The 71,917-nt window shown below is 31.9% G+C and overlaps 6 protein-coding genes across 8 annotated transcripts; 2 read left to right on the plus strand and 4 right to left on the minus strand.

The window, feature by feature from the left end:
- Positions 1 to 3,592: 3,592 nt before the first annotated feature.
- On the minus strand, positions 3,593 to 25,399 carry LOC107026090 (WD repeat-containing protein 11). Of its 3 annotated transcripts, XM_015226941.2 has the most exons (20): positions 24,299 to 25,398; positions 20,349 to 20,811; positions 19,499 to 19,586; positions 19,212 to 19,393; positions 16,840 to 16,976; positions 15,881 to 15,947; positions 13,396 to 13,537; positions 13,149 to 13,263; positions 11,903 to 11,978; positions 11,628 to 11,810; positions 10,761 to 10,921; positions 9,673 to 9,778; positions 8,884 to 9,085; positions 8,468 to 8,754; positions 8,108 to 8,229; positions 6,970 to 7,114; positions 6,773 to 6,865; positions 4,627 to 4,700; positions 4,465 to 4,518; positions 3,593 to 4,392 (listed from the first exon to the last, which is right to left on the minus strand). In XM_015226941.2, exons 1-20 carry the CDS (start codon positions 25,258 to 25,260, stop codon positions 4,107 to 4,109), a joined length of 3,945 nt encoding a protein of 1,314 aa, XP_015082427.1. In that variant the 5' UTR covers positions 25,261 to 25,398; the 3' UTR covers positions 3,593 to 4,106. The 3 variants fall into 3 exon arrangements, with proteins under 3 accessions (XP_015082427.1, XP_027774162.1, XP_015082428.1); XM_027918361.1 differs by lacking the exons at positions 3,593 to 4,392; positions 4,465 to 4,518; positions 4,627 to 4,700; positions 6,773 to 6,865; positions 6,970 to 7,114 and adding an exon at positions 7,230 to 7,937 and having other exon boundaries at positions 24,299 to 25,399; XM_015226942.2 differs by lacking the exons at positions 3,593 to 4,392; positions 4,465 to 4,518; positions 4,627 to 4,700; ... (1 more) ...; positions 6,970 to 7,114; positions 8,108 to 8,229 and adding an exon at positions 8,304 to 8,362 and having other exon boundaries at positions 24,299 to 25,399.
- A 13,321-nt stretch (positions 25,400 to 38,720) lies between these two features.
- Positions 38,721 to 40,885, plus strand: LOC107024333. The gene is made up of 4 exons (XM_015225293.2): positions 38,721 to 39,134; positions 39,216 to 39,330; positions 39,429 to 39,543; positions 39,692 to 40,885. Exons 1-4 carry the CDS (start codon positions 39,034 to 39,036, stop codon positions 40,807 to 40,809), a joined length of 1,449 nt encoding a protein of 482 aa, XP_015080779.1. The 5' UTR covers positions 38,721 to 39,033; the 3' UTR covers positions 40,810 to 40,885.
- A 12,232-nt stretch (positions 40,886 to 53,117) lies between these two features.
- On the minus strand, positions 53,118 to 55,443 carry LOC107024441 (early nodulin-like protein 2). Its single transcript, XM_015225426.2, has 3 exons — positions 55,163 to 55,443; positions 53,809 to 54,240; positions 53,118 to 53,678 (listed from the first exon to the last, which is right to left on the minus strand). The coding sequence occupies exons 1-3, from the start codon at positions 55,347 to 55,349 to the stop codon at positions 53,299 to 53,301; spliced, it is 999 nt and encodes a 332-aa protein (XP_015080912.1). The 5' UTR covers positions 55,350 to 55,443; the 3' UTR covers positions 53,118 to 53,298.
- Positions 55,444 to 58,760: 3,317 nt separating this feature from the next.
- On the plus strand, positions 58,761 to 60,712 carry LOC107025375 (blue copper protein-like). The gene is made up of 3 exons (XM_015226165.2): positions 58,761 to 59,069; positions 59,548 to 59,979; positions 60,301 to 60,712. The coding sequence occupies exons 1-3, from the start codon at positions 58,883 to 58,885 to the stop codon at positions 60,678 to 60,680; spliced, it is 999 nt and encodes a 332-aa protein (XP_015081651.1). The 5' UTR covers positions 58,761 to 58,882; the 3' UTR covers positions 60,681 to 60,712.
- Positions 60,713 to 61,422: 710 nt separating this feature from the next.
- LOC107025448 (umecyanin-like) lies at positions 61,423 to 63,584 on the minus strand. Its single transcript, XM_015226235.2, has 2 exons — positions 63,261 to 63,584; positions 61,423 to 61,953 (listed from the first exon to the last, which is right to left on the minus strand). The coding sequence occupies exons 1-2, from the start codon at positions 63,466 to 63,468 to the stop codon at positions 61,586 to 61,588; spliced, it is 576 nt and encodes a 191-aa protein (XP_015081721.1). The 5' UTR covers positions 63,469 to 63,584; the 3' UTR covers positions 61,423 to 61,585.
- Positions 63,585 to 66,968: 3,384 nt separating this feature from the next.
- Positions 66,969 to 68,535, minus strand: LOC107024575 (cucumber peeling cupredoxin-like). The gene is made up of 2 exons (XM_015225564.2): positions 68,227 to 68,535; positions 66,969 to 67,633 (listed from the first exon to the last, which is right to left on the minus strand). The coding sequence occupies exons 1-2, from the start codon at positions 68,405 to 68,407 to the stop codon at positions 67,122 to 67,124; spliced, it is 693 nt and encodes a 230-aa protein (XP_015081050.1). The 5' UTR covers positions 68,408 to 68,535; the 3' UTR covers positions 66,969 to 67,121.
- Positions 68,536 to 71,917: the final 3,382 nt, after the last annotated feature.

The following is a 71,917-nucleotide window of genomic DNA, read 5'->3' on the forward strand; positions in this document are numbered from 1 at the left end:
GCGTGCTTCGGGTCTCGTTTGACCTAGAAAATAGGTCGAATTGGCCGTGAGGGCCAACCGTCTACATAGCATAGGTATTGACGGACGTCCACAAAAAATTTTACATTTTTGGACGTCGGAGTCTGAACACCAAAAAATATTGTGCTATAGTACTAGAAAATCATCCAAATTGGGGTATGCACGCTTTGGGGCTCGTTTGACTTTTAAAATTGATCGGACTTGCAGTTAGGGTCAATTTTCTGCATAGCCAAGGTCTTGAAGGATGTCCACAAAAACGTTCAGCAGTTTTGACTTCAGAATCCGGATCACCAAAAAAATGATGTGCTATAGCACACGAAAATCATCGAAATTGGGGGAATACGCGCTTCGGGGCTTGTTTGACCTTGAAAATGGGTCGGACTGGCCGTGAGGGTCAACCGGTTGCATAGCCAATGTCTTCAAGGACATCCACAAAAAATTCGGTATTTTTGACATCAGAATCCGAATCACTAAAAAATAGTGTGCTATACCATCGAAAATCGTCGAAATGGGGGATATGCACGTTTCGAGGCTCGTTTGACCATGAAAATGGGTCGAACTGGCCGTGAGGACCAACCGGCTGCATAGCCAAGGTCTTCACGGACTTCCACAAAAATTTTGGCATTTTTGACGTCGGAATCTAGATAATTAAAAAAAATGGTGCGCTGCACACGAAAATCATCGAAATGAGGGGTATGCGCGCTTCGGGGCTTCTTTGACCTTGAAAATGGGTCGGACTGGCCCTGAGGGCCAACTGGCTGCATAGCCATGGTCTTGACGGAAGTCACAAAAAATTTCGGCATTTTTAATGTCAGAATCCGATTCACCAAAAAATTGGTGTGCTATAGCACACGAAAATCATCGAAATGGGGGTATGAGCGTTTCGGGGCTTGTTTGACATTGAAAATTGGTCGGACTGGCCGTGAGGGTCAATCGGCTGTATAGTCAAGGTCTTCATGGACGTCCACAAAAGATTTCGACATTTTTGACGTTGAAATCAGGATCACCAAAAAAATAGTGTGCTATAACACATGAAAATTGTCAAAATAGGAGGTATGCGTGTTTGATGGCTCGTTTGACCTTGAATATGGGTTGGACTGGCCGTGAGGGCCAACCGGCAGCATAGAATAGGTCTTGACGAACGTCCACAAAAAATTTTGGCATTTCTAACATCGGAAATCGGATCACCAAAAAAAGGATGTGCTATAGCACACAAAATCATCGAAATGGGGGATATGCACGCTTCGGGGCTCGTTAGACCTTGAAAATGGGTCGGACTGGCCGTGAGCACCAACCGGCTGCATAGCCAAGGTCTTGACGGACGTACACAAAAAAATGTCGGAAATTTTTTATGATGAAATCCGGATCACCAAAAAAATGGTGTGCTATAGCACACGAAAATTGTCGAAATGGGGGGTATGCGCGCTTCGGGACTCGTTTGAACTTATACTTTTTCACCATCTTCAATATTGTCTAAGCCAGGGAGTCATGGTTCATCCGAACCCCCTTTGATGGAAAATATTACTATTTATATCTGGTTAAAAAAATTTTTATGTATATATAATAGATGTTGAAGCCCCTTAGATTAGACCTTACTAAAAATTTTAGCTTCGCCACCGACTCTAAGCGAAAATTAAATCATAAGTTCACTATTAAATTGTTTTGGGGTCTAAAATTAAATTTCGCAAGCCTAAAGCAAAAACTTATCTAGCCTCACTGTAAGGGTTCTGACCAAGTTACTCGACATAGGCACGGTGGTGGCAAAGGGTTGCGACTTTGTCAAGGGCCAAAGTGCGAGTGGAATCAATCATGCATTGTGTGAGAAAAGTGTTGGCATGACTTAGTGGTGTCAAACAATGCTGGAAAGAAGTTTCATGACATGAAATGGATGGCAAAGCAACAGGGCATGAGATGTCATGGATGCTAACCGGCATTGATTGTGGGCGAAGTTTGGATGCGAAAAACACATGGTCTGGTCAAATACGGAAAAAATGACCTGAGCTAAATTAAAGTATAGTCAAATGTGAATGAAATGCAACAAGAAAACAATGAATGGAACGAGTGAATAAAAAGATAATATGACCAACGCAAGGCAGCGACAGGCAGCAACAAGGCGTCGGTGGCGCAGACATGAAAAACGGGCGGATGGATGCGGGTGGACTTTGATGAGATAATGACTATACAATGTTTAGAGATTGTATTGGAGCCAGAAATATGGAGGGAAAAGAAGCAAATGGTCGACCAGTCAGGCAAAGTCACATGCCAAGCACATGCGACGGTTACCTTTTCTGTACGCTTGTGTCCAGATTCATTTGTATCTTGTAATAGCTTTTAAAATTCGAAATTTGAAATGCCTTATCATTTGGGGATGTCAACTAAAGTTTAATTTAGTGGTCTAAGTGCTTGACAAGGGTTAGACATGTGTCACAACACTATGCAATGTAAAACACAAGGCTGCCACATGTTCTATAAATGGATAGCCTTGTGTGTTGGACGTTTTGAGAGAAAAACAAGAGGATAGACTTGTGATCTAAGGGTGAAAGAGGGAACATTAAGTCTGGAATTTCACCAAGACACTTAGAAAAAAGTGAGGATTTTAAAAAGGTGTCAAAGGCAGCAATCGACTTGTGATTGTGCCTTAAGTTGAAGTCGAAGTCGAAGTCGAAGTTGGACAGAATTGTTGTTCTAACGAGTGAGTCCTTTGTATTGGTTTTGATTATTAATATAAAGGTTGGGTTTGCCCGTATGTTTATGTGTTGATTTCCTTGTTGAAAGTCTAAAAAATAATCTAAGGTAAAAACATAAAAACGTCTTAGAACGTTTGGCAGAATAGGCTGCGAAAAGGGTTGAGTTAAGTGGGACTTGACTGCCTCACATTAGGCTAGCCTCTTACACAAAATTTAGGTAAAGTAATATGCCCGTGTGACACTCACCCTTTAAGTCGCTCCTGCTTTTGTGTACATAGACTGATAATTATTTTGTATTTTTAGTTGTTACACTACACATAATATATCATTCTTGTAATGCAAGTCATTATTTTCTTATAATTTAGTGATTCATAATAACAATTGAATTTTTATTTAAAGCAATTTAAGGATATGCATATTTGGTTACCAAATATTATAGTATTCTTTATGCTAAATATAAATTGCTAATCAGAATAGTTAATGAGTTAAGCCTTTGAACTTCTCTTCTCTAAAACTATTATATTTTTTATGTTATTGGTTCAAATGTATGTTAAAATTTTAGTGCATCCTCCATCTCAAGTTGTTTCTCTTTCCTTTTGTTTATAGTTAATTTTTGTAAAAAAGAATGAAACTTCAATTTTTCAGCAATTCTTTAACATTAGTTTTCAATATTGATATGCTGAAAACCACTAGATTACAAAATATTTTTAATTTGAAAACAACTAATTCAAAAGTTTTTTCTCCTTTCTTAAATTTTATACAAAGTTAAAATCAAACAACTTAAAACGGAGGGAGTAATTTTAACACGCACACTCTTAGCTTATACTTCTAGACACATTGAAATGATTAATTTAGCTCATTATGGACTATAATCTATAGAAGTCTCAAACAGAGAAATATGAATCTCATAATAGAGGAATTTAATGTTTCAATAAGGAAATTAGGAACCATACAAGGAACGTATGAACTGAATAACTCAATACTGCTACATATTCAATCAATAAATAAATTTACAGCAGTTCCATTCTAATACAAAAGAATTGATCTTGCAATGTGGCTAGCTTCCAAAGGACGTGTATTATGGCACAAAACGCGTCTCAGTTGTATGAAATTGTGAGTCGTATACATGTCAAGAACAACTGCAACCAGGTTGAAAGCATCGTCAATTCTGCAATGGTTGACCACCAAAGAACTGCAATTACTTCTCTTTAATTTGACAGGCCAAGTCTTCTCAATCTGAGCTGAAGCAAAACTGTAGTTTGGGCTAGGGTCTTGGCATTTTATGACAATCGCTTAAATGTCTAGAGTTTTTAGCTCAAATGTATGGTTAAAGATGGGAAGCTTGTTCTGATGACTCGAGATCTTAAGACACGTTGTAAAAGGAATACCAGCAAAGTTTTCTCAGTCGGAGAAAGGTTGGGAGTCCATGCAAAGATGGACCAGTTTTCTCTGGTATTGTCCATAGTATTCACCAACTGCATGGACATCTTCACTTTCTGGGTTCAGTCCCGGCAAGTTAACCAACTTATCTGAAGATCTTAATTCATCATCCAAGCTAGATAGATATTCACTATGGATTTCCTGGCAAGCCAGTATAAACATGGCTGCTGTGTCTGGTTGTTGTGCCCCACGAAGAGAAGCTAACGCCTCTGGCAGTGCACCAGCAGCAACATACAAGATCAGCGCCCTGCATTGAGTTATTACTAATTAAGGGAACCATCTGTTTTCTGGAAAATAAGATATGAAGAAAAGATGATACCTCCAAATGTTGTGTTCAGAATGAAGAACATGCTGAGCCCACCTCAGCAACACCCTGCAGGACCGAAATTTTAAGTTCTTCATTTTCGACAAGTATAATACAAAGCAAATCATAGTGGTTATAGAACTTCCATGTTCTTTGCTATCAGAGATAGGTACTAACCTTGCATAATCAGTTCCTTTAAGATGTGTTGCAGCTAATGTTGCAGCATCAGTCCAGCATCCAGCATCTTGTAACTGCCAAATAGATACAACATGAAATTAACCAACAAGTAGAGAAATATGAAATGTGCCATGTTATTGGAGTTGCAAAATCTGTGCAAGTCCATTTATAATGGCTAATGAAAGGAAGAATTCTCAGAAAAATAGATTAGTAAGAGGTAAAACTTGTAGCACGTTAGCAACTATAGAAGATGCCCTAGTTAGAGGACTACAAAGATGAAAACACGACACAGCTATGGGCGCGTTTGGTACAAATGAAAATATTCAGTGACAAAATGTTTTACCCTGGAAAAACATTTTCTGGATAATTTTCTGGTGTTTGGTAAGGTATAGGTGTAACTGTCACATCTTAAACGTTGAAGTGTAAGATTTTGCTGATAGTGTTTTGGTGATATCTTTGATTCTACATATTGATAATAATGTATTCAAATGAAAATTAACAAAAAGGTCCAAAAGTTGGTCAAAGCAAGTGATAATGAGTAAAGGTTGGGATATTTGCAAAAGAGAATGATGTTTCCCAAAAGCAATGGGAAGTCATTGTCCCGATTTTGGTGGAAACAACATTTCTTAAAAAAAAATACCCACAAGGAAAAAGCAATTTTGGCCCATAAGTTGCTGCCTTATTCTAAAGAAAATTCTCCTTATTATTGGACTAAGTGCGTTTGACCTCGATTGGAACCATGTTGATTAGACCCTCCAAAAATGCTGCCACACCTGTGTCAGATCCTCCAAAAATAGATAGTTTTGGAGTCAAACACAAAACCGGCGGTATTTTTTAAGAGTCCAAGCAGCATATATACAACCAGTAATTTCCAGGCATGCTGCAGTTACTGTCTCCAATTTCACCATGATGGAAAGTGGATGCTAGCAACAAAATCGAGAACTGCACTTCCACTCTTATCAATAAATATCGTCTCCCTTCCAATCCACAGGAGTAACTCAACAAGTGATTGTCTTGTGGAGTCAAAATGAGTTTCAAATTAATTGTGCTATTCATCATCCCTGTCACATTCCACCCAAAACTTCATAGACAGCGCTTTCCAATAGTTGACAGAAGACTGCAAGGACTTTAACAATGTTTCCTCGTCAAATATCCTCACAAAGGAGCTAATTAATTCAACACACTCACTAAGATCAAAAGGAATTCGAAATTTCATACTAGTAAAATCTCCAATGGGCAAAATCTCATTCAAGGCCATGCTTCAGCTTACTTCAGATAATGTGCAATTGTACAATTGACATTGTAAGTCTTGGTTCTTACTTCTTATACAACAACTCATCTTTATCCTCTTTATCACAATTACTACGAGCACCCTTCAGGGCAGCAAACATTTTGCTCATAATTCAACTGTAGGATTTGGGAAATTTTTCATCACTAGATAAGAACAGGGCTAGAAACATTTCTCCAGTCTATTAGATGGTAAAATACCATATTTGACCTTGAAGTAGCGCAATAAAACCAGCATTTTTCATTGATACGGATTACTGTCAGTTGACTTCCGTCAGTTTAAGGACCAAAATTTAACCTTTAGTTTAATTAAAGGTTCAAGGTGCCTGGTTTAATAACATAGGGACAGAAGTACTAATACTACAATAACTCAGGAAAAACCTTACTAGTGTCCTCCTTTCCCACTGGAAAATGATTTTCTGAAAAAAGAAGTCCACCATACCAAGCACAATTTATACACATCACATACTTTTTCACTTCCTTTTAGAAGATCAATAATGATTTAACATGGTGGAAAAAGAAGCCCCGACCTATACATACACACATACATATATACAATATTTGTGTATAGATCATACATATATCATTTATTAAGCTAGTCGCAATTTTCAACATGCAGAATCAGCCTGAAAGAACATAGAGCCAGACAAGACAGTGAATAGTTCCACCAAGTAGGAAAGATAAGTGAATAGATCAAGATGCTATAAGATTTAATCATGCATCAAGCTCAATCTGCAACAAGTACACTGCAGATAGTCGATAAATCTAGCCCATTAAAGTTTAATACAATGAAGGCATATAACTTTTGCATCAATCGATCAAAGATCATTAACAAGAGAAAACGTATGGAGAACATTACCTGAGAACAAGCTTCTTGATGCCTGCCAACAGCACAAAGAAGATGTGTTCCAGACAAGGACCGGTCTGTTCTCACCATATTGGCAGCAACAACCTACACAAGCACCACAACAAGTGAGTTAACAAAGACACCAACACAATGAAAGAGAAGGAATTTATCTGGAAAAGGTACAATGAAACATTGAAAGGAAGAAGCACCTTTACAGCCAGCTCAAGTAAAGACGTTGATACAGCTGAAGAAAGGGCAACAGCACGCAATGCATTTGCAGAGAAATATGAGCTCTCTGGAGGCGTGGAGAGCAGTAAGCTGACAGCAGCTTCTAGGTTTCCAATCGATACTAATCTGGTAATCGGAAACAAAACTATTTTATTCAACGATTCAAGGTCAAATGGCAGTCACCTAATGAAATGCATGTGAAGGCCAGATATTAATTTTCATATGATGAAATCCCTAATTCTTGATTCCTTTATCTGTTCTTTTCTTAAGAAAAATGATTCCTTTATATGTTCTGTTGTTCCTAAAGAGAGTAATAAATGACACTGGTTCTGTTACGTCACTAGTTTCAGGGACTGGTGAGATTTCCAGGAATATTTGCAATAAATAGACTCGTGATTCTGTTTCTTCTTTAAGAAATGTAACTCTCAATCATTTCAAAAGCATCTGCATTCAGTCCAACCACTAGGGATACATTAAGAGATATCACACACACCCCTTCTCATTTTAGCAATCTGAGCTCCTCCATGTAGACACTCAACAATGTAAATATTTCAGAAGAGCAAATAAAAGCAAGATGGGATTCATCATTCAATCACTAATATGTTGAAGCTTATGACAGTATGCATCAGTAGTATTCTGGACTTCATCACTTGGATGGTAATGCTAATGACCAGGTTCTATCTCTCTCATTCTCTTTCTTTGATGTTCTGGTTATTGTTTCTGAAACCTATCTGGTTGATCCATCTTTCTAGTTTCTTCTTTCTTCTTGTTCTCTGCTTTTCTGCGTAGTTTCAGATTACTATAAGGTCCAGAGTACTTCTTGTTGTTTTGCCTTAAGTTTCAGTTATCTCTTTGCAGTGGTCATCCATTTCTTGGCCTCTAGTTATTGCTTCTCTTTTTTCTTTCTGATTTTGGTGTAGTTTCTTGACTGTTAGTTTAAATTTATTTCCTGCCTTGACAATTAACAAAGTTAAATATTCTCATGTTTACTACTTACAGATTGGAGGGTGTACAAGTTTCAAACTAAACTAGGCCAACCCTGTCAACCTCATTGACCAACAATGTTGGTGTGTTGGCATAAGAAGATATAAATAGACCAGTTATATAGAGGACACTCACTCATGCACACGGTTTTGAATTGCCTCTTCTCCTTCCAGCTTTTCATGCCAAGGAATCTGCTCATTAGCACGCCCCCACAACTCTTCTTGTTCAAAGGCCATCAGCTGAAGTTGACCATTTCCCTGCCAGAGAGAAGTCATAAGATTCACATATATCCTGGGAATAGAATTGAAGGCACCTAATTCCTTTCTTCTTCTTCTATTTTTTTTTAACAAGCCACTGAAGGTACTTAACTTAGAAGGTGAAAAACCATTCCTGAGAGATTGGAGAGAAGACACACAGTTAAGAGGTCACACTATGACTCTATGAGCAGATTATCTGTTTCATGAACATTCAGCAGAATTATTTGATAAAACTAACCAAAGAATTATTTTTCCCCGTTTCGGTCCCCGACTTTCCCTTTGATGATATCCTATTTAACATAGATACTTCATCAAGTTCTGACGTGGAAGCTGATTGAGGGACTCTTGCTGGAGACTTGTTAGTCAATCTTTTCATCCAGTAGTTTAAAGCTCGCGGTAATTGCAGCCAGAAAAGAGCTTCCATGGGTTCCCCAAATATAGCAGCAGCAAAGGCAAACCTTACTGCAGAACCTTTATCCACTAGACCAGCATAGAGTCTAACCATCTCATCATTAAGTATGCACCCTTGAGTAACAGACGTAGAAACATGTTAAATACTTCACCAAGTGTACAGTCCTTTATGCAAAGTTTAAGTGTAAATGCTGCTAGATAATATATCCAATAACATAATATGATATTACACAAAAATAATACCTTCTCTGCGATAAGGCTCCAGTACTTTGAGAAGCATCTCAGGCACTACAGTATCACCAATGCGGGGTGATTCAATCATGTGGTTACGAAGATCTCCAGATGTCGGAGTTCCAGGAACTTGGTGGTTCGCGTCATCTGTGGTTGTACTCCATGTATTAAACCATGATGGCTTCACACCTAACTGTAAGATTGTACGTAATGCCTGCAATAGCCAGAAGAAAATAACGAAGAGGTAACAAAATATTTATTTCCAACTTCGATATGAAAATTGTTTACCAAAAATAAAGCCAAAGGATGTGTTGCATGCCAAAGAAAGAACTGACAATTGTAATAATTTAATAACCTCAAACCAAATAGTTAATTTTGATTGGACTTTGAGCTTGACACCCTAAAAGGTTGCTTTTCAAGTGAGGGTTCTCCTAGACCATAGTCCCATACAAGTAAAAAACTGCTCATCCCCTCAATTAGTATAGGAAACCATTAACCGGAGACACACAAAGACTGGAGTTCCAAAACGTGAATAATATAACATAGGCCAACATTAGATAACACAACAGTAGGATCAGTCTGGCTATGATAAATTGATAAGATAAATGGACCTTTGTCCTAACTTGACTTCACAAGCTATCTATGAGGTCACAAATCTCCAAGACCATCTAAGGAAGGAGGCAACAACAGATTCCATCAACTAATTTGAGACACTTAACAAATTTAAATATTCTTCTCAATAAAGCATCCAATCTATGTTAGTTTAGCATGCTTTGTGGAGAAAAGGAAAAGCAAAGTTACCAGGGCATGTGGCGTGGGTAGTAATATGGGAGAACACAAAGGCACTGGTCGAAATCTTTCTTTGACTGGTCGAACTTGGGAACCATGGATCATTTTATTGTCACTCCTGCATAAGCAAAAAAAAAAAAGTTTTATAAATATATACAAGTCAGAAACCAGGAACTCTGAAAAATAAATCCATCTAGAATAGACAAAAGGTTGAATTATAACAAGTGAGATAATTATTTTTGGGTTATTGGAGAAAGTAAAAGAAATTGCATCAAGTTGAAGTATTTCAAATTTCTACTGCAAACATCATATTTCTGCCTCCAAGAGTATAAAGTGCTCAATAAGAGACGCAACCGCAGAGTCACTTAATTTGTTCTCCATATGTGTTATACGGGGACTAGCATTCGTTAGTTTTAAAGGCTAATGTGGGGAACTTTAACAATTTCTGGTAACTTATTACAGTGTCAGGATTCTTTTAAATGTAGCAGGTAATAGTAACTCAAATTAAAGCCAATTTCCCTCAAAAAAGTGTGTGAAAGAGAGACAATCAGAATACCAAATAATTAAAATCAAGCTTCTTGGAAAGGACTAGCAATAAAACAAATTGAAACAGCATCACGTAGCAAAATAACCAATCAAATCATGATAAACTCGTCCCAACTCCTAAGCACGAATGCAAACTTATGGAAAAAGAAGCAGAAACCAAGATAAAGGACTCTTCTGGCAACTCCAGACAAGCATTTACTTTCTTTCTTTTTATGAAGGCTCCAGGTAAGTATTACTTGATCTGTATCTACGCATCCAGGAGCAGGACAAGAAATTTGATTAACCTACAGAGCAATTATTCAGACAAGCATTTACTTTCTTTCTTTTTATGAAGGCTCCAGAGAAGTATTACTTTATCTGTAACTCCGCATCTAGGAGCAGGACAAGAAATTTCATTAACCTACAGAGCAATTATTCCAGAGTCTAGAGCACACAAGCTGCTTCCTACCCCATCAGATTTGTACGTTTCAATTGTTACTGAATTTTTATTTTACAACCTGGGAGAACAGATAAAACAGATAATGAAACAGAATAGTAAGCTTGTAGGAACATACATATTGACTTCAACAAGGCGAAAGCTGCTATCAGCTCCAGCGATGCATAGCACCAGTGGATCATTCTTATCTGATCGCAAAGGCAACCAATCAAGCTCCAATACAAGAGTTCCAGGAAATTGAGGTTGTAAAAGTGAATTGGCTAATGGATCAGGTGAGTCCTGCAAATGAGAAATGTAATATAGTTTAGAAGCAATTAGAACTATGTGCCAGACTTTTAGATAACCTTTGAACAGCTAATCATCGAGACTTCAGGCGGAACCCATGCAAAGAACTTGAGGGAAGGGTAATAGGAAGTTCAGTTATTCAAGTATTATGGATCTAAATAAGATAAGACTACAAATAAGGAATCACCCTTTGCTTTAGTTATCGTATTATGTGTTGTTTCTATTGTTCTCTTCTCCGTTATGTTCAGCATGTCTGTTGCACTTTGAATCTCCCTTTTCATACTTGATTTTATTATGCTTTACTTAAGCCAAGTATCTATCAGAAAGACGGAAACAGCCTCTCTATTTTCACTAGGTAGGGTAAGGGCGTAAGGCTGCATACACACCCACCCTCCTTAGACCCCACCTATGGAATTACACTGGGTATGTTGTTGTACAGATAAGGAATCACTATACGAAATGAAGCAGTAATGGGATTCTGATACTACTGGAAATATATTCTCTTTTTTTTTTTAACAAAGGTAAAGAGCTGGAAATATATTCTCCTAATCAACAGCAAAACTATCAATAATCTGTATTTCTAAGATGGGGAAAACTATAAAAATTTTCAGGTATGTCGACTTCCATAGAGGAGGAAACAAATGCACTCAGAATATTGAGGCAGATGCAAAGAAATCAACAAGGGGAATTTCTCGCTTACCAGATCAAATACCGAAAATGTATTATCATAAAACAGAACGGCAATACGCCCACGACTACGATCTCCAGGAACAACTGGTGAGAACTTGATTCTACGAATGCCTTCCCTATGGGTGTTAAATGAGGACGACTGTCCAGTAGTAACATCCCACCAGCGAATGTTTCCTGACCTGTCGCCCATAACCTACAGAACGGATGCATCACTGCCAACCTTGTTAACAGATAAGCAATCAGACAGCAAGTGACACTTCGATGTAAAAAGAACACACGGCATACCACATGAGGCAGACGATAGGCCATTGCCGTCACCAATCCCTCAGATGAAACAAATGAAGATGAAGGCCACTTTGGTCTAGAAAAATGACAACGTTATGTGAGGTACAATTGTACAGCTGATAGCAGAACAAAGACATTGAAGGAGGTAAGCAGATTCAAAGGTAAGGTAATCTGATTTTCGCTCTCACCCAGGCTACACTTTAAAGAAGGTGAAAAAAACATGTGACCTACACTTATTTTTTTAAAACTGGTAACTTTGTATATTCCTCAAAAGTGACCTACACTTCTATTTTAGATTGTTTCAGAAACTTGGCATCTTTACTTACCTTTGAACCTAACAAAAATTGATAATACAGAAATTTTCTTTATTTATTAATAAATTTTCTTTCTTGCTAGATGATACACAATGACACATAAAAGAGACCACTGATAATCTGATACCTTGCACTCTCTGCAACACATACCTCATAACAAAAGAACAGAAATTTGCTATACAATTGAACAAACATTATGAAGTCCTTATTTTTGTTAGCAAGTCATAAATAAAGCTACAAACCGGAGCTCAGAACTCAAGGAAAAGCAAAGGTTCACGAAAAGTATTTAATCAATTACATTGATTGCTAGTAGGCCACAGGGATGCACATTTAAATTCTTATTATATAATCAGCTTGTTCCCAGCATATAGGCAAGGATCAGAAGTGTCCATTTAGCAGCTGACTGCTTGTAGGTGTAGCTTAAGCAGATTACAAAGACTCAGCATTCTTTGATCCACAAAAGAACCTTTCAGTATTTTAAAATTGAAATATAAAAAGATATAATTAGTTTCTGCCCAACTTGAAAGACAAATATTGCACACATACAGAGAGAGAGAGAGAGAGAGAAAGGACAGAGGAAACTAATCTTAAGGTTAGCCCTTTGCCAAATCCATATTGCTTCATAATACTGATTCAATCGTTAAATCAAAATATTTACTTTTGATAAAGGATCACTATACCTTCACATTATCTACCGGGCTATAACAATAAAAAGTCAATTGCTCTTCCATTGCTTTGACCATGCATTCAAACACTCCCTACCACCCCCGAAATTTTGATTGGATATAATATTACTTGGTAAAATGAAATCAGAAGGGAAATATTTGTAACTAATTCTACAAGACCATAGTAAAAATATCAACTTAGACAGTTAGCCCACCAAATGCTAACTAATTGACTATCGTTGTTTTATAAACATTAGAAGAAAATACCTAAAGTCACGGATCCTTCGACCATGAACCTCAAAAACTCCAAGTGCACCATTGACTAGTGCAAAAGAGAAACTTTCTGAAAATTCATCTTGAGATCCATCTGTCCCAGCTCCTTCTGCAGTCAAATTTTACTCCATAAGTATCAACATTCACAAAAAACAACAGTCATAGAAGACATCATTTTGTAAGTCAGATAAGGAAATATGTACTTAAGTAATGCGTGAAAAATCAAGTAAACTGAGCTCACTAGCATCTGCTGCTGCAACTGCTTCTTTTGTTGGGGAGGATGTCTCTGTTGACGCTACGGCAGGACGATCTTTAGGCAATGGCCGCGGTACTGTTGGAAGAGTCCATTCTAGCACAGTGAACGGGAGAGCTAGTGATCTAAGCTGCATTGAAAAATATAATACAATAAAAGTTGGAAAGTAAAGAATAAATAATGCAATGGCAGATTAACGCCAACCAGGCAGACAAAAAGATGTTATTTTCTAACTGTACTTCAATTATACATTTATACTTGTGAAAGAACATCCTAAAATAAACAAGGAACCATCAGGCAAGCGGGATTAACTTAGTCGGCTTTTTCAGGAGTACTGGTGACACTAGGGTGGCTACAAGCATATGGTCATCATTTCCACAAGGTAAGTTCAGAATCCAGTTAGATCCAATTCAATATGTTGAATAAGTTTTCACAAGTAATTTGACGTGTTAGATACAGAAACAGCACATGACTGAACAAGGGACTGACACTGAATTGCATGGTAACCAAATCCTAAATGGCAAGGAGTTCAAATTCCACGTTTCAAAACCTGATAAAAACGCTGTGTTTTTCCATGGGAGCATCTTTTCAAAAGCCCAACTGCCTAAGTGTGAAGAGGTTTGCAGCATGAAGTGAGAGAAGCTGATCTTTTCATAACTAACCTGGATATTAGATTCCTAAAGCTTTTCTTTTCCTTCTTCTTTTTGATGACCATGGTCTTCGAACAGGGGGTATTTATACAAGGTTGGAGGCTTAAGATAGGGAATTAGAAGTTAATTAGAAGTCAATTCAGTTAGGAGCTGATGTGTCACAAAATAGGTTAGGCAGTTAGTACTTTCAGGAAAACAGTTAACACTGCTCATGTGTCACAAAGCTGGTTAGGAACTATCATCTATGTAGATGAAATTCCCAATTGTATAAATACAGTACTTGATGTACATTGCTATTCGTTCATGAATAATATCATGCTCTTCTCTCTTTCTTCTACAATTCTATCTCTGTTGGCTATAATTCTCGGAATTACTCATTCCTAAAGCTTTTCTTTGTCACTACTCACTAATTTATTGAAAATTTGGAGAGAACTACAACATGACCATTGCAATCCTACAAGTGGGGTCCGGGGAGGGGTGGTGTGTACACAATCTTACCCCACTACCTTGTGAAGGTAGAGAGTTTGTTTCCAATAGACCCTCAGTTGAAATAAAAATTGGGTATGAAAGAAAATACAGTAGTGAAGAAGTCATGCTAAAACTAATGGGGAAAAGAACAATAGCAAATATCAATAATAAGATAACCAAAGCAAGGGAAACAACAAGTAATAATAAAATCGAAGAATAGGATAGTAGGAGAGTAATAATAATAATATTGATAAGGAAAACTAAACAACAATCGAATACATACTAACTTTCTACCCTAATCTTTGTCGTTCATATCTTCCAATCTAGAGTCATATCCTTTGTAATCCCATCTAATCACCTCTTCACAATACTCCATTGTGGGACTCAACACCCCCTCCGCACGCCCATAATTGGACATTTGGAGCATATATAATATAAGATGAGGCCACCATCGGGTGAAATAAGACTTGGGTGGACATGTCTCGGATACCATGTTGAAATGCGTAATCATCTCATCTAAAAGCTTAAGCTTTTATTGAGAGCAGAGCACACTTTATATTCTTAATTTATTCTCAACGACTATACCAAAATATAAGATGGTTGATCATTCTGATAGAATTGGTTAGAAGATTATACAATCACCCATGAAGTCCTACATCCTAAAATCAACCAAGATCCTAAAAGATTCTTTATTAATAGAATCTTCGAAAAACAACTCTTATCTTAATCTAGAAAGACGTTCTTTGAGCTACAAGTAAAGTTTTGACATGCAAGAACTCCACAGTTCTCATAGAAAGAGGATGTAAAACAAACAATTTTTCTTTTCCTTTTTCCGTTAAGGGTGGGGAAGTACCTTTCATCCAAAGTTGTGGCTTAGCTGTCAATGAAATTAGGGAAAACCTTGGAGAACAGTTCAACTCCCAGCAAAGACAATAGACAAAAGATAAAAGACAAAAAAAAAAAACAAAGACTAAGTGATCTATCTGCCTAGGCCTTGTGGCAGCATACATATATGTATGTTGTGGGTTGGTAACAAGTACTTAAATGAATAGCTGAGGTGCACTTTTACTAACCGGATACCATTGTTATAAAAGTAAAGGGTAGGGAAGTAACTGTGTTCGCTATGAGCAACTTCAGAGCACTTAGAATCCACAGTTTGATAAAATATTACGCCTTAATCTCATTAGTTGGGTCAACTTACAATCCACGATACCTTCATTTTTCGAAATGGATCCACAATACTTTCATTAATTTCAAAAATGCTATCTCAAGATCCAAACATTAATTGAAACAAGCGGGAACCATATTTTACTTGAGATGAATCATGGCGAGAATAAGAGAAAGAACATATTTACCATGATTGGTGTCTTAGTCATAGCCCAAACTTCTACTGGTGCATCACGAAACAAAATCAATAGGTACCTACATGACAGAGACCATTTTTAGGCTTAAAAGCTTAGGCAACATCAAAGACTTTTATCAGATCAATGAGAAATGATAAAAAGGACATAGGATAAGATGCGGAATAAAGAGAACACACATGGTGAGTAAATCCACATTTGTTGGAACAAATCATTAGCTAGAAGCAATCACTTATATCACAGTTATGTAGAAAGCAAAGAGAAAATCAATACCCATTCGGTATATAATCTAAATAAGTCCCAAAGAGTTTCCTTAGAATTCCCTTTCCCAAGCAATTATGCTGCGCTTATAAGATTACATGTGTTCTCAATGATCTAAATGGGTTTAGGAATGGAAGAAGAGGGTCAGTCATGGTGCAAGCCTGGAAAACAACCTCCCGAATTCCCCACTCCAATTTTGTTCTTTATAAACAATGCAAACGTTACCAATAGAAAAAACAATGTAGAGGAGTAATACATGGCCACAAAGCTGTAATTCGTCTAGAAGTTTCAAAAACACAAAAAAAAGAATGAGCTTGTATTAAAACAATTTGAAGTGCATCATTAATGGAGAACAGGAGGAAGAGACTGACTTATTTGTCTCTCGACATTTCTTTTTTCAGAAAATGCTTTTTATTTACAAATTTAGAAAAACTTATTTCCATGTTTCACAAGTCAATAACAGTAATGTCTTTAAATACATGGGCTGGCAGGGATACCTTGTAATACTGAATCCCATTCCCTAGCACATACATGTCTCTTATAATAAAATTAGTACAATACTAAAATTCTTCACCAAAGCTTAACTACTCCTGGTAATATAGAGTAAAGATCTCGCTAACACTATTGAATCGAGAAAAACAAAAGCATTTCATCTTTTATTGCACACAATATTGACAGGTTCACAAATGCACCTGCCGGAAGATGAAGCCCTTAAAGCTCTAATAGGTGCTCGCTCTGGTTTCTGCAGAACACGAAATGGTCGATTGAGTCCACTTCGAAGACATGTCACAACGAGCCTATTGATGTAGCCACCTGCTTTTTCTGTACCCTGAAGTCCAAAATGAAGATTCTGTATGAGACCAGTCTTTTTTATATTGAAACTAGTGAATATGCCTATACTTCACATGGTTGCAAAAGATTTCTTTAATTAATGAAATGATCCTTTAAAATTCTCAAGTCCTAATCTAACTAAAAAAAACAAGGTTTTTCCGAAAATAAAAATAATTTTATTTTTTCTTCGAAAGACAATCTAAACATACAAGTTTAAAACTTAAACACAACAGCAATTTGCATAACTTAAACTTTGAAATACTTAACCAAAAAGTCAAGTCAAAACATAACCTTAAGTGAATATAAATTTAAGTAGCCACAACACCACAGCAAACAAAATCCAAAAGCAAAAGTTTGAAACAGCTCTTGCATCCAAAAGGTTTTCACAACAATTGAACTACAAAGAGAATTAGCCCATAAAATATTACACTGCAAAATTTTAGCAACTTTAATTAGTGGATATCAATATCAACCTTAATTCCAACCAAAAAATAGGTACTGTAAATTCTTGTGTTTAACATTTGCCTTGGAAATATTCCTTTCAAGAAAATCTAAGGACCAACTTGACAAATTTAAAAGAGCATTCTTCACATTTTAATACAGCAAAATTTAAACAATTTAAAAGGCAAAAAAGACTCTTAGGTCAGCTCTAGGACTCGGGTCTAGTGGTAAGACCACAATGCATGATGTGTGGGTGACGTACGTCTTGGGTTCGAACCCTACAATACAACCTACAAAACCGGTATTTAAGTAAGAAAGGTAGACGGTGGAATCATTATCTACCAAGTCTTAAACTGTACACAACTAGCCCTCGGAGATTTCTTGGTATCAGAAAAGAAACTCTTCCGTCAGCACTCAGCATTTGATATTTAGAAAATAAAATTAACCTATAAAGTTTGTTGCTTCTTATAACCGTGTTGTCCGGACCAGCTCTCATGCACCTCGATTAATTCCACCGGATACCCTGTCACCTCTCACCAGCAACTACGAGTTAACTCTGTCCACTAAGGCTAGGACAAATGGGAAGAATCACCTAGTGCTTTTGTCTCCATTGAGATTTGATCCTGAGACCTCATGGCTCAATCACTTCATTAACAACTAGGCCACACCTTTGGGTGCAACCTATACAGTTTCTTAGTAGCACTTTTGAAACAAGTGTGGATGCATAATTGTTGCCCTTTTATTCCTTTCTCAATTGTATACATTTGAAGTGTTCAAGTAGTTCCTTTTAAGATCTTCAGTTGTCAAATTCAAACTAGTTGATTACTAATTTGTATCCCTCTTCTCCTTTTTTTTTTTCTTTTTTAAATTTTACTTTTGGCTTTTCTTTTTCTCTTTCTTTCTTTCTTTGTTACTTCATCTTCCCTACACATTTTTCGCCTTTCTTCTGCAAAGACATTGTCTCCACCCATTTTAAGTTATTTTCTATATTTCTTCCCCGATCATCTCTCAAACACATCAGTAAATATTTTCTTTTCTTTCCTCAGAAGAAAAATATTTTCTTTTCTCGAAAATTTCAACAAAATCCCTACATTTGATTCTTACGCATAATAACTTTTCACACCAGTACACATATACGAAATTTTATTTCGTTACCTAAAGTAAGGACTTGGGGCCACAAATAGGAAAAAGGAAACCCCAAGGGTATGGCCTAGTGGTCAAGGAAGTGGGTTGAAAATCATGAGGTCTCAGATTCATTTCCCTGCAAAAGCAAAAACACTAGGTGATTTCTTCTCATTTGTCTAAGCCTTGGTGGATAGTCACCTAGATCATGAGTTGGTGGAAGGCAGCAGGTGCCTCATGGAACTAGTCGAGGTGCACACAAGCTGGCTAGAACACCACGATTATCAAAAATAAATAGGAGAAGAGGAATGAAAAGACATAATTGAAAGAAAATGAAAGGCATAATCTGGAAGAGTAGATTTATAAGAATCTTAGCTGCTGAGAGATGTCATATCACCTGACTATTAAATGAGAAGGGGAAATGGGGGAAAATCTGAGAAAAATAAATAAATAGAATCATATCTTAGGAGGTGCCGTAATGCCTCTCTATAGACTATGATAATATATATTATAGATATTACTTGTGATGATAGTCTATATGCAAGGGAAAAAAATATACAGTGGAAGATTCCTCGGTGATAGAAATCTAAAGAGACACTCAACAGGTTGAGAAGATGTGAGCATTATGTTTCTCCTTGGAAATAAACTTCTTGCTGTTTATATTTGTCACCTGTGAGTACGAGAAAGAAACCAGCCGGGAATTTCCAAGCCACCTTAATCCCCTGACAACACTGTTATGGACTGCAAAGCTAACACTGACAGCGTTGGCAGAGACATCAATCACGTCTATTGTACCACTTTGAGTTCCCACAGCAACAAGCGGAACAGCGACAGCTGGAGAGTTTCCTCCACCTTCATGATTGTAAGCTATTTAGTGGCAAAACCAGCACTACCTCATCCAAAATCTTGATAAATTTGTATAATACAAAAAAAGTAGCAGTCAACAAATATACTTACGTCCCAAAGTAGCAGTCAAAGAAGGGGAAGGTACAGCCAACATAGTCACCGCTGAAGAAAGAAGATGAAGCTGCCCAACTAGACTAATCTACAATCAATAAAATAACCTTCAGTGATGGGGGGAAAATCTTAAAATTCTAAGACAAAAGAAGACATCATTTTATTAGTGATCATTATTTAAAAGCCCATGATGATACGCTTCCATTTTTTTCCTGTCAGCCAATGAAAGGAGGCCCTCCATGCCAGTAAGAATGACCAGAATGAATATTTTCTCCACTATTAATGCAGGTATATCTCAAAAAGGCATACCTTGCAAAACTATCACTAACTATAAAAGAACAAGGAATAGAACCAACTCTTTTTGTTGGGCACAGAAGCCCAATAGAAAAATCTCACACAACTCAACTAACCGAGGAGTGAGGACAGCAAGTCTTGACTTTTATATTAATTTTGTGCATAACTATAAAAGGCTGAGTAGGTCGCTTCATTTAAATCCTAGTATGCAACCAATAAGTTCAATGTATTTACCCGTATGTTCACTGCACCAATTTATTAAAAAAAAATTGGACATCCAACTACAACTTTAGCGACATTCTGCCTAATCTATATAATAACCAGTAACAAGAGAGTGTTGTAAGGTAAAAACAGAGAGAGTAAAACTACGCCCCTTTTATGTTATTATCAATATTTAATCTCTGTGTGTGTTCAATTGGAGAGGAGGGGGCTAAAAGTAATAATGCCAACAATATATATTATATACCAAAGTTTTGTTCATAAATTGTTTTGTATTGTACCAGCAACTTGATATGCAACATTGTTTAATGACCAAAGTTACGCAAGTTTAACCAACCTTAAAGGACACCTCATCTAGGCTTGTAGTGGATTTTGACAGACAGGTCCTGCTTCTATTTGCATCAGTTGACAGTGGAACTGTGCTAGTCTCAGAGTTGTGACCCATGGGAATCTCTGAAGGTACAGACTTACTGGCTTCTGCAACAATATCTGGATTTGACATGTCCTTCTGAATATCTACGGATCCTTCAGCAGTCAGGAGCCATTTCCATACTTTCCCATCATCAGAAATGGTGATTAAACGCGTCTTAGATAAAACAAGGGATTCATCACAAAAATCAAATGGATTATCAAAATCCACATCAGCTGAATGATGTGCATCTGAATAAAGCTTGCCAATAGTTTGAAAGGCGGCATCTGAATGGGAGATAACAGCTGCAAGAATTGAGGGGGAAGGAACGGTTGTCCCTATTGAGGGCATCAATTCTTCCATCGCACACATTGTGTGCACTTGCTCTCCGCTGTGACAACATGCAGATTATTATCCCTTTGAACTCCCATAAATACAAAAATTTGATATGTGCAAGGTTATGAAAATGGGAAAATTAGAGTTTCAACTCACGATCATGCAGAAACAAGGACAAAGTAAAAAATGTTTTACAAGGTAACGAAAAACAAACCATTAGACTAATGAAAAAGAGCATTGCAGATGAGTGCTCACATGAGTTAGTGAATTCAGTTAAAAGCAACTTATCTGGCTACCAGAAAACAAATAACTACTGAGTTAAGTCATGGCGTACTTCATACAATGCCACGATAGCTACAAATCAATCCAGCTATGAACTGATTGAAACCAAAATCAATCAACCTACAAATCAATCCTGCTATGAACTGATTGAACCCAGACTTGATCAGCTTGCAAAGTTTTAGTTCAAGCATGTTGAAGTGTGTGACTATCTCATCTAAAAACTTAAATTGTTAGAGAGATCACCCTTTTAATTATTTAATTATATCCTCAATACGCCCTCTCTCGTGCCCTCTCTCGTACAGGCCTAATTCTTTTACAGGGCCAAGCATGTGGAAATTCTTTTTAATTTGGGTGGCGGTGAGATTCAGTCGCATGACCTATGCCTGCTTTGATACCATGTTGAAGTGTGTAACCATCTTATTTAGAAGCTTAAGCTGCTAGACAAAACACACTTTTTAATTATTTAATTGCTTTGATACCATGTTGAAGTGTGTAACCATCTTATTTAGAAGCTTAAGTTGCTAGAGAAAGCACACTTTTTAATTATTTAATTACATTCTCAACATGCTCCCTCACGTGCAGGCTCTAGCTAAGTTAGGTAGTTTGTTGTTAGAATATCTATCCTAGTAGGAAGATGGAAAGAATATACTATACACTATAGGGGAGTCAAAGAATAGGCCTGTTGGAACTATATCAAAATTAAAATGACAAGGAATATTCGTATCCGTATATAATAAGTTGGGCTCTATCCTTCCCGTCCACCTCATTAATATCTGGAGGGAAGAATCTGAGGGTAGCCTGGCATAACCAAATAATTGTTTTGCCAATGAATGATTTCTCGCAACAGAAATAAGTAATTGAAAACATTTCCAATACCGGCAGTGGCTCCCGCTGAAGCAATTGTAGCAACTCCTGCGCCGATTCATATTGCACCTTCTAATCTTACATAATAATAAAGAAAGTTAGCTCTTTATTTGTTTACCTCGCCCTTCTTTCTTTTCTTCGATTTTAGGTGGTAAAAAAGAATGGAATTTCTGACCTTGTACCCAAAGTGCGGTACACCTCACACAAATGTTGCAGGTGGCAGATGTATAATGTACTACTTCGATCCAGCAACTTCTTAGGAGTAGGTTTTGGCTTGCCCCTCTCCATACAGTCAAGTGGCTTCTTTTTCATGGGCCAAGTACGTGGAAAATCTTTTTAGTTTGGGTAGCGGTTAGATTCGATCCTAGGACCTCTGCCCGCTCTGATACTATGTTTAAGTGTGTGATCTCATCCAATGTTAGGGCCCCAAAATCAAAATTGCTCACCTCCAGATGCTAACCACTAATCGTGAGGTGGGGTGTTAAAGAACAACAAAAGTCCCACACTGGTGTTTAATGAGATGGATAAACTCCTTATAAGGCTTGAACAATCCTCCTCTCTTTGAGCTAGCTTTTGTGGTGTGAGTTAGGCTCAGGACCTAATTTCACCGATATCAGAGCAGGGTCTATCTTACCTAATGTTGGGGCCCCCAAAATCAAAATTGTTCACGCACAAGATGTTAAGCACTAGGCGTGAGGTGAGGTGTTGAAGAATGACAAAAGTCTCACATTGGTGGTTATAAGATGGGTGGAATCCTTGTAATACTTGGGCAATCCTCCTTCTAGCTTTTGGGGTGTGAGTTAACCCAAGCCTAATTTCACAAAGCACATCAAGTTGTATTCATAATTCCTTGTTTTGAGATGCAATAATGTTCTTTAAGAAAAATTAATTGTTCTCCAATGTTAAGGCCAGTTTGGCCCTAGATTTCCCAAATAATATTTGGAGAAAATTTTGGCAAATAGTGTTTGTCCATACAACTTGTCATTATTTGGCAAATATCCCAAATACTAGTTTTTTCTAGTATTTGGGTCAAATCTCATTATTTGGGATCTTTTAAAATTGAAATTTTTCACCAAAGTTTTATCTTTTACAAAAACACCCTCTATAGTAGTTATTTGCGTTGTATTACATAGTTTTTTAGGTGAATATTCAGTGAATATGAAAATGATGATATGGCTATTGATAAAATTGATGAACAATCAGCTCAGAGTAACAAAGTCATGTGCTTTGTCTACTTCATGATGTACGAAATGGTGCTTGTTGCACTCACTCCAAACTATCACATTGCTCTTGTCATGGGCACTACTTGTTATTTGTTGCAACGAAGATCCAGTTGACTTGTAATACAAATTTATGGTTTTAGTTTTGATAGTTTTCAAAACTTATGGATATAAATCATATTTTTCTAAAAGATGAAATATATTTTCCAAATACTATGGCCAAGCACATGGTCAATTTTCACCTAAATAACATTTGCCAAGAATATTTGAAAATCTATGGCCAAACGTTAGCTTAAAGGTTCTCCAAATCTCACACCTCTAAACAATGAGTTACAATTTTCTAACTAGATTAAAATAATTTCTCAGAAACACCTAGCAAACAGTGAACTCAATGTAAGTATAACAACAATGACAAAGTTGTCTTGTCTCCCATATCCTTTATTTGCATTATGTTTTATTCTTGCAAAGTCATAGTGATTCCAAGAGACTGGGTCTTTGGGACAATTTCCCTCGATGTGATTTTAGTTCCCCCTCATCCCTTTTAAATCATCTTTAATCATCATAGTACTGAACTAATGGACTCGGTGCAGTTGGAGACATGTTTAAACCATACAGGTATCAGGTATGTGCTCTCATTTTATCTCTTGTGTGGTACTCTGTCAGGTGCTAGTAAATTATGTTCATTTGTTTTTGTTTTTTCGGGAAGTACAACTTAAACACCAAAATAATTCTAATTTAACTTCATGAAACAACAGGGAAAGAAAATAAATGTTTGTGTATGAGAATCAATAGCCTAAACATCTAGACAGCTGCAGGTTAGGATAAGCTTTGGGAATTGAAGTATTTGTACATTTTGTTTTGCCTCACATAGAAAAACTACTAGTAACCCTTCTAAGTTTGTGACAGGAAACATTGGATTCACCGCGACGGACGAATACAAAAGTCAACATAGTGGACTATATAGTCAACCATTGGCATATCACTAAGTGATCCTAAAACAAAAATCGAAGAGTGAAAGCAACTCATACTTCTCGGTTAAATGTTCCTGAGTTACGATAAGCATAGTACAATATACCACAACAAGTAAAAGATCACAGGTCTATCACGTAAAGCTTCAGCAATCAGTGACTAAATAATTGAATTTCATGCGAAATACTCTAGTTTATAAGTACTTACTCTTTCCGCCGCCAAGTACTGAGCTTTCCATCAAGATGAGCACAGTACAGAACTTCAATATTCGAGTCAGGTAACACCTCCAGAAACTTCCCACATCCCCGGGGCAGCCCAGACGAGAACAGTGCTGTCTCATACTGCAGATCAAACACTACCAATTCCCTCGGAAACGCCACGAAGATCAAATGCATCCAGTGTGGTGAAAATGCAAATTTCGAAATGTACGTCGGAAATGTAGCTGATGCCGGAGCTCCATTACCTCCAGTTGATGAATCCCTCTCTAGTTTCTGCAATTCAGTAGTATCCGTACGAATTTGAAGTTCCTTAAGCACCACATCATTCTCTGTATCTCCCAATGCAGTCACTGAAAGCAAAAATCCTTTAAGTCCTAGGGCACAAAAATGCCGCGAATCAAACGGATCACGACGTAGACACGAGAAATACTCCGGCGCAGCATCATATTTGAAGAAACACCGACCCGTGGAAGTATTAAACAGAGAAAGCAACGAAGGTCCACATAAAGCAGCTAAGATCCATGAATCCGGTCCAGTTTGTACCCAACATAGATCCTGAATCCCAAGTTTAGAACCTGAACCAGTATCAAAGAAAATCGTCGGAGATTTAGACCGGAAATCAAGTAAACAAATTCGTCCTTGACGATCACCGACAGCGAGAAGAAGATGATGTTGAGGAACGTCGATTAAATGCGGAAGATTCTGTGGGGACCACTTGACGGAAGTGATGAAAGGGGACAATGAGGTAGTAGAAGAGGACGGTGGTGGAAGAGGGATAGTAGTAACGAGTTGCATAGAATGAGTTTCGACGACGGATACAGAGCTACCGGAGGCGTAAGCAAATAGGCCGGCGGGAGAAATATCAGCGGATCCACCGTTGTTCCGGGAAGGTGGGCCAGGTAACATACAGTCCCATGACTCATTTGGTGGCTTTTGAATTTGTATCGACATGGCCGGAAAATGCTATATTTGGGAAATTCCGATCGGAGCTGAGATTTTGGAATTTTTGAACGGAAAATTCAGTCGAGACTGAAGAAGATGGCCGGGGACATTGTAGCACGTTGAAGAGTCTTCATAGCAACTCTTTTTTATTATTATTTATATTATATATACTATAAAGTTTTTGATAATTGATTTTAATAATATTTGGAATTTGTAGCTATGTTTTATGATAAAAATCTCAAATTTTAATCTAAACATTTTTATAGTTTATATCTTAATGCTTTGAAATTTTATTAACTTTTTAAATTTGATCACCTTGAAGCAATAATCAAAAGTGATCGTGATCATATCAAAGTAGACTATTCTTAATAAGATATTTGAGATAATCTCAATCTTGAATTGTAATTCTATATTTTTTATAGAAACGAAAAGTAAGAACAAAATTTATCGTAAAATTGATACATAAAACGACTTAAATAGTTTGTTTCAGTTTGAATTCTCTCAACGAAATTATAACAACAAAAGAGAAAAGTATGGAGAAATGACAACAAACAATTGTATGTAAACATGTATAAAGTAAGTATACAGTTTGATGATATAATTAAAATTATTCATACGTAGAAAAAAAAGATGAAATGGTAAACAACTATTTGGTGTATTTGAATGTACAACAATTACATACACAATCCTTGACTTGTATTTCGAAGGTACCAAAAGTTAGATGTCAAGTTTTAAATCGACTAGTGTTCGCCATGAGTTATTTTACTTTATTGTATATATTTGAACTAGCTCATAAAAGTATTTGTTTTTAGCTCAAAAATGTCCTTTTTTTAGATAATCGACACGGTTCTTAATTTTTAATTTTTTTTAATCTAAAAATTGAAAGACTATGCGAATTCTTGAAGTGCGAAATTGCTGCTGAAAGTTTGACTAGAAATTATGAAAATATTTCATCAAAGAGCATGTGTTCTAGAGTTATAAAATTGGCCAATGTCAAAATAGATATTTGGGTTCGATTTCAAGCAGCTATATTTTTATGTATATTAATGAAACGATCCGTTATGTTGATTTTAAAAAAAAATTATAATTATAAGTATGTATATTCTATGTTGATTTTCAATTTATTGAAATCAATGGACCGAATCGATTGTCCCTCAAGTTAAACCAGCCATGTCTATTGATTTCATGGATTGGACCCTAAGGAAATAGACAATCTACCAATCTGGTATTGATTTTCCTTAAAAAATCGTTTCAATTCATTAATTTCAACTCAGCTTTTAATAGTACAAACACGATAAAATATCGAATAATTAAAATACAAATATGTTAAATTCTGAATATAAAGTAGAAAAATATTGGATGGGTAATTAGAAATGAAAACACTTGTTATTGTAAACATAAGTATATCTATAGAATAGGTAAATGATAAAGCTAACTTGAAAGTTAAAGAGTTTGTGAGTGAATGAGATTAATTATTATATGCCGTATAAGTCTTCTTTCTTTTCTTTTTTGTGTTTAGTCAAATGATAGATACAAAATAAAAAATGGAGGTCTATCTGATGCGCACAAAGCGCTCACCCTAAAGACAGAATTTGTGAAAGAGATTATAGAAACGATCAGTTATTCTAAAAAAATTAAGAAAAAATACCACTAAAATATAAAAAAAAGTAAATGTAATATAACCACGTTTGAACATACAATAATCCTTTTTCAAACTTGAAAGATTAACTTAAAATTGAAGTGAACTTTGATTTACAATTTATAACCAAAGAAGTTCTTTTAAAAAATTAAAATAAAATTTGTATGTGAAAATCCTTCAAAAGTATTAATTACTATTAGTTTTCCCTCATCATTTTTTAAAATTATTTCGAAATAATTTTTTTGAATCAAATATTTAGCATAAATATTTTTTCTACCTCACGAAGGTAGAGATAATGTATGTATATACATCGCCCTTTTTGAATTTTACTTGTAGAATTATTTTAAGTATATATTTTATTATTGTTAGACGATATTTTCCGTCAACTTATTTTTGGTATTTTCTTGAAGTAATGAGATACTTTCTCATAATAAATATTATGTAAGACCAAAGTAGAGAAAAATAATAAATACATGCTAAATAAGACCCTAAATAATAGAAGTAATACAAAGTTTTAACTTATAAATAACTCAACTTTCTAATATAGGATTAAGAATTGCCTAATTACTCAATCATGACCTAACAAAAGTGTATAATTTCAAGTGACCTTTCTGATACTTGTCAATTCATTTGTGTTTTACTTGTTTAAGTATTTGACTAATGAAAAGGAATTTTAAAAAATACTTTTCCTTCTACTAAGATATTTATTCTCTTTATTAAAATATTATTAAAATAAAAAAATATTATTACTCTAATTTCAACTTCCAAAGAAAAGTTTGGGGAAGGGAAAAAATTAAGTTCAAACTATACAATTTTTGTTAGTTTAGCTCGTAATTATGTTCGGACACAATAATTTGTTAAATTACCATTCATATTACTTTTCGCTAGTTTAAGTCGTAATTATGTTTAGGCACAATAATTTATTCATTTACGACTCATATCATTTTTTGTTAGATAGATATAGTAACGGACTTATGTATATGTATCTTGAATATATATGGGTCAATTTAGGTGTAATTTGTTTTAGATGTATTGTATTCTTCCATGATTTACATTTATATATGATACATTGTTCTCTCGCTTATCTCTTTTCTATCTCACTTGTCGCTCTCTCTATGTATTTGTATGGTAAAATGTGTTTGAATTTTACAAAATTTTATTTATTTGTATATATAGTAAAAATTTCATGTATAAGTGTATCCAAAAACAATTTCATTCAATATATATATATATATATATGATAGTAATTTCATTTTATATATCCCATATAATAAAATAAATATATCTAATATCAAAGATGCATGTACTTAATATCATCTGTATATCTGTTAAAACGATTGATAAATATACGTATTAAAAAAAATAGAAGTTTAATATGACATGGCATTCAACCAGGAGAATAGGAAGCTTTAATTACATAAGTGTTTTTTTTTTTAAATAAGAATAATTAAATGATATTGTAATTCGAGAAGAAACAAAAATATTTAATAAGCAATTTCCCAAAACTATTCAGAAAATTTACTAAGATATTTATCTAATTAGGCAATTTTCCCAAAAATTAAATACTTCTCTTCATTTTGTAAAATGACAAAGATTATAGTCTAATTTTTTTTCCTTTTCAAAAGTAACTAAAGAAAAGGATCGACTAATTAATTAACATGATTAAACGTTTAAGGAGCTCAAATCTTTTTTAAGAGTTACAATTATTGATTTTTGTTACACCAGGATATTCATTAACTGGTTATTGGTTTAAATAATATAAAGAAATAAAAGCAATGTTTATTGGGAAAAAAACAATCTCAAAGATTTGTTGAGTTCTTTGTTTTTTCTCTTTTGATTTATCACTCAATGTCCGTCGTTTTAAGGGACGGATAATTTGAATTCGCATGAAAAAATCACATTTTGATGATTTTTAGCGTTTTCTATCAAAGGTGACTTCATATTCAGAATTTAAATTCAAGACTTTTGATTAAGAATGAATGAGTAATCTATCACTCCATCCCAACCTTTGATACATAGTACTTGTTTTTCCTTGTTTTTTCTTTTTTACTTTCCTCTTATCTTTTTTCAAGTTGTAAAATTTTCTTTTCATTTTTTCTTTAATGTTTTAGAAGCCAACCCTTCGTCAAATGGATCTAAAGAAATGGATTTTGGGGCTAACTCAATCCTCAAAGCTAGCTTATGAGGGGAGAATAGTCCAAGTTCATATAAGAAGATCATTCATCTTATTAATCATTAATCATCGATATGAGACTTTTTTTCATTTTTCAACACCCCATCTCACACTCAGGGTTGGACAATTCAATTTAGGGATCCATCATCGATGATTGATAAGATGAGTGATTTTCTTATATGAATTTGGACAATTTTCTTCTCATAAGCAACTAGTTTTGGGGGGTTGAGTTAGGCCCAAAATCCATTTCATTATAGAGAAAACTACCGAAATAGCAAATACAACAGACATAATAAGGTTCTATAGCTATAGTTTCAATAATTACATTCCATAACTATAGTTGTTGTTATAGAAGTTGCAGTTTGTCTATTTCTATCCATTTGTATATTTCACTTGCGAATATACAAATTAGGCAACTATATACAAATTTTGTATTTATACATTTAGGAATTTTTCAGAACTCTGTTTGTATATTTCGCTTGCCAATATACAAACAAAGTAATTTATTATGAATTTTTCATAAATTATATACAAATAGCTAGGGCAAGCATATACAAAATTTTAAATTTATACAATCAAGAACCGAATTATATAAATTCTTGGGTTATACAAATCATGTTGATTATACAGATAAGGTGATTTATACATATTAGGTGAATAACGAGAATTAAAAAAATTATAGCCGTAATTATAATTTTCTTAAACTGTAGCTATAACAACTAATATAGGTTAAATGTTTGCTATTCTGCATGATTTTCCTTTCATTATATTGTATTAGAGTCAAATTCGGTGTGGGCCGTAGAAAATCGAGCAATCATGGCGTGGAAATATACCCCAATCCATAAATGGCACACTCCAAACTAAACAATTCTGAGACCTTGAATAAAGAAAGGGTGATGAAATAGTGAGTTAGACCTAAGACCTAACCTAACAGAGGTCTCGAATAAAGAAAGGGTGATGAAATAGTGAGTTAGGCCTAAGACTTAACTTAACAGAGGTGAAAAGATTTGTAAGAGAGAAAAAAGGCCAAGCACCAATCTTCACCATTCACAAGCCATCAATAGTAGGACAAGTCCACATGATTACTGATCCTCTCCACTTACAGAATTCAAATATTGAGGGGTCATACTTGCAAAGATGTTGCACAATCTTGTACAATAATGATCCTAGAAGAAAAATCCATAACCAAAGAGATAAAGTTGCATTCAAATTCCATCTCAAAATTATTATTTTTATCTTACGTACCAAACGATCTCTGAGTGAACAGTATTAGAGCTGAGGTCAAAAGAGAAATGGACCCTGACACAAATGTTGTATTGGGCAAGGATGTTTTCTTGTTGTGCCTTAAGGCTGGCATTGATGGGGGCATTCATCATGGCTTTAGTGCTTGTCCTTGATCAAGCAGAGAGACATCACTTTAAAAAGAGTGTTGATATTGGCTAATTTCAAAATATAACATTTATGAGTTTTTGACCTAACCGGACAAGAACGAATTGTTTGGATAGTAAATACCTCTCATTTTCAGGTTTTAAGATTGTGAATTCAAGTTTTCAAGAAAATAAAAAAATGGAAATTTTCTAGGAACGAATTAAAAAGAATGCATGAAAAAAAAACATGACGTTATCATGATTAACTACACAATCAAAGAACCAGTAAAAACTTGCCTATATTAGACATGCGCATCAAGCAAATGAACATAAGGTACATGACATGTTTAAATCACAAAATTATTAAAAGATATGTTAATTTTATATACTTTAATTTTAAATCACAAGATACAAGTTATTATTTATTTTTTTTCTTACCCTCCTTATTAAATCTATAACCAAAAAAAATATAAATTAAAATATATATAAGTAAATTTTGATAGTAACCATAGGTGAAACTTAAGTCAGAAATTACCTAACATGTCAGAGAGGAAGGTTGATCTTCTTGGTTTCATCAATGTTTTGAAGTCCTATTTGAATGCCATATTCATGAAAGTAATTAAATTGAAGTGTCTTCATTTTCTTGACTATGTTTTCTTACCTCAAATGAGTAAAATTGGTAGTTGATGTAGATATAAATTTAGGAAGATGGGTAGTTTTCTTGATTTTATCCATCTTTTGTGAAGTTACTCATTGAATTGTATTTATTACTTGTCTATATGTTACTCTCTTCGTTCAAGCGTTTTTCGAAAGTTAATTTGATTAATTTTTAAAGTTAAATTAGATCATATTAATTCGATATTTTAAACAAAAAAGTTAGATATTTTAAAACTATATGAAAAGTACTATTCATTGCAGTTTTTTGTATATTAATATAATGAAAAAATATATCTTAAAATATTAGTCAAAGTTTTAATAGTTTGACTTTAAAAATAGAAATCATGACAAATAGTTTCGAACGGAGAGAGTACTTGGTTACACCAAAGAGTGATATTGCTAGTCTACTTTCATTTAAAAACTCATCTTTGATTTTGATGTTTAGTTTATATAGATCACTACTTGACAATTATTTCCATTCACTACCACATATATATTTTTTGGTGACAATAAATACATACTTTAATGAAAATTATTAAAATTTTTATTAATATAAGTTAATTATTATTATATCCAATGTCGTTATAGGCTTTAGGAACACTTATAAAGAGTACTAACTAGCGTTAAAAATATATATTTAGCAGCAATTAAGCTATTGCCTTTAATTAACTGTCGATAAAGATCATTTTTGACAGAGTGATCGTTCCTTTTATTTGTCACAATTTTCTTTTTAAGCATCGAAAAATATGAACTTTGACTAACATTTAAAATATATGTTTTCATCATATTAATATGACATTATTATAATATATTAGCTTTAAATTGACTCTCAAAAAGCTCAATGTGACACAAAAAAAGAACAGAAAGAGTATATATATACATACATATATCTTCTCTTTAATGTTAAATTTTTACCTTATTGGTGGGACAAAATTATTATGAAAAAGAAATTCATGTTTTTATTTATCTATAGAAAGATTAAACTCCTTAAATATTTGGAGCTATCAGAAATTGCATCAACAGAAAAATCTTATTTAACTGACAATATTTTTTTTCATCATTCAATGAATAAAAAGGGGACAAAAATGTAGTTCAAGTTCATAAATAAAAATTATTTTTATATATGAACCTAAGCGTTGGGTAAAATATTATATGATTGAGAATTATTGCTAAGTAGAAATTACATTAGATTGAATAGTTGATAATTAGCGGTTTTCAAAATACGTGGAGTCACTACTATAAAAATGACCATTAACGGCATTTAATTCTTAATTGCCGCTAAATATATATTTTAGCAGCAATTGTCAGTCTTTGTATATGTTCCTAAAGCTTTTAGCGACATTGGTTCTAATGACACTTAACTAATGCCGATAAAGACTTTAGCACTCTTTATTAGTGTCAATATTTAATGCTGCTAAAAGTTATTTTTGTTGTAGTGAGTTGTAACACAATTTTATCGAAATAATCTCTCTATGAAGCTTTACTTGGAAGTAGTAAATCATGCTAAAGGTCTTTCTTTAGACCTCAAAGTGTGAGGTACTTTACTACATAAGAGAGGTTTGATTCAGTGGATAAATATTGTAGATCAAATAAAGAAAAATGTCAGTTAAGAAATTGCATGTGTTGAAAAGTTTGACATCCTAACTTAATATGAGAAAGTATTGTATCGATAAAATATACGAGAGATGTGTTATTATAAGTAAGTAGATATTACCAACTAATGACTTGTTTTAAAGTCATTTAAATTTATGCCCAATGCGGATAAAATCAGTAGTCACTTATAAAGGCGAATTCGAAATTTGAAGATAGAGCGCACCACTAAGCTAGCGTTTGGCCATAAATTTTCAAATATTCTTGGTAAATATTATTTGAGTGAAAATTTGAGTGAAATTTCACCATGTGTTTGGCCATAGGATTTGGGAAATATATTTCACCTTTTTAGAAAAATATGATTCATACCCATAAGTTTTAAAAACTATTAAAACTAACTATAAATTTGTATTATAAGTCAATTGCATGTTCGTTACAACAATAACAAATAGTTTCCATCACATTAGAGCAATGTGGTAATTTGGAGCGAGTGCAACAAGTATCATTCCATACATCGTGAAGTAGACGAAGCACATGATTTTATTTCCTTGAGTTAATTTTTCATCATTTTAATCAACATGAATCATATCTTTATTTAATATTCATTAAATATTTCATCACTATTTTGGTGTTCACGTAAAAAAATTATGTAATACAACACAAACAACTACTATATAGGGTGATTTTGTAAAAGATAAAAGTTTGGGGTAAAATTTTAATTTTCAAAATATTTCAAATAATGAGATTTGGCCCAAATACTAGGAAAAACTAGTATTTGGGAATTTGGGATATTTGCCAAAAATGTTTGCCAAATAGTGACAAATTATATGGACAAACATTATTTGCCAAATTTTTCCCCAAATATTATTTGGGAAATCTATGGCCAAACGGGCCCAAGAGTGACTCAAGGGTAAAGGTTAAGGGTGGACAAAATGAGGTGGCAAATACGACTAGTTAATAAAGACCATTTTTAGAAAGGTTTATTGTTAAGAAAATTTGATTTTAAAGGCAAAAAAGGTATCCATCACGGGATCCATACCTACATTGTTGCGGTTCAAAGCAGAGACTTCGTCGAGTACACTTAGAGGGCTTTTCATAATACGGGTGCACCATTAAATATACGATCGTTTTATAGAATATCTATACATATATATACGAAAAAATTTAAAAGTTGTCAGTGCACCCCCACCGAACAAGGTGGGTCCGCCTCTAATTATTCGCTCATATGTTAGCCTTATTGATGTGGGTCAGAGTTCAATTGAGTTTAGGCAAATTCCGATAAGATGGGGCAAATATCATAGCTGAATTTAGGCAAATCCCATGTGATGGGGCAAACTTAAATGAGGGTGTTGAGTCCATAGAGGGGTTAGGGGTGTAGGTGACACCTTAACTTAAGATAAAAAGTCCATATCAGTAAAACACATGAGATATGTTGGGTATATAAGTAATAACTTACCAACTAGTGACACGTTTTAAAGTCGTTCAAATCTAGATCCGAAGCGAACTATATCACTAGCGAACCTGCCTGCCAGTACAAAAAGCTCAAAAAATACTCAACCTAGATTGATATATTTGAAGGGTAAGAAAAGTGGTTTTGTAAAATTACACTAAAGTCCAATATCTTTAATAGTTTACTCTTAAAGTGAATTACAAACTTGATCTTCAATTTTAGTCTCTAAACTTAAAGACAAAGAGTTGTCTCTTAACTACCCTCCAAACCACCAAATTACCATGTGAATATATCAAACAAAACAATACATGAAGGATCAAATTGTATTTATGGTCATTCAAAAGGGACCCAAAATTGCTATTTATTACTTTCTTATAATATGTCCAAATCTCAAGTGGATCCTCAATGGTTCCACCATGTGACACACTTAACCAAAAAATAATAATAAAAATTTTTAAATTAGAATCCCATTAACTTATGAATCTCAGTAATTTTGCTATAAACAGAATAAGATTTTTTTTAAATCAATTCTAGTGCATTTTCATAACATCAAAACTTTACCTTAAATAGTAAATTAGGTAATCCATAATAAATTTGAATCATTCTAATTGATCTTGACACATGATTAAAATAGAAATTAAATTTTTTCATTAGAAATTAAAAAAAAAAAGTGGACCATGTTTCAGAAAAAAAAATCTTATTATAGTTTCTTAAGAGTTAATTTTTGTGAAAGGCCAAGAGATTCCCATACCCTAAAAACATACAACATGTCCCTTTTTTTCCCCTTTGAGACTTTGATTGCAACATTACAAGGGTGTCTATTTACTTTTTAAAAATTTTTTCTATGAAAATGACATGTATTTATAAAGTAATTCTTTCCCCTCATTTTTTTGGGTCCACCTAAAGAGTTGTTCTTGTGAAATTATCCTTTGCATAGAAATGCTAAAGACCTTATTATTATTATTATTATATCTTTAGATCTCTCTACACATAAAATGAAATTAGTGTTTTGGAAATTTCAAAATTTAGTTTGAAGTTGTATTTCCAATTTTGGAAAATAACTTATAACATGTTTGTTTTCATGCAACAAATTTAAAAGTGATAAAAAATACACTGGAATTACAAATAAAATATGAAGAAAGAAGAATATTTTACTGATAGTGCGGGTATAATTTTGTTTCTCTCATTGATTCTTCTCTATGAATTTTTCGTGATTCCAGTGTATTTTTTGTCTCGAACATAGGCGGCTATATCTTAATGTTTTTGTGAATATTCCATGAATTTACGAAATATTTGAGATGTCTTTTCAAGGGAATATATTACTTTGCTATAAGCATGAATTAGGGTTTATGATAGAATAGCCTTTAAGAATTCTAACGGAAATCGAATGTACATTGTAGAGATGAACACATGTTGCAGAGTCGTATAAATTTTCAATGTCTACAATATTTTCAACATTCCTTTCAGTTTTGAAGATATATTGAAGCATGAACGTTATTCTACCGTAATCTTTACGATAAATATGACGATATAAAACTCTATGTTCAACTCCAATTCAAACTCCATAAATTTTAACTAAAATGAAAAATATTTGAAATTTGGTTCTATTTCTTTTACACAACATTAGTGTTGGGGTCCTATGGGGGTTTATGTTGATGTAAAAGATAATAGTATTTGTATCATAAAATTTATGAACACAAACAGCTAGTCATTTCCACAAAAAGGGTTAGCCACAAATATATATACTTTATTTATTTAAACAAAAATAAAATAAAATAAAAATATTAATTGTCAAAACCAAGAAACCCCATCCTTGCAAAAGATGGAAGAACACGACACATTGTCCTTAAATAATTTGTCTACCCAAATTGAATCTATTAAACTCTGTTGATAGCTACCTTATTATTATTATTATTTTTCTTTCTAAAACCCCACAATAAAAGTGCAATAACATGAGGTATGAGAGGAATAGGAACATCGATCGGGATTGTGATAAGACGGATAAGATTTTTTTATTTTTATTTAGATATTTTGAGTTTAAGTTTTTATTGACAGTGAAACTAGGGGCAAAGTTAGGTGGAGTTTTGTGAGTTCGGACGAACTCAATAACTTTTTCGCAAAACTTGTATTTGTGTTAGAAACTTGTATAAATATATATGTATATTAACTTGTGAATCCTTAATAAAATTGGTTGACAACTAAGTGATAAGGAAGACTGGTGTTATAGGTTCAAACTGATCCACTATCAACAAATATTTTTTTTCCTTTTTAAAGGAAGCATATTTTGCAAAATTTTCTCTTTCATCCTAAATTTTAGACCACCCAAATTTCTAATTTTAACTCCGCCTCTGAGTGAACTCTTCCTCTTATTGAGCTTTATGTGGAGCAAATTTGAATAGTCGAAACTTCAATGTAAGAAATTTAAGTAGGAAACTTTTTTCCTTTGTTAAGTCTTACATGAATTCGAACTAGTCAAGACTTCATTATAAAATTTTTTATTAAAGAACATTTTTTTTCTTTAATAAACCTCATATGAAGTGAATTCGAATCAGTAAAAAATACTTGACTTGAAAATCAAGAACTGAATCACCAACCAGAAAAACATGAGCAGTAGGAACCATCAAGGGTCATGGTAGGACATATCACATATAAAGTCCCTTCATTTTTCATCAAGAGGTTTTGAGTTTTGAATATGAAAAAAATTAATAGAGAATCAAATTAATCGATATCTCAATGTAAAATACCCTAATATGCAACTTGATAAACATAAATACCCTAATTCACAACAAGGGGTATATCAGCTCTAAATGACAAAGTTGAGGGGTATATCAGACCATTTTCCCTAAAAAAATCAAGCAAGCAAAGAAGCAATTTTTCTTTAACGAGTCTTATATGAAGCAATAACATATCTGATATAATCTCACAAAGTATAATCTAAAAAGGAGATAATCTACACAACTGTTGTTATTACGGAAAGATCATTTTCAACAAACCTTATTTCAAAAATAAAATAATTTCGAATCTTAATATAAATATCGAACGAAAGACTAGGAAAGTTGAGGGAAAATCCCATTAAATTAGTTCCCTATGGTGGTCCTAAAATTACAAGCAAAGATGAGCCATTTTGTATAGACAGTTGTGAGGGTGGGGTTTTTTTGCATTTTGTAGAGAGGTTTGTGGGGCTCTTTTTGTGCAATTTCAAAGTGACACGTCATGATATTTCATTCTCCCCATAGCTAATAATAAAGTCACTACTTTTTTCTTAAATAATATTTACGTTCGATTCAATTTACGTACATCTGAAATAATATTTTGAATCATATGTTATAAAGTATTAAAATTAATTATCAAATGCCATGTACTTTGAAAGTAAAAACTACTTGTTTCAAATTTTACAATATAACATGAATAAAAGTTTATTTAAGTATCAACTTTTTTCGAATACTATTTCTCCTTTTTAAATATTATATTTTTTTATATCGAGACATTTTATCGATTCAAGTTAGTAAGGATTATACGATTTATGGGATATAGTAATAATAATAATTTCTCATGAAATATAAAAATAGTTACTCTGTATTTTAATTATTATTTTTTTAATTCTAAAATTAACAATTTAGAATTAATTATATCATAATCATGGTATTATTTTCTTTCACTTTCGAGATAACAATTATACAATTATAAATTTTAGAATAAAATATCAATTACCAAATCCCCACTCCACCCCCTCCCTCTAAACCCAAGCCTTTTTCTCCCCAAGTACTCCAAAAAAGTCTAAGACTAAAAATTGAAATCTCCCAACTTATCTAAGTATAAATGCAAACACATGTTATATGTACCCTATCTATATATCTATTTTTTTTTAATCTAATAGATTCAAAATTTATGATAAAGAAAACAATGATTGATATAGTGAATCTATTATTAAGAAAAATGAATAATATATTTTCGTATTATCATAAATGGTATGTGGATACCCTTCGTCATACTTTTGGGACATTGGTGTCCCTACTGTCCAAAAAAAAACTAGAGTATATATGCCCTTTATACTAACGGACATACATGTGTCATAATCTTATCCACTGATCCAAACTTCGGATCGATGAATAAGATTGCTCCACGTGTTCCTATTTAGTCTTCCGTTGGAATGAAGTGCATATACACTTTAGTTTTTGGATGGCAGGGGCACCAATGTTCCAAAAGTATGACGAAGGGTATCAACATATCATATACGGTAGTTCAGGGGTGTATTTGTCCTTTTTCCTTTTACTATTTTGCCGTATTAATTGTAAAATAGTTGAATTAAAAATTTAAGATTTTTTAAAAGTTCTACATTTTTCAAAATAATTAACGAGGGTACAATAAGTAAAATTTTTTTTTTTATCCTTTCTTGATTTGTTAAAATGAATCAGTAATTAGGGACAACTAAGAAAAAACAAGTAGACAAGTAACTAAGTATCTAATTTTAATTTGATACACAATTTTTAAAAATATATACACTTTAATCTCGTAATCTTAAACATATCGAAATTTCGTGTATTATTACAAGCCAAACCCAAACCAAAAAAAAAAAGAAAGGAAAATACAAAAACAAGCATCTCTCCCCCCTTTTCTCCCCCAAAAAAAGTTAAGAAAACTTGAAGGGGGTATGGGGTAGGGGGGGGAGTTGGAGAAGTTGAGAGAAGCCTAAACAAATACCTAAAGCTAAAGAGAGAGCTAATTCTTGATTTTCACTTCATACCCCCTCCAAAACACTCATGTAGAGAAAAAAAAGAATTGCTTTTTTCTCTTTGAAGTTACAATCTTTCTTGATATTTCTGTCACTCTGTCTAACCAATCTTGCATTTTGCTTAAAGTACAGTGTTCAAGTTGATATTTTTATTTGTGGGTAAGAGGAAAGAAGATGCCTAGACCAGGACCCAGACCTTATGAGTGTGTTAGAAGAGCTTGGCATAGTGATAGGCACCAACCCATGAGAGGTTCTATCATACAACAAATTTTCAGGTACTTTTGGGGGCAAATTTGTATAGTTTGTGTTTTCTTGAATTTTGTTATCTGTAAAGTGCTCACCATCTGTTTGATCAGGGTTGTAAGAGAAAGGCATAGTGTTGTTACAAAAAAGAACAGAGAATGGCAACAGAAGCTTCCTGTTGTTGTCTTGAAAGCTGAGGAAATTATGTACTCCAAAGCTAATTCTGAGGTATTTTGCTTTTTTCTTTAACTTGGGGTATGTTGAATTTGGATTATATGGAAGAAAATAATTTCAAGATTTTTTTTTGGGTCCCTTTTGTATATTAGGCTGAATATATGGATCCTGAAACACTTTGGGATAGGGTAAATGATGCCATTGATACCATCATTAGGAGAGATGAGACAACAGAGATTGGACAACTCTTGCCTCCTTGTGTTGAAGGTACTAAAGTTTAAAACTTTCATTTACCTTGCTGCTCATTTGTACTGCTCCATTTGTTTTAGTTCAATTACTCAGAAAGAGCTATGTCATGTTGCAAATAGATTTCAAACTGATTATGTCTTGTTTAACATGAAACTTTGGTCCTCAGCTGCTCTTAATCTGGGATGTATACCGGAGAGAGCGTCTAGGAGCCAGCGGAACAGCAATCCAAGGAGTTACCTCAGCCCAAGAACTCAGGAACCTCATTGTGTACCTCCTAAAGTTTTTAGTAGAAGTGCCAATGAACTGAACTCTAACTCATCGTTACCTGTTCGCTCTACAAACCAACCACTGTTCTTGAGACCTACAAATGTCAATACATCCAGATTAGCTTCAGAATTTGACAGGCCTGTAATGCCTTGCATCAACAATCTAGGTGCTTCCTCAAGTGCAAAAGCCATTGTTATTCCGGAAAGTAGTAGTTCATTGGATGTGGGTTCAGTATATCCCCTGTTCTATGGTACTGATCTTCAGCCTGAAGTTTCTCCGCTGGTCCTCCGAGAACCTCAGCATAATGTAATTGTTGGCAAACCTATATATCCATCCATTGTTGAGCCTGCTAAAATCAGCTGCTTCCCAAGCTTGTTTCCTAGCAGGAGAGATGATGTTCAAGAAAAATCTTGTCAAGCAGATTTTAGGGACAAGACAAGAAGGATGCCTGAATTGGATTGTGATTTGTCCTTAAGGTTAGGACTCTCTGCAAACTCTGGCTTGCAGTTGCAACAGGGTCAAATTAGTTGCATTGGTGATTTTAGGCCAAGTGGCAATTCGAATGAAGGGGACCAGTTCAAGCTTATGTCAACCAGTAAAGGGAAAGAGTTTACTTTCTTTCCTGCAGAGTCTGCCAATAGTCCATCAGGGTTGCCATCACGGTTGCACAGAGCTCATGGAAATTTGGAGGGTTATGGTCTCAGTACGGAAACACTATTTATGAAGCATAAGATGCCCGTTAGGCCAAGTGATGGTTTTCAGGAAAGATATGGCTTTGAGGCTGTGTCTACCAGCAAAGACAAGGAGTACCCTTTCTTTTTTGCGGAGTCTGCCAATAGTCACTCCGGGTTGCAAGCAGGTCGGGCGAATTTAGAGGGTGAAGATCAGACTGCAGCAACACTACTTAGGAAACGTAAGATGCCAGTCCATAACAATATGGAACTTGGACAATTTTTGTGGCAAGATGAGCGAACTTTGAACCGTTTTCCTGGTCAAATGAAAAGGCCAGGTTTGTAGTTTGTAGAGAGGTCCATTTTGTTGTATGATAAAATTTTGAGAAAAGAGAAGTTTAGGATGCCTCCTTTGCATTTTATCTTCCACTTATTGCTTAAATATGATCTTTTTCATTGTTGAAATAGCACATAAAAATGTGTAAAAGAGGAATTTAAAACTAACAAAAAGTCCAGCAATTAGCTGGGATGAATGGCTCAATATACAATATTCTCAAATGTGGTATATTGGTAGACTAACTGCCCTATAAGCTTCAAGCATTTTTGCTCAGTTGGTTGAGTATGTAAATGAAGTTAGGTGATATAATGAAACAGTATATGCTAGGACCTTGGATTGCCTGGTCTAAGGTTAGGCATAAACTCTGTGGGTTTGTTTATCCACCATTATATTGACTTGGCCATCATGCTTTGAACTTATTTGCCACTGTTACTGTCGTGCAAATTTTACTAATTTATTCTCTTTATGTCAAAATTTCTTTTTTACGGAAGTATCATAGTGAGTGAAGCGGAATGGGCCAGGATCCGAAATTGTCAAAACAGTAGGTTGGTGGATGATGATGTGTATCAGAAACTATCTTCGTGGGAAAAGAAAAAAGTGCCAAAGTCTCTCCTGCCGTTTCCTTAACATGAATGCTCGTTGAAGTAGTTTGCGAACCTGCTACGTTTTCATTAAGTCTGCTCATATTGAAGCAGCTGTCACAATTTCCTTTTGAATTGCTTCTTTGTTCCCTGGAAATTGGAAGTGTTAACTAACATGGCATGTTAATTATGACTATGAGGAGTCACATGTTTTATTCTAGAAAGGCTGCTTTATACTATCTCCATATTAGTGATATGCATCTGTGAACGTGTGCGCTTGAATGTGCACTTAATTTTGGCCTCACGTTTGTTGATCAATTTCATTCCCTGGTCTGTTCCACATACAGACCAGACATTATCTTTTGTGTAAGGTATTGCCTATATGTTCTAAGAATTGATCTTTTGTGCTTCATTTTGCCTTGTATTCGCATTGCACCTGTGGAAAGAGATCTGGACCGCATTGCCAAAACTTTGCCTGCACTTGATATATATTCAGTGCTGGGGAGCGCTTGATGCCAGGCAAGTTTTTCATTTCATCAATTAATCAATTTTAGTCATTACAAAAATGAATCATATCCATCTCGTATTACATGATTTCCAACAGCACTTCAAGTTATATTGACAGTAATATAATGCAGATGTGTTTTCTATTGACAAACTGGTAATGCAATTTCTGATTCTTAAATCTAATTGGAATTGGCTGATTGCCACAGTTGAAAGGTGATACTAATGTTAGTTTTATATGATTTGTTAAAGGTTAGCTCGACTCAGATTGTTATTGAACATCTTTGACTAGCCTTGAATGTTTTCCCCTAAAACCTGTTCACAGGCTTGGAGTAACGTTACTGTGAAAAATATACAAAATTTTGAAGAGCATAAGCTTGACTAGTCTAATAGAATAAGAGAGTCGGGGAAACATTTCTTTTAAGCAGCTTTTTTTGCCAAGTAATTAAAAAACATATCATGTTGTGTGTTGTCTAAATTGCGCCACTATGAACACACCATAGGTTATGAACTGCATACTAATTTTTGGATATCTCGTTCCTTATTTATCAAACTTCAGATCCAAAATGTTATGCAGTTTGAAGAATTCGGCTTCTGTAGGTTCAATCATTTGTTGATCATGATTAGATGCCTTATAAGCATCTTCTTCGATGAACTAAGCTGATGATGATTTGTAAATTTTTATATGAAGCTAGATGAATGCCCTGTCTCATTTTAAGTCAAAAGGTCCTACAATAATTTGGTTTGCTCGGACTCTTCAAAAATGTTATTGCACTTGTTGCTTTTGGAGGTTCCGACGTATCCATCAACATTTTTTAGGAGTCTGAGCAACATCGATAATAAGTGCATATCTTGTGAATTGTGACAATTACCATCAATGATGTTGCTGCTTGTTTTCTAGAAAGCATTTTTGTTGAACAGGAAAACTAAGTTTTTGGTAGCTATTTCCTTGGATATGCACTGCTTACAGAAAAGGCCTCTGCTGCTGTATATGATAAAGGTGGAAACTTTGTTCCACAGGAACTGCCAAATACATCCAAAAATGTTGGTTTGTCCTGAAGAGCCTTGGTGCTGATCAAAGTTTTAGCCTCTTTGATTTCTATGAAGAAAGAAGGTAAAAATGTTTCTCAAATTGTATTTTACTGATAGAAAAATGGAAAGAAAAGGTAAGTTATTTCTCAAATTTCCTGTCCAAGCATTTAGTCTACAAAGTTATCCAGTACTTGAGTTAGTGGCAGGTAGTAGTAGTAAGTAACTCTTGGAATTAGTCGAGGTGTGCAAAACTGGCCTAAATCCTCCGATTATGAAGAAGAAGTTCCGAAGTAGAAACTTGATAGTAAATTCTTGCTTAGTCTTACGCCTCTAGGGCTTTAGTCAAGTTGTAAGAGTGATGCTCGATGGTTATTATCACATTACGAGTTTAAGTGGAGAATAGTAGTCACTAGCCCTCAAGGATTTCTTATATATAACTTTGAACATGTCTGAACTAGTTTTCGGGGTTTGAGTTACGCTAACGTCTAATGTAAAGTTTTAGGGATATGGTAATACTGAAGCTGCTTCCAAACAAAATCAAATTGCTATACACTTTTAGGCATCTTGATTAAATCATCTTCTAATCAATGATTAGTTGCCTTTTAAAATGGCTTTATCAGATCAAATATCTTAATAACTCATAATGATATACAAAGTCTATCATTTAAAGCTACCTGAATGTCATGTCTCTTTCAAGTCCTAAATTGTGATGATTGTCAAATATTTAATGCTATGTCTATATTCCCAAATGTCCTTTTTGCTGAACAGAGAAATTGAAGCTTTTTATGAGAGCAAAAAAAAAAAAAAGGCAGAAGCTGAAATATGAAAAAGTAGTTAAGTTTGTACATCAAAACTGCCAAATAAATCAAAGAATTTTTGCCTTTTTGGTGAAAAGAAGTGGTAGGTTTGACCATTTGGTTAAATAATTAGCTTCTTGATTACCTTAAATGTATGTACTTTTAACTTTCTTTGGACAAACAAGACATAAAGTTTTTTCACTTATTGTAGATAGATATAGTAATTCACCCCCTTGTTGGATTGCACCTTTTTTTGGTTTTGGATTACATTATTGAAGTTGAGATTTGGCTAATATTGGGATCGAGTCTGTTTGGATTGACTTAGTTTAAGTGTTTTTTTTTTTTTGGAGTAATCGTGTAAATTTGAGTGTTTTGTGTAAATTAAAAAGTGATTATAAGCCGTTTGTTTACAAGATATATATAGTAATTCACCCCCTTGTTGGATTGCACCTTTTTTTGGTTTTGGATTGCATTATTGAAGTTGAGATTTGGCTAATATTAGGATCGAGTCTGTTTGGATTGACTTAGTTTAAGTGTTTTTCTTTTGGTGTAATCGTATAAATTTGAGTGTTTTGTGTGAATTAAAAAGTAATTATAAGCCGTTTGTTTACAAGATTTTTGACTTATAACTCAAAAGCTAAGAGCTAATCCAAATAGGGTAAAGTAGAAACTTAAGAAAACATGAGAGGAATTTTCGAAGCATATGTTAAAAAATATTTTTTAGACTCGAAATTTTATTTGGACATGTATTTTACTTTTTTTTTTTATTTTTTGAATGTTTGTGAGTGCAAGTGAAATTTCATCCAAGGTTTGTGCTAAGCTACTTTTTTTCAAAATCTTATCAAATTTCATGATCAAAAAATTTATCAATTTTTTTTAGAAAAAAAAATCCATGCCCAAAATGGAAGCTATAGTGTGTGTTTGTTATAAAAGGGTAAAATGGTAAAAAAAAAAGAAGGTAAAATAACACAGATTTTTTCAAGAGGTAAAATAGTTTTTTTTTTTTTAAAAAAAAAGACCTAATTGTTTTCTTAAAGATTGTATAAAAGACAATCACAATAAATAATTATGTAAGGCTGTTTAATTGAACACAAAGTTTAAGTAAAAAAAGACAAATTTAAAACTTTATAATTTAAAATAAACTAATTAAAAATCTTTAGTTAAAATTATATCATCGAAGATAAAATTAGTATATTAAAATCAAATTTTTACTACTAATTATTGAAATATATAAAAAAAATTTAAAAATATTATTTTAAAAAAGGATCACCTAAATTTGGAGAGACATATAACTCCCAATTTACTTCTAAATAATTAGATCATTATCTCCCATAATGCATTAATTAGCCTATGGAATAATGAAGTTTTTCATTCATCACAAATTGTTGCAATTTAAAGATTTAACATGTTAATCACGTTTTCAAAGCTTTAAATTAATGATAAAAACGTGTACATAATGTATATTTAGGTAATTAGGCTTGTTCGAAGTTTGCAATAATAAAAAATTAAATTTTCATGTGTATGTGCTCCCAAGAAATACAAAACAATAAAAATATTGTTATTTTATCATTAAATAATAATTAAAAAAAAAGTTACACTAAAAAAGCAAGAAAAACTAAGTTGTTTTTAATAAACGTTTGATTTAAGATCATGAAATGACGTAAGTGTTGAGTTTCTTTATAGGTTAAGTTTTAAAAATAAGGTGTATTTGAGAAATGTAGATGAATAAGTTGGAGGTAAAATAAAGTTCATTGGTGAAGAAAATATTTTTCGTGCTTTCAAATAAAACCATTTCTTCTGGCTTTTAGATTAAAGGGTTGAGAAGATAAACTCCCTCGTGCCATCGTCATCGTCGCTCGTTCGACTTCACCTTTGACAAAAAATAATGTAATTCAGTATCGCAAGATAATTAATGTTCCATTTTATCCTAAAAGGAATTAATCCAAACCTTGAACAAGTGTGTGTGAGATTAAATTCTTTAAATAAACACAAATTTTTGTGGGATGAAACTTTAATTTTCTTTGCTTATTTTTTGTTTTTTATTTACTTTTTATTAAATTCTTTAAATAAACACAAAAGATATCTGTTTTTTCAGCTTTTGCTACCACTGAGAAACACTTTTTTTTAATCAAACACCTCAATTATCTAAAATAAGTAGTTTGTTTAAGAAAATAAACATGTTTTCCCTTTCTAAAAATTTGATCAAATAGATTATAAATATTTGATTGTTTGATATAATAAACCAAAACATTTAAAATTATATGTCTAATCAAGTATATTAAATGAGATATATAGCAAAGTGGAAAGTTAGGAAATTCCTTATCCTTAGGAATATTGAAATTAGATGCTTATTAACACTAATTACTCATATTGAAAAGTTGATTACTTGATTGACATTGATTTAATTATTAGGTATGGCCAATATCTATTTACTAATTAAGGAATAGCATGAGCTCTAGTTAGATAGAAATTGGCACCCTATGTGAGATAGTGCAAAATAAAATACTTTTCACTTATTAATACATTATTTCTGTTAGGGGTGTACAAAATCACATCGAAAACCGAATCAAATCGCAAACAGAATCAAATCAAAAAAAAAGTTCAACTAGTGGTTTGGTTTGATATTGGAAAAAAACCCGACTATATTTGGGTTGGGTTGGTTTCAACAAAAAAAATCAACCCAAGACCAAACCAACCTGACATTATGTTATAATTTTAAAATTTTATTTTATACGTAAAATTACTTACTTTGATATAATTTTTAAATATCTCTTATACTTTTTCATAGTTTTTATCTTTTAATATAATTATTTCATGTTTGGAAGTTAGAATTCTTAATAATCTAATAAGATTATCGTTAGACATGTTGGTAATTACAATACAGTTTAAATAAAAATCAAATTAATACTAATGCAAAAGAAAATTAATTCAACACTAAAAATGACTCTATTGAATATTTGGTTTTTAATTTTACATGGATTTAGACAATTAAAATACATGATCTAATTTTACTTTCTTTTAATATTTAGTCATGTAACTAANTGCGAATTATACACTTGTATATGTATAGTGAATTATACAGTTTTATTTTGCTATGGAGCGCAATTATGCAAAGTTTGCTATAGCATACAAATATAATTTTTTTGTTTTGCTATATGTGAAAGTTGCCCTAATTATAATACATACTAATGCAAAAAGAAAATCAATTCAACACTAAGAATAACAATAATATTAAATATTTATTTTTTAGTTTTATATAGATTTAGACAACTAAAAATCATGATCCAATTTACTTGCTTTTAATATTTAGTCATGTAACTAATACTTACTAAACTTATTTTAACATGATTTAGTACTTTAAATTATGATCAATTTCATTATGACTTATTAATTTTCAATATTTATTTTACGCGATTTTATTATTTATTTTTTTATTGGATATTTTAGTGTGATTAATCATATCATATTTTTTGTTATTTTCTTGAGAAATAACTTAGATAGTTGCATTTGGTAGGAGTAAAGAAATATTTGAAGTACAAGTAAAATTATATGTTTGTATAAATACTTTACTGAAAAAATTCGAAAATCCAAAAAAATTCAAAAAACCGAAAAAACCCAAGTTTTATTGATTTGGTTGTCACGACCCAAAACCGAGCCGCGACTGGCACCCACATTTACCCTCCTATGTGAGCGANTGGATATTTTAGTGTCATTAAGTATATCATATTTTTTTTGTTATTTTCTTGAGAAATAACTTAGTTGAATTTTGGTAGGACTAAAGAAATATTTGAAATACAAGTAAATTATATGTTTGTATGAATACTTTATTGAAAAAACCAGAAAATCCGAAAAACCCGAAAAATCCGAAGAAACCCAAAAAAACTCGAAGTTGAAAATCCGGAGTTTTATTGGTTTGGTTTGGTTTTTAAATTCAAAAACCCGACAGAAATGGTTTGGTTTGATATTTGAAAAATCCGAACCAACCCGGTCATGTACACCCCTAATTTTCGTCAACTTTTAATTGTCATAGTGTCCTTCTTAGAGTTAAATTATAAAAACTTTGACTAACATTTTACGATATATTTTATTCATCATATTGATACACAAAAAAATTCAATATATAGTGCTTTTCGCATTGTTTTTAAATAACTTAATTTTTTGTTTAAAATATTGAATTAATGTAATCCAATTTAACTCTGAAAATTAGTCAAATTGACTTTCGAAAAGCGTAACATGACAAATAAACGTGAATGAATGAAGTACTTCATTCGTATCAATTTATGTAACACTATGTGACTTGACAAAAAAAATTAAAATGAATAAAAAGGTTTTTGAAATAATTTGCGGTCTAAGACACTTACAGATATACTTGTGTATTTCTTGTATATTATATATGGGAAAATGATATGGTATCACTTTCTAAAATATTAACAACCTAGCTTCGGACTATTGGATCCAAAATATACTTTAGGCCCATTTTATAGATAGGATAGAATAACTTTTACATTTAGTAAATATAAAAATGATATTTGTATGTTATAGCTATATAGTTTGCATAATTGTGTTTCATAGCAAACGTTTGATTTGAAACATCAAATTGTATAAATCGCTAGGGGCATCAAATGGCAGCCTCTTGTTTGTATAAATCTCTGGCAACCTCTCAATTCTATTTTATATATTTGTATATCCTCTCAATTCTATTTTATATGTTTGTATATCTACATAAATTTTGAATTTGTATACAATTGAATCAAAACAAAACGTTTGTATATCAAATCTCTCTCTCGCTTTATACAAACACAAACTATACATTGTATTTTGTATAATTTGTGTTTGTATAAAGAGAGAAAGAAAAAAGAGAAATGAGAAAGGAAAGATTTGTATTGTATAATTATAAGTGTATAGGACGAAGATATATGTATTTGCCTTTGTATATACAATTTTCTCTCACTTTATACAAACAGAAATACAGTTTATACATTTGAGTTTGTATAAAGTGAGAGAGGCGAGGGAGAGACTGGCCAAAGGAGAGTGACGATCGGGAATTTTAGGGGAGAGGCAAATGTCAACAGTTTTCTATGGATTAAAATTAAATCAAACTGTGGTTATAACATTTAATTTGAATTAATAGTTTGCTATTATACATAATTTCCCTAAGATATAGCCCTAAAAATTTAGCATACATCAACGTTGATCTATGGTTATATAGTACAATTTTGTTTGGATAAAAATGTACATAATACGTGTATCTAAAGTCTATATGTACAGATAAATATGTGTATAGTCTGTATATATATTATTTGAAAAATGAATATGAAGTGTATAAGAAAAGTCTACTCACAAATATATATATATATATTTTACATTTTTAGAGTAATACATGCTTGATGATACACAACTGTAAGTGTCATTGGCTATATTGATATAAAAAGTGTGTTCCTTAGTTTGCACAAGAGAACACCTTCATAAACAATATATACATCCTTTAATTAAATAAAACAAGGGAAAAGGGTCTGATCTACCCCTCAACTTTGTCATTTAGAGCTGATATACCCCTTGTTATGAAAGTGGCTCATATATACCCCTACTTGTAAACAAATGACTCACATATACCCTTTTCCTCTAACGGAAATGAAAAAAAAAAAAATTTTAATCTAAATTTTTATTATTTTTTTCTAAAAAAATATAATCCCATATGAGTAAATTTAATCCTCGTCAAACGTATTTTTTTTTACTTTGTTTTGTTTCAATGAACTAATTTATAATTATTATTTTGATAATCAAATTTATTTATGTTTCACTAATATTCTTGTAAAACTTATTGTAGATGATCAAATTTTTTCTTCGAATACGAAATTAAATTACGATACACACAAAAAAAAATAGTTTAATTTTTTATTCTTTAAAGTAAGGAATGAAAGAAAACAACAAAATAAGAATAAGAAATTCAAATAATTATAATAAAAGAAGTCAAAAAAATAATTTATGTATGAAAAAAATTAAAATATACCTTGAACTTTGATAGAAGAATCATATATACCCCTAAATAATTTTTTTAAAAAAAAATTAGAAGTAATAAATATAAATTTAAAACTAATTTTTTAACTTCCGTTAAATGAAGGGTATATGTGAGCCATTTTGTAACGGCAGGGGTATATGTGAGCCGTTTGTATAACGGTAAGGGCATATATGAGCCACTTTTATAACGAGGGGTATATCAGCTCCAAATGACAAAGTTGAGGGGTATATCAGACCCTTTTCCCATAAAACAAAATAACACCATGAATACCTAAAAAATAGCTATCAACTTTTCGTTTGTGATATCTATCGAGAATAACTCTCTATTTTTTTAAAAAAAATATTTACATATACACTATATTTTTTATATCGCCACTTATCAAATTATAATACCCTTGTCAAAACAAATTTCTTCCTTAAAGTAGATATAATGTTGTAAACTCAAAAGTATATGATATTAGTGCAAGGGAAAATGGTCTAATATACCCCTCAACTTTGTCATTTGGAGCTAATATACCCCTCGTTATGAAAGTGGCTCATATATGCCCCTACCGTTATACAAACGGCTCACATATACCCCTGCCGTTACAAAATGGCTCACATATACCCTTCATTTAACGGAAGTTAAAAAATTAGTTTTAAATTTATATTTATTACTTCTAATTTTTNTTCTATCAAAGTTCAAGATATATTTTAATTTTTTTAATACATAAATTATTTTTTGACTTCTTTTATTATAATTATTTGAGTTTCTTATTCTTATTTTGTTTTTTTCTTTCATTCCTTTGTTTAAAGAAAAAAAATTAAACTATTTTTTTTGTCTATATTTTAATTTGATTTTTGTATTCGAAGAAAAAAATTTGGTCATCTACAATAAGTTTTACAAGAATATTAGTGAAACATAAATAAATTTGATTATCAATATAATAATTCTAAATTAGCCACTAAAACAAAAAAAAAAGTCAAAAAAATATGTTTGACGAGGATTAAATTTATTCATATGGGATTATATTTTTGTAGAAAAAAAAATAAAAAGTTAGCTTAAAATTATCTTTTTTTTCATTTCCGTTAGAGGAAAAGGGTATATGTGAGCCATTTGTTTATAAGTAGGGTATATATGAGCCACTTTCATAACAAGGGGTATATCAGCTCCAAATAACGAAGTTGAGGGGTATATCAGACCCTTTTCCCTTAGTGCAATAATTTTATATTATAACTTTAATCGGAGTTTTATTTAGGCACATCACTTAAGAATGATTTTTTTTCTTTTTCTAGGGAAGACTTTGATATACAAAAATATTGGTATAAATATTCTTAATATCATATTATCAATTATTTATGTTTTATCACCATTTCTAACAACCTTTTTTTTTTTAATTAAAAAAATAAAAAATAGTGAATATAAGATTAGAATTAAGGAATTGGTCTATTCTTTAATTAATTGGAACAAGTATCTTGACCACAACCAAACCATAATCACAAGATTATGATCATTGACCTTGACCTAATGACATGATTTTTTCCTGATTAATAATTTAAGACTAATTAATCTATTATATTATGCCTCTCTTTGACGTGTTAGGTAATTTAATGTTATTTAATTACCCAACAAAGACCTTTTTATACTTTAATTAGTCTAATGAAAATTAATACCTTCATATTAAATGTTTGTCCCCTAGTGATTTTTCATTTTTTAATGATCAGGCAATACGCAATTGCTATTCTTTAGGTACGTAAAGATAAATTTTGCTTCAATATAATAACCCGTAACTTATATAGAAGAAGTAAAACACATAAAGCAACATTGTAATAATTAAAAGAAATATTAGTTAACTCGTTAAATAATAAGTCTAATATACAATTATCAATTAATGGAGGGTAATATAAGTCAAAGTCAAATAGTAAGTGTCACGTATATTCTAAATTAATTTTAAAAAAAAATTCTTTTGAATTGATTAGAGCTGGGCATAAACACCGGAAAACTGAAATACCGTATCGAACCGAATTTTTTTGGTATTTCAGTTTCGGTTTTTCGGTTTTCGATTCGGTATCCGATATATATTTTTGTATTTTTTGGTATTTCGATTTGGTTTTTGATATGTAATTTTGTGTTATTCGGTATTTCGATTTATCGAAATATATTATATTATAATATATATTTATATTAAATTAATTATTAATGTTAAATAATAAATATTATAATTTAAAATAAAAAATTAAAAAGTAAAAGACACTTTTTGATGTAACTATGTTTAGTCCATTAAGCTGAAAAATCAAACAAAAAAATTTGTAAGTTTTTAAATTTTAAAAAGTCCAACTAAGCAGGCTCATTAAAAAAACCGAATTAACAAAACCAAACCGAAATAATATAAATCGAACCGAAATAATAAAAACCAAATCGAACTGAATTATTTCGGTTCGGTGTTCGCTACACGTTGTACAAGAACCGAAAATTAAAAAAAAACCAAAAAAAATCGAAACCGAACCGAATTATCGAATGCCCACCTCAAAAGTGAATTATTTTTTCTGCATTTTATTTTTGAAAGATTTAAACAGTAAGTCTCGAAAGAAATTATGTTTGAATAATTGTAGATTCTTTTATTTTATTTTTAAAAGAATTATTCCATAGACAAAAAGAAATAGACATGTAACAAACTCTGACATTGAGAATTAAATAAACCGAAAAAAAATATTTGTTTACCTACCTACAAATAATTGAGCTAATCACGACTAGTTTAGTTTGCAAATTTAAGGTCCCAAAACCTTATATTACGTATTAATACGAAAAGAATTGCAACTTATATTACTATTATTTGAATATATTTTTTAAATATAAATATTAAAATATAAAATAATTAATCCACTCAAGATTGAAGAAACAATCAACTTGATTTTAAAAAATATTATTATCTTTGTCGCAATTTATGTAATACTTTTTATATTTTGAGAGTTAAATAATTTGATCTTAACCAAAAATTTGCGTATGAAATCTTTAATTTTTTTAAATAAAATTTGTATATTTATAAAGTACGTGAAAAAACTAGAGTATAAGTTACAGTATTTGACAAATCAAAATATTTAAAAGATATATGAATAAATTTCAGCCAGAGATAGACTTATTTGAATATTGAAATTCGATAGCTACCACATAAATTGAAATGTAGGAATCATATTAATAAATTTGAATGAAGAATATAATATTTAACTTGAAATAAAAAAATGTAAGAATGTCAGCCAAAATACTTAGTAGCTCAATTGATGAATTATAAATCAAAAAATATAATTTTTATCGATAAAAGTTATTCATTGCTAATTTCAAACTTTTGTATCGTAAAATATTTCCGATGACATACCAAAGTAGTCATGCATGACAGATACACACAAGTAACAAAAATGATGTTTTGTTCAAATAAACAAGGCTATAGAAGAAAATTTTGAAAATATCATGATTACAACAAAAATCAACACCAAAAATAAAATAAAATATCTAGCTAGAATTCACAAAAAAAAAAAAATCAACTTTATTGGTACATAAGTCTGAAAATCAAACACTATAGTATTACTCTCTAATTCAACAACCTAACTAAGGCAAATGACAAGAAAGTGAGTGGCAAAGTTGCAAGAACCAAAGATGGAGCTGAGGCACTTGGTGCTGGTGGTGAATTGACCGGCGAATCGCTCGATGGCACGGTGGGGCTGGATGGTGTAGCCGCGGTGGAAGGCGTGGGGGCGGTCACGTCCGAACCGGTGACATTGATGGCTAGTTTTTGACCTAATGAACAATGTCTAGGGAATGTACACATATAGTAATGTTCACCAGAATTTGTGAGTCTAATTCTGGCTGGACCATTGCTAATTGTGTTTATTGGAGAAGTTGTGTTACATGAGTCATAAGATGCCTTGCTAACCATTGCAACATTATGTGTCCCATTCACAAAATTGAAAACTACATTTTAAAAAAATAAATAGAATTATAAATCGAGCAATCATGTATCACGATGAGTCGATTTCTGTCATAATTGATAACCTGATAAAAATCGTAAACGAAAATAATAGAGTTGAGTTTTAGTACTTACCAAGAGTGTCTCCAACTTTGAATGATTTGTTATTAGCCCATCTTTGATAAGAATTTGGGCCACTAGTAGGAACACTCCAGCCCAAGTTATCTCCAACAATATAAGTTTGGGCTACACTAGCCGGTGAAGGTGCCGTTGCCGGAGCGACAGACACGGATGGGGCTGGAGCCATCACCGGGGTGGCGGTGGGTGGAGTGGCGGGGGCTGGCTGAGGAGCGGGAGAGGCGGAGCCGGAGACGTTGATAGCCAATTTCTGGCCCAATGTACAATGGCTTGGAAAAGTACAAAGATAGTAATGTGATCCAATAGAGCTTAATGTAATATTTGTTGGGCCATTTGTTGAAATTGAAATTGGGCTTGAAGTATTGCATGAATCAAAAGGCCCTTTTGATACTTCAGCCACACTGTGTGATCCACTTCTAAAGTTAAATACTACATTAAAAAAAATTATAACATTAAAAAACCATAAACATTATTGATTATGATTCTTTAATATATATATTTATTCTAAATTCACCGACTCTAGATCGCGAATTTGACATGATTGTTAGGTGGTATGGACTAGTATTATTTAACTATATACATAAAAGTTGAATGGAATGTAGTGTGTGTAAAAAATATATATAGCTGTCATAACTTTGTAAGTATTTGGCACTACATATAATATAACATAATATATGCTACTATTAATTAGAATAAAAACAATACAAGTGGGAAGGAATCTAGGTGATAATAAAAAAAGAAAAAGGTGTTATCACCCATTACCATTAACACTTTATTAGAGTAAACTAAACATAATTAACAAAAAGTAATACAAAGTGGAAATTTAGTTTAGTTTAAATTTTAAAAGTGATGGCAAAAGTATCTACACAATCAGATCATTTATTACGTCTTTTTATAAGATGTAAGAATTTTCTTGAACATGAATTAGGGTAAAAATGACCTAATAATAAGATAATATTTTTTTTTTATTGATGATGTATATAAGTTAAATTCATTATAGATTCAAGTAAGTATGGTAACTTAAATAACATCCCGTGAATCTAGTAACTAACATGATATCACAAATTAAAATTCACTACTTAGTACGATTTGATCTCAATTTATAATTCACTTTTTTTTTAGTTTGTTCAAGAAAGAACGATGCATTTTTATATTTATCAACAATTTAACTTTAAAACGTCTATTTTAGCTACAAAAAACATTTGCAAATTATTTTAAGACAAGTTCCAAAAGTTTTTTTTTTCTTTTCTTAAAACTCTTTAACAAAACAAATCAAATTACAACAGATTAAATCGAGATAAAAGAAGTAATATATAAAATCTCTATACTGTCGATGTATATATATACTAACCAAGAATATCACCGACGACAAAGGATTTCCCGGCGGCCCATGTGGAATAAGAGGCGGCGCCACCATTAGGAACGGTCCAACCCAAAGTATCACCAACAACATGAGTTTGTTGTGCCATAGCAACATGTTGTAATAAAGCAAATAAAATTGAGCCAAAAACAACTAAAGAACTCAACTTTCTTGCCATTTTGCACTATATGTTCTTCAAGATCAAGTCACCCCTATAATTTTTTGTGTGTTTTTCTCTCTTTGATAGAGTAGAAAAAGAGTTGATGTATTGTGTTGGCAATGAAGTTTCTATTTATAGAGAAACAATAAAGAGTTTTATTTTTCTTTTTCTTTTTCCTTTTTTTGATGGGGTAAGGGTGACTTGTTCAAACTTAGGATTAAATTGATTAAATGATGAGGATAATAATATACTATATAGTAAACCGAGTTATACTAGTTTGAATTTTGAAATTGATTGGGATTAGAATTTAGTTTTTTAATTTTATTTTACTTTAAGAAAAGCAAATATGTTTTCTAAAAGCCATGAGCATACACATGTTTGAAACTTTAATTCAAGTATCACCTATTTCTGATTTATCTGTAATATATAAAAATCTATGATCAAACACTAACTATAAGCATGTTTGATTCAGTTCAGTTAATTTTTAAAAAAATTTCTATTTCTGTCCAAATTAGTTGTCATATTAAATTAGATCAACTCAATATATTGCATTAAAAATCTGAATATTCAATAAGTAGTACAAGTTAAAAAAGAAACTTTCGTGTCAGCAACAATAACATACTCGGGAAAAAGTGGATATAGACCTTATCAGAAGTTGTTTCCAAAACTTTTTACATGTCAATTTTATAGTAAATTATGTTTTAGAATTACAAAAACTGACTGTCGCAAAGCAAAACATAACGAAAACAGTCGAGTATTTGAATTATGAAAGAATTATTGGTGTGAATTGTTAATACACTAGATTACAATTTCAATTTCTTGCAAATCACAGTATTAAGATGTGACTTTGACCAACTATTAACCAATTAGAGTATAACAAATATGAAACATATAGGTGAATAATTTAAATTATTTTTGGTCATGAAGTTGACCTATTAGATGTGAAATGGGCGTGTGTTCTAGAAAATTAAATGAACCATTAGCCTTTTTTGGGCTGCCGCGTTACGCCCTACAACTTCACCCACCCCCTTTGGACTTTTTTTGCACCAATTATTGACTATACTCAATATTTTTTTAAAAAAAAAATTGGATTTTTCCTATTGTTTTATATTTTTTGAAGGTCGTGTCAATCAAACGTATCGAATAATCTATAGATAAGAAGAAGTTATTCAAGTGGTAAACAGTTTTATTTTTCATTCTAATTAAGCTTATGAAATTTTACATCTGAGAGCGAGAAGAGTAAAAACTTCGGATATACATGTTTTTTGGAGTCCGAAGTTTAAAGCGTATAAAATATTAACAAAAATTTTAAAACGGTATATAAAATTTTATATTAACCAAAACGGCAAAATCGCTGAAACAACAGCGATTTCCTCCGCCGGAAAAAGTAAAATCGCTGCAACTGCAGCGATTTTGCAAATTTTTTTTTAAAAAAATAAAATCGTGATTTTCATTTTTTTAATTTCTTTTTAAAAATGAAAATCGCTCCCTAGGCAGCGATTTTCTCAAAAAAAAATTATTTTTTTAAAAAAATGTAAATCGCTTTTTGCAAAAGCGTTGCAGTAGCAGCGTTTTTGCTTTTCCCGGCGGAGGAAATCGCTGTTGTTCCAGAGATTTTGCCGTTTTAATTAATATAAAATTTATACACCATTTTAAAATTTTTGTTAATATTTTATACTCTTTAGGCTTCGGATTCTATTTTTTTGGCCTATGCACAAATGGAGAGAGAGAGATAAAAAATAAAATAGGTTAAAAATCATGAAATTTCTAAAAACTAAATTCCAATTAAAATAAAATTATTAAATATTTTTTTATTTATCTAAATTTTAATAAATTAAGTTACTTGATTAATTGTACTGACGAGAGATAACAGATACGCGCACACTTTCAAATTCTAATAATGCTTGTTAAACTTGCATGTTCAGATATACCAAATACACAAACAATAGCTCTAGCATCACATATGTCATGCCTTCAAAAGGTATGGCCGGTGGGCTAATTAGGTATCTCCCACCTTTAATTAAAGAGTTTTATTTCGTATTTTGAGAATTACGATTGATAATTTGAAAGATAAGGAGTTCGAAGATAACATATTTAATTAACGTTTTCATGTTTGTTGAGTTCAAAGATTGCACCATACTTAGGGAAGTTGGAGTCGTTGTATCCTTTATAGGGTATGCTTGGTACGAAGGAAAGTATTTATTTTTTCGAGAAAGTATTTTTTAATTTTTGTTTGTTTATTTGATCGAAATGTTTGGAAAATATTTCTCTAGTAAAACAAGCTGCTTAAAAATGAGGAAAATGACTTTCTTAATAGTAATAGGGAAAACGAAAACGAATGGTCTCCTCTTCACTCACCCAACCCTCACCGCTTAACCATCTCATCCCAAACCACTCCCGAACCCCCACTCCTCATTTCTATTTGTCTGCATAGTGTTTTACTAGATAACATATAAATGCTCTTGAGATAATCTTTTCCTGCTTACTTATTGAACACTAGAAAATAAGTAAGAGATTCACTTATTTTTTGAGAAAATATTTTTCGTGAAAACATATTTTTTTTAAAAAAGTAATTTTTAAATTTGTGTTATAACAAGTGTGAGAGAATGGGTGGCTCCAAATTAATTAAATGTCACTTGAGATAATGTTTTAGGTTATAGAAGTTTACCTGCATATAGTGCTAATGAAGTTGCTCTATTATATATCAGCAACTTCACTAGCTAACAACCATTCTCTTGCACCTAGCACATATGAGTTTTAACCAATGTTTTAAAAAGGTGGTGCGTGAGGTGAGACGTTTTATGCAGTATAGGTAAAACGTAAATTCTGAGACATAAAACGTAAATCTTAGTCTTATATATGGATCTACAGGCGTAGGCTTATGTATATTTAATTTTATAATTTATTTACTAATAAATTTTAGTAAATAACTTGTCATATATAGAAAAAAATATTATAATTTTTATATGAGAAAGGTATTAATAACCAATAATAAAGAAAAAAAGTGTCACAATTCCTATTTGAGAAATATGAATACACCAATAATAAAAATTATGATTTAAAGCAAACAAGGTCCAAAAACCAAAAAAAAAAAACTCTGAGGAAGTACGTTTTTACGCTTGGAGCTTATGCCCTAAATTCTAGGACTTATGCCCTATGAATCTACGTCTTCAATCTGTGCCTTAAAACATTTTAATATACTCCGTCCCAAAACTCGCCCCACAAAACGTCTTTGAAAACACTGATTCAAACTTAAACATTTTTCAGTAGCAACATTAATTAATTAACTATAGTATATTATTGTTCTCCTCATTTAATCAATTTTATCCTAAGTTTGAACAAGTCACCCCCTTACCAAATCCAAAAAAAAAGGAAAAGGGAAAAGAAAAATAGAACTCTTTAATGTGCCTCTATAAATAAAAACTTCATTGCCACCACAATACATCAACACAACTCAACTCAACTCTTTTTCTACTCTATCAAAGAGAGAAACACAAACAAAAAATAAAAGATAGGGGTGACTTGATCTTAGAGAACATATATAGTGCAAAATGGCAAGAAAATTGAGTACTTTAGTTGTTTTTGGTGCAATTTTATTTGCTTTAATACAACATGTTTCAATGGCACAACAAACTCATGTTGTTGGTGATACTTTGGCTTGGACCGTTCCTAATGGTGGCGCCGCCTCTTATTCCACCTGGGCCGTCGGGAAAACCTTTGTTGTCGGTGACATTCTAGGTTAGTATTCTACTCTATTCCTCTCAATTTATCTGATGTAGTTTGACTTGACACTGAATTTAAGAAATAAAAGCACTTCTAAATTGTATAACTATAAATCATTTTATACTAAATATTAAAAAATGTTATTCTTTTTAGAACAAGCAAAAAAGAAAACGAGTCATATAAATTAGGACAGAGAAAATACTATTTAATGAATTTTAATATATGATATCATGTTAGTTACTATATTTTAATTGGTCATCTTACCCTGATTTATATTCAACATTACAAATTCTCCCATCTTAAAAAGTTATAACACCTTTTGCTTTTTTATTATCACCTAGATTCCTTCAACAATTGTATTGTTTTTATTCAATTAATAATCATGTCAAATTCGCGATCTAGAGTCGGTGAATTTAGAATAAATATATATATTAAAGAATCATAATCAATAATGTTTATGGTTTTTTAATGTTATAATTTTTTTTTGATGTAGTATTTAACTTTAGAAGTGGATCACATAGTGTGGCTGAAGTATCGAAAGGGGCTTTTGATTCATGCAATACTTCAAGCCCAATTTCAATTTCAACAAATGGCCCAACAAATATTACATTAAGCTCTGTTGGATCACATTACTATCTTTGTACATTTCCAAGCCATTGTACATTGGGCCAGAAATTGGCTATCAACGTCTCCGGCTCCGCCTCTCCCGCTCCTCAGCCAGCCCCCGCCACTCCACCCACCGCCACCCCGGTGATGGCTCCAGCCCCATCCGTGTCGGTCGCTCCGGCAACGGCACCTTCACTGACTAGTGTAGCCCAAACTTATATTGTTGGAGATAACTTGGGCTGGAGTGTTCCTACTAGTGGCCCAAATTCTTATCAAAGATGGGCTAATAACAAATCATTCAAAGTTGGAGACACTCTTGGTAAGTACTAAAACTCAACTGGAAAAATTAAATAAATTAGTACATTTTAATAAATAATTACTGATTTTAGCAATACTTTTTATTTATTACCATTTATAACAATACTATGTCAAATCTGCAATATGAATTAAAAGTGATAAGTGAAAAAAAAGATATTATTGCTATAAATGGTAAATATTTTTTTATTTTTGTATATTTATGTAAGTTTACTCTATTATTATCGTTTACGATTTTTATCAGGTTATCAATTATGACAGAAATCGACTCATCGTGATACATGATTGCTCGATTTATAATTCTATTTATTTTTTTTAAATGTAGTTTTCAATTTTGTGAATGGGACACATAATGTTGCAATGGTTAGCCAGGCATCTTATGACTCATGTAACACAACTTCTCCAATAAACACAATTAGCAATGGTCCAGCCAGAATTAGACTCACAAATTCTGGTGAACATTACTATATGTGTACATTCCCTAGACATTGTTCATTAGGTCAAAAACTAGCCATCAATGTCACCGGTTCGGACGTGACCGCCCCCACGCCTTCCACCGCGGCTACACCATCCAGCCCCACCGTGCCATCGAGCGATTCGCCGGTCAATTCACCACCAGCACCAAGTGCCTCAGCTCCATCTTTGGTTCTTGCAACTTTGCCACTCACTTTCTTGTCATTTGCCTTAGTTAGGTTGTTGAATTAGAGAGTAATACTATAGTATTTAATTTTATAGTTTTTGTAATGATTCTTTTTTCTTTTTATTTTTTTGTATCGTTGTATCATTTTTACTAATAAAGCTAAATTTATTGTATTTAAATGACAAATCTAATATCAATCTATAGGTGAAACTTCATGATATTATTGTGATCAATCTTCGTATGTAAAGCCTGAAACTCGATAAGAATGACTATTTTTTAAAAAATAAAAATTAAATAATAACGTTGAAAAATGGTTAGTAAATGTTATTTCTACTCTACTTTCCTTTCTTTTTCCAATCACTCGATGTACGTAACATATTCTTTTTCTTTCTAAAATATAATTATAATAATATCAACAACCCACCCAATTGAACAAAGTTAGTCCAAAATAGATGTTTCAATTTTTATTTTATTTTAATTACAAGAACCACTACAACAAAAACTTTTAGCGACTTTAAATATTGATACTAATAAAGAGCGTTAAAGTCTTTACCTGCACTAATTAAGTGTCATTCGAACCAATGTCGATAAAGGCTTTAGGGACATATACAAAAAGTATCAATTATCGCTAAAAATAATTAATTACCGCTAATAATCATTGTGAACATGACAATCAAAAAAATAATTATATATATATATGCTCATGTTGTTAGATTTTATGACCGGTTAATAGTTTGTTTTCCCAAGCTTTATTTTTAAATTATTTATTATAAAAAATAAGGTGTAAGAAGTGGAAAATAGTGGATATAAGAAGAGGTTTAAAAGTGGTATAACCGTATAAATATATTTTCATCAAACACATCAATCGTTTATTGTCAGATTCAACACTTCAACCCGACACATAACTGTTTATTTATAAAACTAACTTCAAACGCACTTAAAAAAAAAAGTAATTTCCAATATCAAAACACTAAGCCAAAAGTGTTAGTGCCCATATGGGCACTAACATGACAAATGAAGCAACAACCCTAGTCGACACGGATCCCGTTGGAGACGGAGGAGGAGGTGGAGGAGACGATGTCTCACCACCGGGTGATGACGGAGATGAACCGGGAGTAGGGCTCCCGGACGGGGATCCGGTCAACGTGACGTTGACCGTTAATTTTTGGCCTTGGTTGCAATGGATAGTACAAATGAAATAATAATCCCCAGTAGTACTAAGTGTGAATTTTGCTGGACCATTTGTTTCATTATCTATTGGATTTGCAGCATTGCAACTATCAAATGCATTTTTATTTACCCTAGTTGCTGTGTGTACTCCACTATTGAAATTGAACTCTGCATAAAATTTTAGAAGTGTACATATTAAAAAATGACACAAGTAATAAAAAAAATCACAAAGTCAAACAATTAATATAACGAAAAAAAGGATAAATATACCTTCGACTTTATGGTTTAGAATCGATATATTCCTTATTAAAAAAATGGCTCACATATAGGGGCAGATCTACGTGGGTGTCAGGGGGTTAAGAAAAAACATGACAAGTAAAATAGATCAGAGAAAACAAGTACTTATTCTTTTTAGGTTTTAATATTATTAATAATAGAAAAAATTGGCTCGAAATGTGTCACGAATGACAGTGACATAAACGAGTTAATTTTTTAACAAATAGTGTAAATAAGTCATTTTAATAGTTTGATGACGTATTTGAACCATTAATTAATAAAATGTCCACTAAGGATAAAAACAAAAACTATTAATTAGAATTTTTTGCTTGCGTGTGTGATATGTGTCAAACATAATTAATCATTAGTGTAATTTGATTCAGTATAACTGATAATTCATTGTTAAATATAAATATATTTTTAAAAAAATTACTTGTGATTAGATCTAAATAACTTGCTTGTGTGTGAGATTCATTAACTCAAGTTGTAATAGGAAAGTGATGAGAAAATTTTTAGTTGCAATAATCTGATTTTAATTGTGTGAAATGAAGCTTAATTAAAAATTAATTATAGTGTCAGATACTTTTCAAATTTAATACCAAAACATCATATTCAGATGATGCCAAACGATGACTATGAACTTGTTTGTCCGCATTCGTGGATTGAGCGTTGATGATGAGATTAAACTCTATTGGAATCTTGTTTTCTGAAATCTTGTGATATTTTTATAGGAGGTTGAGATATATTTATGATAATTATATTTAAAAAGTGTTATGTTCGATAAAATTTTATAATGATTTTTGTAAAGAGATTGAAAGATTGTTATAGTTATATCTGAAAAAAAGCAATAACACTAATTTTCTATTGTTTTCTTTTCCTATTTCTTAAAATATCATGTTTGTAATTTTATTTTATGTTTTTTTTAAAAAAAAAAAACACGACATGAAGTAATTTCAAAAAATAAAGAGAATTTTTGAGACATTTTTAAAAATTAGGATATAATTAATTAATTATTTTCACTTGTACATACATATGGAAAGAGATTAATATGATTTAAAAAATTAGTATTAAACTAAAATTAATGAATAAGTACAAATAATTTAGTCCAACTATCCTTTTATTCAATATTTTTTTAAAAAAATATATTGAAAAAAACATGACAAGTAAAATGAATCGCAGAAAGTAATATATATACTCACCTAAAATGTCCCCAACAACAAAAGTATGTTGATTAGCCCAATTGGAATAAGTAACAACACCATTAGGAGGTGTTTGCCAACCAAGATTATCACCAACTATATATGTTCTTCCTAATGAAATTTCAACAACACAACCAAACAACAAACACACTAACAATAATAATTTGGCACATGATGAACCAAATTTTGTAGCCAAAATAATTTCCATATCAATCTAAGTTTTTTATATGTTCTCAATGGATTTGGTCACCCCTTGTGTTTAATTTAATTTGTATCTTGTAGTAGTTTAGATTAGTGGTGTGTTTTTGTTGAATAAATAGGGAAGAAGCCAAAGGTAATACCTATTGGAGTAGTTGAGAATTTTTGCTTTATAAATTTAAAAGTCAAACTTGGATTATGGTAAGGTACTCTCCCTCCGTTTCATATTAGTTGTCTTGTTTTAATTCTCGAAAAGCATCAGAATGTTATATGATTTTTGATTAATATTTTTAAAAAAAATTGCAATTCATGATACTTATAGGTATAATTTTTAAATATAAGATGTTAAAGCTGATCTAGTCTAATTAACTTCAAATTGAGTAGTTATAAAAATAGAAACATGACAGTTAATTTGAGACGAAATAACTTAAACTTTTCCTGTCAATTGAGATAATCATGCATTTAGCATAATTAGTCAATGGTTTGAGGATTAAAAATGTTTCTCGGATCATGCCGGTCCTAGAAAATGTTATAATACTTAGTTTATTATTTTGGTTTGGATTCTTTGGTTAGGTAAAATTTTAAGTATAAAATTTTGGTTTGGATTCTTTGGTTAGGTAAAATTTTAAGTATAAAGTAAAGGAATTTCAATAGTTAAAGGAATAAATTACTTTCTATTTCGATATTTTCTTTGAATTAAAATAATTTTGGGGTTTTTAGATGCATCGCTCTTTCACTCAATACATTGCAAATAATATATAAGTTATGTATCATACGTATATAACTATAAAGCAGATTCATACTAATTTAGGTTTGAAATAATTGAGGTTATGCATCAACAATAATAAGTACAAATTCATTATATACAAATAAATTGTAATGTATCTGATAGAGGTAAAGTGATTTGGGTTATGCATCAACAATAACGTACATTTGTACCATATACATTGTACACAAACAAAGCAGTAACGTATTTGATAGAGCTGAAGTAATGTATCTAGATGCTAAGAGAGAGAAGGAAAAAGAAATTTTTTGTAATTAATTTAAATGATAAAAAATTATAAATATTATCTAATCTTAAATGGTATAATTACTTAATTTATCCAAATTTTAATACAAGATCGATGATCTACTATTCATTCTCTTATTTATAATTTCTAGGGTGATTATTGATTTAGTATGTAATAATATTAATTTAATTATTGTTAAATGCTTTTATAAATATAATATTAACGCTGAAAAAATTTTCACGATTGTAGTGATTATTCCCTTTCTCCTTTTTAATTTATATATAGCGACTGTTAATTCAGTATGCAATTTAAATCTATTGTGATATTTTTGTGATCATACAATTAATGAGAAGCAAAATAATTAGTATCAAGCTATAAGTTATTTCAAAAATGAAAATATATCACTTTTATTAGATTAAAAAACAACATTAACTATAATAATTTATTCGGGCTTTTTCAATATTATAAGTCATTTAGTAAAATGTAATATATATAATTATGATGATTAACAAAGACAGTGATGACAATGGTTTTGGTTTATAATTATGGTGAATGATAATGATAGTTAATGATAGCGATTAATAATTATAGTGAATGATAATGATAGTTAATGATGACTGATAATATATAGTGATAATTGTTTGAACGATTGTTATAATGCCGATGGCTATAGTAATTAATAATAATAAAAATATAAATAGTGACGAGGACAATTGATTATAGTGGTGTAGTTGAATAAATTGCTTCGTCATGATATTTTAAAATTTTATTATAAATCTTAATTATTTAAACGTTCCTAAAGTACACATAAAAATGATTTGTAAAAATAAAATAGACACACTTAATGATTGAATTTTGAATGAATAATATTAAATTTAAAAAAATAAACACACTTAATAACTGATCAAATCTAAATAATTAAAGTTCAAACTTAATAAACATATTAAGAAGTTATCATAAAATTAATGTATATTTTCATTAGTGCATAGAATTCTGAATGAGCAAGATTCAAATAAAAAAATAAAATAAAATAAACACACTTATTAAGTAATTAAATCTAAATAATTAAAAGTTAGACTTAAAAGAAATATTTGAAAGTTATCATAAAAAAATAATGGATATTGCATTAGTGCATACACTTATACACAAATATAACAACTAGTTAACAATTACCTTTAGTTCTTTATGAGTTTGGTAAATGTCTTTATCAAAATACAAAGTTATCTTATTTATCAAAATGCATATAACCATTAATCCTTAATTACTCACTTAATAATTTAATTTAATACCTCTTGTAATTAATACTATTAAAATAAAAATCAACAATCATTAAAGAAAGTTGGTAGCAATTGCTCAAACAAAAAGTCAATCATGCATAGTGGAAAATTCAAGCAAAACTAATTGCATAAATCCTAAAGAAAAACTAAAAAGAAGGTAAGTTAAAGATTTGATGAGATGCATATGACTTTTTTTAATTTTTGGAATAATTTCTTAAATGTATTGATATGCTATAAATATAATAAGCATTAGTGTAATTAATTTGATTTACTATAAAATAAATAAAATTATTTATAATTACATTGAAATAACTTGTTTGTGTGTGAGATTCATTAAATCAAGTTGTAATAGGAAAGTAATGAGAAAATTTTAAAATTTAATGAATCATGATAATAATCTGACTATAATTGTGTAAAATCAATTTTTATAAGAAAAGTAATTATAATGTTATATATTTACCAAATTTTATACCAAAAAATATACTTACCAAATTTTATACCAAAAAATATACTTGCCAAATTTTATACCAAAAAATATACTTACCAAATTTTATACCAAAAAATATACTTACCAAATTTTATACCAAAAAATATACTTACCAAACCAAAAAATTCTCTATAAATCCTAGCCATTTTTTTTAACATTGTAGAAAATCATCAAATACATGTTTCTATTAAAATAATTTTTGTTATCATTATAATGAAGAAATTCATATACAAGTTTATCCCATCAAAGAAGAAGAATAACAAGTATGGCATAGATCCAAAGAACTCATGGAAGATCAAGAAGTTTGTCAAGTATATATGTGGAACACGCCTCTAAGATATTGGATATTGAATTATTGGATGTTACTGAAGAGAACAATCCTAAAAAAAAATATAGAAGCGCTTACTTTGTTTGTGAGGATTTGTTCGAAAATCGTGGATTGAGCATTGGTGATGAGATTGAACTTTATTGGGATACTGATTTGCAGAATTTTAAATTTAGGTTAACTTTAAGAGATAATCTTGTTTTGTGAAATCTTGTGATGTTTATTCTAGAAGGATGAAATATATTTTATTATAATTATATTTAAAAAGTGTCAATTTCCATGAAATTTTGGGATAGATTTTTGTATTGAGATTGAAAGATTGTTATAATGATATCTAAAGAGAGCAATATTGTTTTTTTTTTCCTTAGATTTTCATGTTTCTCATTCATTTTAGTTATGGAAGAATTGTAATTGGTACATAAATAAAGATACTTTTATTAAAACTCACACAATCATTAGTTACTCAAATCAATGAACAATATTTCAAAGTATACAATGGCCATGTCCTATAATGATACAAACTCATATGTAAAAAAGTTATACAAACACTCAAGTGACTAAAATCTAGCACATAATACTAATAGCAATGGACATAAACATGATCAAGGCATGTACAAAAGCGCTTCGCGAGGCAGAGCTTGGAGCCGGTGGAGGAACTAGACCATCGCCTGGTGACGTTGGTGAAGGAGTAGTAGGCTCCGGTGTCACTGGTCCAGGTGGTGGTGCAGACACTGGTGAATCTCCTGCACCACCACTTGGACTAGGAGACGGTCCAGATGGACCGTCTGATGGTGATAGACTTGGCGTTGGGGTTGGTGCACGGGTAGGGTTCGGGACAGGGGATGGGGCAGGGGTAGGACTAGTAGTAGAAGATGTTGCAACATTGATAGCTAGTTTTTGGCCAGCATTACAATGTTGGCCAAAAGTACAAATAAAATACTCACTACCTGTGGAATTTAGAGTAATATTGGCTGGTCCAACAGTAATAAGACTAATGGGATTTGTGGAACTACAAGAATCATATGCACTCTTTGTTACTTTGGCTACATCATGTGCTCCACTTGCAAAGTTGAACACTACAAAATTCAAATTGAAAAAAATTAGGGTTGACTATACGAATCTTCACTGTTCATATCGCTATATTTAAAGCTAAGACATTACAGTCCTATATCAACAAAATAATTATTAAACTAAAAGACAACCCCACCACACCACAACAATAAATGTACTTCAATTCAAAGCAAGTTCAGGTCGACTATATGAATCTTCAGATATCATGACTTTTCTCAAAGAAGTTGCACAACATTTAGATATTGCTTTTGAAATCAAAATTTACTTTGTTTTTCTTCTTCTTTCTACAAGTTTTTAGATGATTTGATGAAAAGCAAATAAGTCATCTATATGTTAACAAATTAACTATCATGGTACCTAAACTTTCAATAACGATAACTATGCCTCAATTCCGAACAGTTAGGGTCGTTTATTCAATCTTTGAACCAGAAAAGAAAAATATAAAGTTGACGGTAATTCTTCAAATTCGGTTGTTAGTTCATGTTACCTACCTTTCAAACAACACGAGATTCTGCATCTACTTAATTCGAGATAAAGATTCAAATCATCCTTACCATGTATAAGAGAAAAGGTATTGAATACGTAACAATATACATACCTAAAGTATCACCAACTCTGAAGGTACGTCCTGAAGCCCAATTTGCATAAGTTGTAGGTCCACTTGAGGGAATTGTCCAGCCAGTAGTATCACCAACTATATGATCAACCGCTACTATATTCCCCGGCAACGCCGCCAAAATAGTCATCAAGACTAGTGCAATATTCATCTTTGTAACCATATCTTTTTTGTGTGTGTTTTCAGGTAGCCCCAAATTGGATTTTTTTCTTCCTATAATTAACTTTCCTCTTTTATATGTATGTGTTGTACAAAAAGTTGCAAAGTTTCAATTTGAATATTTTGTTATAATACAAGGTTGTATTTATAGATTTATTTAGTCTATGGAAGTATCTAGGATGTTTCAATTGAATATGCTTATGAATTTTGACTAAGTCAAATAAAAAAAAATATTATGAGCACAATTAGGAGTGATGGAATTTAGAAAAATTATTAATTGGAAGTTGAACTACTCCTTAATTGGATGTTGGAATAGTTCAAAAATTTCTGCCAAATTCTCAACTTCTTAGAAATTAATATAATAGCTTTTTTAATATTTATGGGTTTAGTCTATCTGCACCAATTAGTCAAAATGAAAAAAAAAATATTCACATGTCATGTTTACACATACCATCATCACACATGTTTTTATTAAGATGTAGTTTGGTTAGTAAAATAACAATAATAATCTCGCGATAAAATGTGAGATTATACGTTATGTACTTATGAGAATTAAATTGTTTTAAGATTATTTTACTTCACTATTTATATTTAAATGATAGAATTAACTCTCATCAAATACAAAGCTAAATGGGAGTTCGAGGGTTTGGATGATTTTTGTAGTTTTTTTGTAGATTTTGTGTTTGTGTTAAAAAGAATTAAATAAATATATATATATATATATATATTAACTTGTAAACCTCTTAACAACTGATTGGCGGTTGACGACTTAATGGTAAAAAAGGGGATGTGAAAATGTTTTTCATACTAAAGTTGTGTCCTAATTGTGACTCCACCTCTTCCGTTCTAAATGAAGTTTGAGAATGAGAAAATATTTTCCTCTTCATAAATGAAGCTTAAAAATGATAATAAAACATATATCAATCTTACTTTTATCTTTACGAGATTAAAAGACGATTTCTCAAATTTGACACAAAAATAATGAGTCCATTTAATCGAAATGGAATGGTCAAGCTCAAACGTCAACTTCAAGACACTTGGCATGATACTAGTTTAACTTGATTGACGTCTTTGTTCTTCTTTGCTTTTTTAAAAGAAAAAAAAATAATTCCTTTTATCTTATTTTATGCTATGGATGTGTTCGGTAAGTAGAAAAATGAAAAATAAAATAATATACACATTATGTTGAGTTAGTATTTCAAAGACATTTACATGTAATATAGGTAAATATTATGATTTGAAATCAAGACTCGTCTCCCGACTCAACCAAGACTTAGAACCCTCGACATGACACTGACCTAAGATCCGACCCCAATGTTGACAGGAACCTGAGATTGAGATTGAGCTAGAGATCCCAACCCCGAGACCCAACCCCCAACTTGACCCTGATTCCCACCTCGAGACCCAGCCTTAACCCCCAACCCCGACATCGATACTTGACCCTAATTAACCTTGAGATTTGACCCCACGACAAACTCAAGACTCAACTCAGACTCGACCTCGAGATTCGAGACCCAACCTCGACTCGACCTAAGAACCCTTTTAGTAGCCCTATCCCCCGAAAAACTTTGAGACATGACCTTGACTCCAATTCCAAGACCCAACCCCGATCCAAGACACGACCCTGAGACCCGACCTTGACACCAACCTGTAACTTGGTTGAGTCTTGGTTCGGTAAGTCTCAATCGAGTGATAATGGTTTATGGTCGAGCTGGAGTCGAGTCTAGATTGGTCCCAGGATGGGGCAGAACTCAGCTTGAGTGAGCCAGGTCAAGTCTTGAGTTGATCAAGGGTGGGGGTAGGGTGCATTATAAGGTGTTAGATTGAGGATCTAGAGGTCGGATCGTTTGGCAAGATTAGGTGAGGATGGTGTGGTAGAAAGAGGTTTTAGTATGTTAGTCATTTTCTATAAATTGATAGAAATAAATTCGTATGAAAAATACTTTTCAAATTATTTAAATCAACTGAATATGAAAAAATTGGAAGCGGACACACCCTCTACTTTTAAGAGATGGACGGAGTCAATTGAGTAGAGAAAACAGTTACTTGAAAATTTAAATAATTTTCACAATATAAATTATGACAATTTAGTTAAAGCCAATTCAACTACTTTACCAATCAAACATGGCTTGGTGGCACCTTTGTGTATTTTACACCAAAAACTTTTGACCTATTTTAGTTGCATCTTTTCACACCTAATAATGAAAGAGACTTAATCAAAGGGGGCATCTTAATATCTTATCATATCTTTGAAAAAAACAACTTTTTGAACCACTAAAAGAGCAACATGAAGTATTCCAATTCATTACATCAATTACCATGTTGGAAGTTGTCTCCAATGCTATTAGAAATTGTTTAATTTTGTTTCGTTGTACTGTCGATTTAAAATATTAATGAATTTTATGTATTAAAAATATACTTTGAGAAAGATTCATATTTATTCCTCATTTTGCTTGTAAGGAGTTTTGATTAAACATGACGTATTCGGGAGAATAAAGTTGTTCATATTAGAGAAAATTTGATGATTTTTATAGGCCAATGAATGCCCTTTTACAACATTCGAAAGGTGGGGGAAAATTCAGAAGAATAAAATAAAAGAATCAAAGATATTATATATAAAATAAAAGAACAATAAATACTGCTAAATGATCATTATTTTCTTAGTGAAACTTCTCATTTGAAAATATCATTTTCACAAATATTTTGATTAAATCATTGAGAAAAGAAAAAACAATAATATTTTAGAACGAAAACAAAATTATGAAGTTTTCTTGGTATTTCAGTCAGAAACTATTTAATTTTCACCATGAGTTATCCTAGTGAGATGGTTCGGTGAAAAATAGGTAGAAAAATAACACAACATTTTTATTGATCATTAGGATCCACCTTTGTTTCTACTTTCTAGCAGTGAAACAGAATAACATAATAAACCTCTCGTATGCAAATAAAACATTATATATTTCTCTTTATTCACTTTTACTTATCTGTTATAGTAAATTTTTACTTTTATTCAATTTTCTAGTTATGTAGTTCAAAATTCTTGACCTATAGAATAGTTCTAAATAACAATTTATTTTAATTTGTTTATTGGTTCTCAATTTGTAGTTTTAACAAGTAATTGACTTATCAATTGAGAGTTTTTAATGATCATGCACAAATTAGTCAATATTTTTGTCTGATTAAGAAGAAAATTAATGAAAGTACCTTCCTAAATTGATATTTACTCATTTAATTTTGAACAAAAGAAATAACAAGAGTTTTAAGTCAACTTCCTATTTAAATAGGATCCACATTAGTAAAAAAAAACATTTTTTTCTAAAAAAATTTAAATCGAAATTTGGCTTTCAAATGAAGTTTCAAATTAGTAAATGCTACCAAAGGAAGTGGCGATGTCATACGCAAAAAGCAAGAGACTCATAAAATAACAGAGGCAAATAGAACTTTTATACGTTTTCATTAATCTATGAATAGGACAACGGAGTCAAACTCAATCACATTCTCTTAGTATAAAGCA

This window comes from Solanum pennellii, chromosome 7 (assembly GCF_001406875.1).
Source record: "Solanum pennellii chromosome 7, SPENNV200".
In the NCBI taxonomy this organism is placed as follows: domain Eukaryota; kingdom Viridiplantae; phylum Streptophyta; class Magnoliopsida; order Solanales; family Solanaceae; genus Solanum; species Solanum pennellii.

What these genes read in the sequence shown, in the direction of transcription:
- LOC107024575 (XM_015225564.2), bottom strand. Translation starts at nt 68,407, where the DNA reads ATGGTTACAAAGATGAATATTGCACTAGTCTTGATGACTATTTTGGCG. An exon ending in CAGAGTTGGTGATACTTTAG is followed by an intron (nt 67,634 to 68,226) that starts GTATGTATATTG and finishes TGAATTTTGTAG; the next exon opens with TGTTCAACTTTGCAAGTGGA.
- LOC107024333 (XM_015225293.2), top strand. Translation starts at nt 39,034, where the DNA reads ATGCCTAGACCAGGACCCAGACCTTATGAGTGTGTTAGAAGAGCTTGG. An exon ending in ATCATACAACAAATTTTCAG is followed by an intron (nt 39,135 to 39,215) that starts GTACTTTTGGGG and finishes CTGTTTGATCAG; the next exon opens with GGTTGTAAGAGAAAGGCATA. An exon ending in CTTGCCTCCTTGTGTTGAAG is followed by an intron (nt 39,544 to 39,691) that starts GTACTAAAGTTT and finishes TTTGGTCCTCAG; the next exon opens with CTGCTCTTAATCTGGGATGT.
- LOC107025448 (XM_015226235.2), bottom strand. Translation starts at nt 63,468, where the DNA reads ATGGAAATTATTTTGGCTACAAAATTTGGTTCATCATGTGCCAAATTA. An exon ending in TGTTGTTGGGGACATTTTAG is followed by an intron (nt 61,954 to 63,260) that starts GTGAGTATATAT and finishes AATTTTATGCAG; the next exon opens with AGTTCAATTTCAATAGTGGA.
- LOC107025375 (XM_015226165.2), top strand. Translation starts at nt 58,883, where the DNA reads ATGGCAAGAAAATTGAGTACTTTAGTTGTTTTTGGTGCAATTTTATTT. An exon ending in TGTTGTCGGTGACATTCTAG is followed by an intron (nt 59,070 to 59,547) that starts GTTAGTATTCTA and finishes TTTTTGATGTAG; the next exon opens with TATTTAACTTTAGAAGTGGA. An exon ending in CAAAGTTGGAGACACTCTTG is followed by an intron (nt 59,980 to 60,300) that starts GTAAGTACTAAA and finishes TTTTAAATGTAG; the next exon opens with TTTTCAATTTTGTGAATGGG.
- LOC107026090 (XM_015226941.2), bottom strand. Translation starts at nt 25,260, where the DNA reads ATGTCGATACAAATTCAAAAGCCACCAAATGAGTCATGGGACTGTATG. An exon ending in CGAAGGATCCGTGACTTTAG is followed by an intron (nt 11,979 to 13,148) that starts GTATTTTCTTCT and finishes TCATTTTTCTAG; the next exon opens with ACCAAAGTGGCCTTCATCTT. An exon ending in CATTTTCGGTATTTGATCTG is followed by an intron (nt 10,922 to 11,627) that starts GTAAGCGAGAAA and finishes TCTCATTTGCAG; the next exon opens with GACTCACCTGATCCATTAGC.
- LOC107024441 (XM_015225426.2), bottom strand. Translation starts at nt 55,349, where the DNA reads ATGGCAAGAAAGTTGAGTTCTTTAGTTGTTTTTGGCTCAATTTTATTT. An exon ending in TGTCGTCGGTGATATTCTTG is followed by an intron (nt 54,241 to 55,162) that starts GTTAGTATATAT and finishes TTTTTAATGTAG; the next exon opens with TATTTAACTTTAGAAGTGGA. An exon ending in CAAAGTTGGAGACACTCTTG is followed by an intron (nt 53,679 to 53,808) that starts GTAAGTACTAAA and finishes TTTAAAATGTAG; the next exon opens with TTTTCAATTTTGTGAATGGG.